Source organism: Salvelinus namaycush, chromosome 7 (genome assembly GCF_016432855.1).
Source record: "Salvelinus namaycush isolate Seneca chromosome 7, SaNama_1.0, whole genome shotgun sequence".
Taxonomy (NCBI): domain Eukaryota; kingdom Metazoa; phylum Chordata; class Actinopteri; order Salmoniformes; family Salmonidae; genus Salvelinus; species Salvelinus namaycush.
The window spans coordinates 8,843,716-8,915,804 of record NC_052313.1 but is presented as its reverse complement, the minus strand read 5'-3'; positions in this window follow the sequence as shown (position 1 = coordinate 8,915,804).

Genomic DNA, 72,089 nt, shown 5'->3' with positions numbered 1-72,089 from the left:
GCCTCTTTTGATTATGTCTCCCTTGTTTGAAATGGAGTAAATTAAGATGTTAACGTCAGGGTTTTTTTTCAGCTTTGCAAAAGGTCAGAAGTCTAACATAATTATAGCGTATTACTCTGAGAAAACACATGTTAGGGAGATGATATGAAAATACATGCTGTAGCCTGTAAACAATTACTTTTCACCTCTTTGATAAGCATAATATTTTTATGGCTGAATCAAGAGGTTTAATGAAGTCTTGTAAAACATAGAGTTAATGAGTTTTATTTTGACCTCTGGCTGACCTTGTCTTTGCCTGACTAACTGACTGACTGACAGTATTGAGAACCACTCACAGAGGAATTACATGTTGGTCAGAAATGTATATTAAATACATGTCTAACTGAGAACAATCTACCGGTAGAATAGGTTTGAAAATCACAACTGTTCTTTTTTTGCAAAAAAATCCCATTTGGATTTAACAATTTCAAGTGTATATCAATTCAAAAATGCTTTTTTTGGCTAGTTATGGAAAATGTTATCAGCTATCCTGAAAAACAAGACAGACCGTTACCATTCTGCTTGTGTATGAATGCTGGGTGTTTTGACACACCAGTGAAATATTTGGATGTCTATATTTTTAACAAGCAGGAACATACAGGGCATTCAGAAAGTATTCAGACACTTGACCTTTTCCAACTTTTGTTACGTTACGGCCTTATTCTGAAATGGATTCAATATTGTTTTCCCCTCATCAATCTAAACACCATTCCCCATAATGACAAGGCAAAAACACTTACATTTACATAAGTATTAAGACCCTTTACTCAGTACTTTGTTGAAGCACCTTCCAGCCTCGGGTCTTCTTGGGTATGACGCTACAAGCTTGGCACACCTGTATTTGGGGAGTTTCTCCCATTCTTCTCTGCAGATCCTCTCAAGCTCTGTCCGGTTGGATGGGGAGTGTCACTGCACAGCTAATTTCAGGTCTCTCCAGAGATGTTCAATCAGGTTCAAGTCCGGGCTCTGGCTGGGCGCAGTGGCGGTTCTAGCTTGTATGGCTCCCTTGGGGAACCTTCCCTTCAGCCCCCGCCAATAAAACAAAAATGCACTAACTGTCACTTTTATTCAGACATTTGGAACAACACAAATAAATAATCATAAGATTTAAAACTATATAAATATAAAAATATATACAAAAATAAGACTCATAAATATAAAAAAGAAGTAACAAAGACAAATAGAAACACATTTGTGTTGATTTGGCACTGGAGCATCAATACATTACCCCAACACTGTTGACCAAGAGTCAAGACTACATTACCCATCCCCCAACACTGTCAACCAAGAGTCAAGACTACATTACCCATCCCCCAACACTGTCAACCAAGAGTCAAGACTACATTACCCATCCCCCAACACTGTCAACCAAGAGTCAAGACTACATTACCCATCCCGCAATACTGTCAAGCAAGAGTCAAGACTAAACCAGTTCACCTTGGTGGTGTGCAGACTGGTTTTATATTATTCTTAACGATTTCGCACAAACCAGAAAGAAATGCAACAAAATGTCTGTCAAACTAAATATTCACAGTATTATGAATGAATGGTGTTTTATTTGGTAGGATTTCCTACTGTGACTGATTTTACTAATTTCATTAGTACTGTACAAGGTGCACTATTTAATAGATTCCCCCGCTCCCCCTACCTCCGGCTTCCAGTGGGGAGACCTGAGGTCAACCTACCCCCGCCCCCTCCCCATCTCATACTTCTGAGTGGGAGACCTTCCCAGGCAGTAGCCTGTCTAGATCACAAACTAGAATCAGGGTGCCCACTCCGACAAGGTTACCCTCTCTGAACCACCCATCCCGGATCCGGGATCATTGTCATCAGAAACGCTGACTAGCATAGCCTAGCCTAGCGCCACAGGGATAATTGACCCACAGTCCGACACGGTGACATGATATCATGGACGTGACGTACAAATGAGCGATCGAAAACCGATCGCGCAAATGTCACCATTACACATTCTTTTTGTGCGGGCACTACTTGTCGCCCCCGGCAAGATGCCGTCCTGGGCGGCTGCCCATGTCGCCTATACCTAAATCCTTCACTGGGCCTGGCCCACTCAAGGACATTCAGAGACTTGTCCCAAAGCCACTCCTGCATTGTTTTGGCTGTGTGCTTAGGGTTGTTGTCCTGTTGGAAGGTGAACCTCCGCCCCAGTTTGATGTCCTGAGCGCTCCGGAGCAGGTTTTCATCCAGGATCTCTCTGTACTTTGCTCCGTTCATCTTTCCCTTGATCCTGACTAGTCTCCCAGTCCCTGCCGCTGAAAAACGTCCCCACAGCATGATGCTGCCACCACCATGCTTCACTTTAGGGATGGTGCCAGGTTTCCTCCAAACGTGACGCTTGGCATTCAGGCAAAATAGTTCAATATTGGTTTCATCAGACCAGATAATCTTGTTTCTCATGGTCTGAGTGTCCTTTAGGTACCTTTTGGCAAACTCCAAGCGGCTGTCATGTGCCTTTTTCTGAGGAGTGGTTTTCATCTGGCCACTCTACCGTAAAGACCTGAATGGTGGAGTACTGCAGAGATGGTTGTCGTTCTGGAAGGTTCTTCCATCGCCACAGAAGAACTCTGGAGATCTGTCAGAGTGAACATCGGGTTCTTGGTAACCTCCAAGACTAAGGCCCATCTCCCCAGCTCTAGGAAGAGTCTTGGTGGTTCCAAACTTTTTCCATTGAAGAATGATGGAGGCCACTGTGTTCTTGGGGACCTTCAATACTACTGAAATGTTTTGGTACCTTCCCCAGATCAGTCCCTCGACACAATCCTGTCTTTGAGCTCTGTGGACAATTCGTTCGACCTCATGGCTTGGTTTTTACCATGACATGCACTATCAACTGTGGGACCTTATGTAGGAAGGTGTTTGCCTTTCCAAATCATGTCCAATCAATTGAATTTACCACAGGTGGACTCCAATCAAGTTGTAGAAACATCTCAAGGATGCTACATTTCGAGTCTCATATCAAAGGGTCTGAAAATAAGGCATTTCAGGTTTTTTATTTGTAATACATTTATTAAAACCTGTTTTCGCTTTCTCATTATGAGGTATTGTGTGTAGATTGATGAGGAAAAACATAATTTAATCAATTTTAGAATAAGGCTGTAACTGAACAAAATGTAGAAAATGTCAAGGGGTCTTATTAATACTTTATAAATGCACTGTATATAAGTATGTTAAGTTAGTTTTATTGTGCACATACTTAAAGACAACATCAACTTGAAATATACTGTATGTGAGCCACATGTATTATAAAGAATAATTTGTGACACATATGATCAGTAACAGAAAAGCTAATGCACTTAGTCTACAAACACACAAACAAACACCCAGCTGGTCTCCTCGCCCTTCAGCCTGCCTGACCCAAAGCTACATTTGGTCACATAAAAAAGGGGGTTAAGGAAAGGAAGCAGGAAAGAGGGAAGTGGAGAGGTTGTGTGATGAGGAGCTTGCCAGGTGAATACAATTATTTTCAAATGCAGCTTATGGCTTGATACTGAGCCCTCTATTCCCCTCTCCCTTACTCCATCTCCCTCTCTACCACTCTCCCTCTCTCCCTCTACCTCCTCTACCTCTATCCCTCTATCCTTCTCTCCCTCTCTCTCCCTATCCCTCTACCTCTCTATCCCTCTATCCTTCTCCCCCTTTCTCCCTCTATCTCTCTATCCCTCTACCTCTCCATCCCTCTATATCTCTCTCGCTCTATCCCTCTACATCTCAATCCCTCTCTCCCTCTATCCCTCTACCTCTCCCTCTCTCCCTCTCTCCTTCTCTCCCCCTCCACCTCTATCCCTCTCTCCCTCTATCTCTCTCCCTCTCTCCCTCTCTCCCTCTCTCCCTCTCTCCCTCTATCCCTCTACAATTCTCCCTCTCTCCCTATCCCTCTCTCCCGCTACCTCTCTATCCCTCTCCCGCTATCTCTCTCTCCCTCTATCCGTCTTTCCCTCACTCTCTCTCTCCCGCTATCCCTCTCTCCCCCTCTACCAGGCCATCTCGCTCTGTGCTAAAGAGCATTGAGGGGAGCTGGCAGACAGAGAGAGAAAGAGAGCAACAGAGAGGAAGAAAGAGCGTGAGAGAGAATGAGAGCGAATGAGAGAGAACCACGGGTAGTACAGACAAAAACCTGCCTAAAGTTAACCAGTCGTTCCCTCACTCAGTCCCCCCTCCACTCCTTCTCTTGCCTGGAATCTAGCGTCTGCCTAAACGGACAGCCTAACATCTCTGGGTCTACCCTAATACTGACTAACCTACCCAAAGACAGGTGTGTGTTTGTGTGTGTGTGTATATATGTACAAAGAAGGGGCTGAGGTTTGATGTGCTGTTTGCCTCTGAGAGTCTCCGGAGCATTGTGGTGTGTGTGTGTGTGTGTGTGTGTGTGTGTGTGTGTGTGTGTGTGTGTGTGTGTGTGTGTGTGTGTGTGTGTGTGTGAATTTGTGGGTGTGTGTTTCCCCAGGATGAATCTGTGTTCCCTGTGCCGAGGAGAAGCCATGGGGTTTGTTTGTGTGTGTGTGTGTGTGTGTGTGTGTGTGTGTGTGTGTGTGTGTGTGTGTGTGTGTGTGTGTGTGTGTGTGTGTGTGTGTGTGTGTGTGTGTGCGTGCGTGCGTGCGTGCGTGCGTGCGTGCGTGCGTGCGTGCGTGCGTGTCATAGGGAGAAGGGAATATTACTCACAGGACATTTAATCGACAGGGAATTTCACGCTAGTTACGGCTTGTCGTCAACCGACTATGACGTAAAGTACTGCGGCAATTTGTTATTTGTGGCTCAGAAGTTTGGACAAATCTTCTGTCAAAACATTCCTCTGTGTCCCCTTGTCCCCTGGCCAGTGTGTCAATATGTCTGGTGTCACAATAGAAGCGTACAGAAGTGAAGAACCATCTGTGTTCTGAGTTAATTTCTAAGGTAGTGGTATGGCCTTTACCTGTCAGTGTGTGTGTATATATATTCATACATCTGGTAATGAATAATTTGGAAATTGAGCAGGTTGAGGTGACAAAACTGCTTGGAGTAACCCTGGATTGTAAACTGTCATGGTCAAACCATGTTGATACAACAGTAGCTGAGATGGGGAGAAGTCTGTCCATAATAAAGCACTGCTCTACCTTCTTAACAACACTATCAACAAGGCAGATCCTACAGGCCCTAGTTTTGGTGCACCTGGACTACTGTTCAGTTGTGAGGTCAAGTGACACAAAGAGGACTTTGGAAAATTGGCTCAGAACAGGGCAGCATGGCTGGACCTTAGATGTACACTGAGGACTAACATTATTAACATGCATGTCAATCTCTCCTGGCTCAAAGTGGAGGAGAGATTGACTTCATCACTAGTTGTATTTGTGAGAGGTATTGGCATGGTGAATGCACTGAGCTGTCTGTTTGAACTACTGGCGCACAGCTCGGACACCCATGCATACCCCACAAGACAGGCTACCAGAGGTCTCTTCACAGTCCTACAGACTATGGGAGGAGCACAGTACTACATAGAGCCATGACTACATGGAACTCTATTCCAAATCAAGTAACTCATGCCAGCAGTAAAATTTGATTTAAAAAACAGATAACAGTACACCTTATGGAACAGCAGGGACTGTGAAGCAACACACATGTAGGCACAGACACATGCAGACACACACATGATAACATACGCATTATACACACATGTACAAATGGATTTTGTGCTGAAGATACGTGGAAGTAGAGTAGGGGCCTGAGGGCACAGACTTAGTGTGTTGTGAAATATGTTGTGAATGTATTGTAACGTGTTTAAAACTGTAAAACTGCCTTAATTTAGCCGGAAACCAGGAAGAGTAGCTGCTGCCTTGTAAGCAACAAATGGGGATCCATAATAAATACAAATACAAATAAATTGTCAGTATATTCAAAGTGTCAGTATATTCGTAGAGTTTCAGTATATTAATAGTGTCAGTATATTAAGTGTCAATATATAAATTATGTTAGTATATTCATTGTGTCAGCATATTAATAGTGTCAGTATATTAATAGTGTCAATATATTAATAGTGTCAGTATATTAATAGTGTCAGTATATTAATAGAGTCAATATATTCATAGTGTCAGTATATTCATAGTGTCAGCATATTCAGTGTCAGAATATTCATAGTGTCAGTATATTAATAGTGTCAGTATATTAATGGTGTCATTTAATTCATAGTGTCAGTATTTTTAAAGTTGTCGGTATATTAATAGAGTGACAGAATATTATTAGAGTAAGTGTATTCATTTTTATTTATTTATTAATTCACCTTTTTTTAACCAGCTTAGGCAAGTTGAGAACAATTTTTCATTTACAATTGCGACCTGGCCAAGATAAAGCAAAGCAGTTCGACACATACAAGAACACAGAGTTACACATGGAGTAAAACAAACATACAGTCAATAATACAGTAGAAAAATAAGTATATACAATGTGAACAAATGAGGTGAGATAAGGGAGGTAAAGGCAAAAAAAGGCCATGGTGGCGAGGTAAATACAATATAGCAATAGAATGGTAGATTTGCAGTGGAAGAATGTGCAAAGTAGAAATAGAAATAATGGGGTGCAAAGGTGCAAAATAAATAAATACAGTAGGGGAAGAGGTAGTTGTTTGGCCTAAATTATAGATGGGCTATGTACAAGTGCAGTAATCTGTGAGCTGCTCTGACAGTGGTGCTTAAGCTAGTGAGGGAGATATGAGTCTCCAGCTTCAGAGATTTTTGCATGTCGTTCCAGTCATTGGCAGCAGAGAACTGGAAGGAGAGCGGCCAAAGGAGGAATTGGCTTTGGGGGTGACCAGAGAGATATACCTGCTGGAGCGCGTGCTACAGGTGGGTGTGCTATGTGACCAGTGAGCTGAGATAATGGGGGACTTTACCTAGCAGAGTCTTGTAGATGACCTGGAGACAGTGGGTTTGGCGACGTGTATGAAGCAAGGGCCAGCCAACGAGAGCGTACAGGTCGCAGAGGTGGGTAGTATATGGGGCTTTGGTGACAAAAGGATGGCACTGTGATAGACTGCGTCCAGTTTATTGAGTATGGTATTGGAGGCTATTTTGTAAATGACATCGCCGAAGTCGAGGATCGGTAGCAGGGTCAGTTTTACGAGGGTATGTTTGGCAGCATGAGTGAAGGATGCTTTGTTGCGAAATAGGAAGCCAATTCTAGATTTAACTTTGGATTGGAGATGTTTAATGTGAGTCTGGAAGGAGAGTTTACAGTCTAACCAGACACCTAGGTATTTGTAGTTGTCCACATATTCTAAGTCAGAACCGTCGGCGGGCAGGTGCAGGCAACGATCGGTTGAAGAGCATGCATTTAGTTTTACTTGTATTTAAGAGCAGTTGGAGGCCACGGAAGGAGAGTTGTATGGCATTGAAACTCGTCTGGAGGGTTGTTAACATAGTGTCCAAAGAAGGGCCAGAAGTATACAGAATGGTGTCGTCTGCGTAGAGTGGTCAGAAACTCACCAGCAGCAAGAGCGACATCATTGATGTATACAGAGAAGAGAGTCGGCCCAAGAATTTAACCCTGTGGCACCCCCATAGAGATTGCCAGAGGCCCGGACAACAGGGACTCCGATTTGACACACTGAACTCTATCAGAGAAGTAGTTGGTGAACGAGGCGAGGCAATAATTTGAGAAACCAAGGCTATTGAGTCTGCCGATGAGGATGTGGTGATAGACAGAGTCAAAAGCCTTGGCCAGGTCAATGAATACGGCTGCACAGTATAAAAATTAATAGTGTCAGTATATTAATAGTGTCAGTATATTAATAGTGTCAGTATGTTATTAATAGTGTCAGTATATTAATAGTGTCAGCATATTAATAGTGTCAGTATATTCATAGTGTCAGCATATTAATAGTGTCAGTATATTAACAGTGTCAGTATATTAATAGTGTCAGCATATTAATATTGTCAGTATATTAATAGGTCAGTATATTAATAGTTCAGTATATTAATAGGTCAGTATATTCATAGTGTCAGTATATTAATATTGTCAGTTATTTAATAGTGTCAGTAATTAATAGTGTCAGTATTAATAGTGTCAGTATATTAATAGTGTCAGCATATTAATAGTGTCAGTATATTAATAGTGTCGCATTTAATAGTGTACATATAATAGTGTCAGTATATTAATAGTGTCAGTATGTTATTAATAGTGTCAGTATATTAATAGCGTCAGTATATTAATAGTGTCAGTATATTAATAGTGTCAGTATATTAATAGTGTCAGTATATTAATAGTGTCAGTATATTAATAGTGTCAGTATATTAATAGTGTCAGTATATTAATAGTGTCAGTATGTTATTAATAGTGTCAGTATATTAATAGCGTCAGCATATTAATAGTGTCAGTATATTCATAGTGTCAGCATATTAATAGTGTCAGCATATTAATAGTGTCAGCATATTAATAGTGTCAGTATATTCATAGTGTCAGTATATTAATAGTGTCAGTATATTAATAGTGTCAGTATAAATAGTGTAGTATATTAATAGGTCAGTATATAATAGTGTCAGTATATTAATAGTGTCAGTATTAATAGTGTCAGTATATTCATAGTGTGCAAGTAATAGTCAGAATTAATAGTGTCAGTATATTAATAGAGTCAATATATTCATAGTGTCAGCATATTAATAGTGTCAGCATATTAATAGTGTCAGCATATTAATAGTGTCAGTATATTCATAGTGTCAGTATATTAATAGTGTCAGCATATTAATAGTGTCAGCATATTAATAGTGTCAGTATATTCATAGTGTCAGCATATTAATAGTGTCAGCATATTAATAGTGTCAGCATATTATAGTGTCAGTATATTATAGTGTCAGCATATTAATAGTGTGCAGCATATTAATAGTGTCAGTATATTAATAGAGTCATATATTCATTAGTGTCAGCATATAATGTGTCAGCATTAATAGTGTCAGCATATTAATAGTGGCAGATATTAATAGTGTAGCATATATAGTGTCAGCATATTAATAGTGTCAGCATATTAATAGTGTCAGTATATTCATAGTGTCAGTATATTAATAGTGTCAGCATATTAATAGTGTCAGTATATTAATAGTGTCAGTATATTAATAGTGTCAGTGTATTAATATTGTCAGTATATTAACAGCGTCAGTGTATTAATATTGTCAGTATATTAATAGTGTCAGTATATTAATAGTGTCAGTATATTAATAGTGTCAGTATATTAATAGTGTCAGTATATAATAGTGTCAGTATATTAATAGTGTCAGTATATTAAAGTGTCAGTGTATGATATGTCAGTATATTAACAGTCAGTGTATTAATATTGTCAGTATATTAAATGTCAGGTATTATTATAGTGTCAGTATATTAATAGTGTCAGTATATTAATAGTGTCAGTATATTAATAGTGTCAGTATATTAATATTGTCAGTATATTAATAGTGTCAGTATATTAACAGCGTCAGTGTATTAATAGTGTCAGTATATTAATAGTGTCAGATATTAATAGGTCAGTATATTAGTGTCAGTATATTATAGTCAGATATATAGTGTATATCTAATAGTGTCAGTAATATTAAGTCAGTATATTAATAGTGTCAGTATATTAATAGTGTCAGTATTAACAGCGTCAGTGTATTAATAGTGTCTATATTAATAGTGTCAGTATATTAATAGTGTCAGTATATTCATAGTGCAGTATATATAACAGTGTCAGTATATTAATAATAGTGTCAGTATATTATAGTGTCAGTTATTAAAACAGGTCAGTATTATTCATAGTGTCAGTATATTAATAGTGTCAGTATATTAATATTGTCAGTATATTAATAGTGTCAGTATATTAATAGTGTCAGTATATTCATAGTGTCAGTATATTAATAGTGTCAGTATATTAATAGTGTCAGTATATTAATATTGTCAGTATATTAATAGTGTCAGTATATTAATAGTGTCAGTATATTAATAGTGTCAGTATATTCATAGTGTCAGTATATTAATAGTGTCAGTATATTAATAGTGTCAGTATATTAATAGTGTCAGTATATTAATAGTGTCAGCATATTAATAGTGTCAGTATATTAATAGTGTCAGTATATTAATAGTGTCAGTATATTAATAGTGTCAGATATTAATATGTAGCATTAATATTGTCAGTATATTAATAGTGTCAGCATATTAACAGCGTCAGTGTATTAATATTGTCAGTATATTAATAGTGTCAGCATATTAATAGTGTCAGCATATTAATAGTGTCAGTATATTAACAGCGTCAGTGTATTAATATTGTCAGTATATTAATAGTGTCAGTGTATTAATATTGTCAGTATATTAATAGTGTCAGCATATTAACAGTGTCAGTGTATTAATATTGTCAGTATATTAATAGTGTCGCATATTAATAGTGTCAGTATATTAATAGTGTCAGATATATAACAGCGTCAGTTATTAATATTGTCAGTATATTAATAGTGTCAGTATATAAATGTGTCAGTATATTAATAGTGTCAGTATATTAATAGTGTCAGTATATTAATAGTGTCAGTATATTAATAGTGTCAGTATATTAATAGTGTCAGTATATTAATAGTGTCAGCATATTAATAGTGTCAGTATATTAATAGTGTCAGTATATTAACAGCGTCAGTGTATTAATATTGTCAGTATATTAATAGTGTCAGTATATTAATAGTGTCAGTATATTAATATTGTCAGTATATTAATAGTGTCAGTATATTAATAGTGTCAGTATATTAATAGGGTCAGTATATTAATAGTGTCAGTATATTAATAAGTGTAGTATATTAATAGTGTCAGTATATTAATATGTCAGTTATATAGTGTCAGTATATATATAGTGAGTATATTCATAGTGTCAGTATAAATAGTGTCAGTATATTAATATGTCAGTATATTAATAGTGTCAGATATTAATAGTCAGTATGTTATTAATAGTGTCAGTATATTAATAGTGTCAGCATATTAATAGTGTCAGTATATTAATAGTGTCAGATATTAATAGTGTCAGTAATAATAGTGTCAGTATATAATAGTGTCAGTATATTAAATGTCAGTATATTAATAGTGTCAGTATATTAATAGTGTCAGTATATTAATAGTGTCAGTATATTCATAGTGTCAGTATATTCATAGTGTCAGTATATTAATAGTGTCAGTATATTCATAGTGTCAGTATATTAATAAAGTGACAGTATATAAATAGAGCCAGTATATTCATGGAGTCATTTATTTCATAGTGTCAGTATATTAATAGTGTCAGCATATTAATAGTGTCAGCATATTAATAGTGTCAGTATATTCATAGTGTCAGTATATTAATAAAGTGACAGTATATAAATAGAGCCAGTATATTCATGGAGTCATTTATTTCATAGTGTCAGTATATTAACAGCGTCAGTGTATTAATAGTGTCAGTATATTAATAGTGTCAGTATATTAACAGCGTCAGTATATTAATAGTGTCAGTATATTAATAGTGTCAGTATATTAATATTGTCAGTATATTAATAGTGTCAGTATATTAATAGTGTCAGTATATTAATAGTGTCAGTATATTAATAGTGTCAGTATATTAATAGTGTCAGTATATTAATAGTGTCAGTATATTAATAGTGTCAGTATATTAATAGTGTCAGTATATTAATAGTGTCAGTATATTAATAGTGTCAGTATATTTAATGTGTCAGTATATTAATAGTGTCAGTATATTAATAGTGGTCAGTATATTAATATGTCAGTATATCATAGTGTCAGATATTAATAGTGTCAGTATATTAATAGTGTCAGTATATAATAGGTCAGTATATATAGTGCAGTATATATATAGTGTCAGTATATTAATAGGGTCAGTATATTAATAGTGTCAGTATATTAATAGTGTCAGTAAATTCATAGTGTCAGTATATTAATAGTGTCAGTATATTAATAGTGTCAGTATATTAATAGTGTCAGTATATTAATAGTGTCAGTATATTCATAGTGTCAGTATATTAATAGTGTCAGTATATTCATAGTGTCAGTATGTTATTAATAGTGTATAGTCGACAGTATATTCATGTAGTTGTCATATGTAATGTATCTATGTCTGTAGGGGCAGAATTGTATTGTGAGTCAGAGTGTGAGTACGCTCAGAGGAATTTGAACTTTCTGACAGGGACTTCCTCAGATCTCTGAGCTCCTTTGATTGTCAGTAAACTAACACACACTCTCACACACACACACACACACACACACACACACACACACACACACACACACACACACACACACACACACACACACACACACACACACACACACACACACACACTAATCCAACCCCTACGGTTAGGTTGGTCTATGGTAGTTCTATGGGATGTGACACACAATCATGTGTATTCAGTTAGCAGGCCACAGCTGCTGCTACCGTTACTATTACTTCCTTTGCACATGCTGATGGCCTCACCACCCTGTGTGTGTGTGTGTGTGTGTGTGTGTGTGTGTGTGTGTGTGTGTGTGTGTGTGTGTGTGTGTGTGTGTGTGTGTGTGTGTGTGTGTGTGTGTGTGTGTGTGCACAGGTTTAACTATTCTTGAACAACTGGAGACATTTTGTTATTTCTACAGGTTTAGGGTTAGCAACCCTCCAATCCTGTTCCTGGAGAGCAACCCTCCAATCTCCAATCCTGTTCCTGGAGAGCTACCCTCCAATCCTGTTCCTGGAGAGCTACCCTCCAATCCTGTTCCTGGAGAGCTTCCCTCCAATCCTGTTCCTGGAGAGCTACCCTCCAATCCTGTTCCTGGAGAGCTTCCCTCCAATCCTGTTTCTGGAGAGCTTCCCTCCAATCCTGTTTCTGGAGAGCTTCCCTCCAATCCTGTTTCTGGAGAGCTACCCTCCAATCCTGTTTCTGGAGAGCAACCCTCCAATCCTGTTCCTGGAGAGCTACCCTCCAATCCTGTTCCTGGAGAGCAACACTCCAATCCTGTTTCTGGAGAGCAACCCTCCAATCCTGTTCCTGGAGAGCTACCCTCCAATCCTGTTCCTGGAGAGCAGCCCTCCAATCCTGTTCCTGGAGAGCAACCCTCCAATCCTGTTCCTGGAGAGCTACCCTCCAATCCTGTTTCTGGAGAGCAACCCTCCAATCCTGTTCCTGGAGAGCTACCCTCCAATCCTGTTCCTGGAGAGCAACCCTCCAATTCGTTTCTGGAGAGCAACCCTCCAAATCCTGGTTCCCCCCTTTTGGGGGGGAAAAGAAAGGACCTCCAATACTGTTCCTGGAGAGCAACCCTCCAATCCTGTCCTGGAGAGCTACCCTCCGTCCTGTTCCTGGAGAGCAACCCTCCAATCCTGTTCCTGGAGAGCTACCCTCCAACCTGTTCCTAGGCAACCCTCCAATCCTGTTCCTGGAGAGCACCTTCCAGACTCAATCCTGTTCCTGGAGAGCACCCTCCAATCCTGTTCCTGGAGAGCAACCCTCCAATCCTGTTCCTGGAGAGCTTCCCTCCAATCCTGTTCCTGGAGAGCTAACCCTCCAATCCTGTTCCTGGAGAGCTACCCTCCAATCCTGTTCTGGAGAGCTACCCTCCAATCCTGTTCCTGGAGAGCAACCTTCCAATCCTGTTCCTGGAGAGCAACCCTCCAATCCTGTTCCTGGAGAGCTACCCTCCAATCCTGTTCCTGGAGAGCTTCCCTCCAATCCTGTTCCTGGAGAGCAACCCTCCAATCCTGTTTCTGGAGAGCTACCCTCCAGTCCTGTTCCTGGAGAGCTACCCTCCAATCCTTTTTCTGGAGAGCAACCCTCCAATCCTGTTCCTGGAGAGCTACCCTCCAAACCTTGTTCCCGGATAACAACCCTCCAATCCTGTTCCTGGAGAGCTTCCCTCCAATCCTGTTCCTGGAGAGCTACCCTCCAATCCTGTTTCTGGAGAGCAACCCTCCAATCCTGTTCCTGGAGAGCAACCCTCCAATCCTGTTCCTGGAGAGCAACCCTCCAATCCTGTTCCTGGAGAGCTACCCTCCAGTCCTGTTCCTGGAGAGCTACCCTCCAATCCTGTTCCTGGAGAGCAACCCTCCAATCCTGTTCCTGGAGAGCTACCCTCCAGTCCTGTTCCTGGAGAGCTATCCTCCAATCCTGTTCCTGGAGAGCTACCCTCCAATCCTGTTCCTGGAGAGCAACCTCAACTCCTGTTCCTGGAGAGCTTCCCTCCAATCCTGTTCCTGGAGAGCTTCCCTCCAATCCTGTTCCTGGAGAGCTACCCTCCAATCCTGTTCCTGGAGAGCTTCCCTCCAATCCTGTTCCTGGAGAGCAACCCTCCAATCCTGTTCCTGGAGAGCAACCCTCCAATCCTGTTCCTGGAGAGCAACCCTCCAATCCTGTTCCTGGAGAGCTACCCTCCAATCCTGTTCCTGGAGAGCTACCCTCCAATCCTGTTCCTGGAGAGCTTCCCTCCAATCCTGTTCCTGGAGAGCTTCCCTCCAATCCTGTTCCTGGAGAGCAACCCTCCAATCCTGTTCCTGGAGAGCTACCCTCCAATCCTGTTCCTGGAGAGCAACCCTCCAATCCTGTTCCTGGAGAGCAACCCTCCAATCCTGTTCCTGGAGAGCTACCCTCCAATCCTGTTTCTGGAGAGCAACCCTCCAATCCTGTTCCTGGAGAGCTACCCTCCAATCCTGTTCCTGGAGAGCAACCCTCCAATCCTGTTTCTGGAGAGCAACCCTCCAATCCTGTTCCTGGAGAGCTACCCTCCAATCCTGTTCCTGGAGAGCAACCCTCCAATCCTGTTCCTGGAGAGCTTCCCTCCAATCCTGTTCCCGGATAGCAACCCTCCAATCCTGTTCCTGGAGAGCTTCCCTCCAATCCTGTTCCTGGAGAGCTACCCTCCAATCCTGTTTCTGGAGAGCTACCCTCCAGTCCTGTTCCTGGAGAGCTACCCTCCAATCCTGTTCCTGGAGAGCAACCCTCCAATCCTGTTCCTGGAGAGCTACCCTCCAAACCTTGTTCCCGGATAGCAACCCTCCAATCCTGTTCCTGGAGAGCTTCCCTCCAATCCTGTTCCTGGAGAGCTACCCTCCAATCCTGTTTCTGGAGAGCAATCCTCCAATCCTGTTCCTGGAGAGCAACCCTCCAATCCTGTTCCTGGAGAGCAACCCTCCAATCCTGTTCCTGGAGAGCTACCCTCCAGTCCTGTTCCTGGAGAGCTACCCTCCAATCCTGTTCCTGGAGAGCTACCCTCCAATCCTGTTCCTGGAGAGCAACCCTCCAATCCTGTTCCTGGAGAGCTACCCTCCAATCCTGTTCCTGGAGAGCTACCCTCCAGTCCTGTTCCTGGAGAGCAACCCTCCAATCCTGTTCCTGGAGAGCAACCCTCCAATCCTGTTCCTGGAGAGCAACCCTCCAATCCTGTTCCTGGAGAGCTACCCTCCAAACCTTGTTCCCGGATAGCAACCCTCCAATCCTGTTCCTGGAGAGCTTCCCTCCAATCCTGTTCCTGGAGAGCTACCCTCCAATCCTGTTTCTGGAGAGCTACCCTCCAGTCCTGTTCCTGGAGAGCTACCCTCCAATCCTGTTCCTGGAGAGCAACCCTCCAATCCTGTTCCTGGAGAGCTACCCTCCAAACCTTGTTCCCGGATAGCAACCCTCCAATCCTGTTCCTGGAGAGCTTCCCTCCAATCCTGTTCCTGGAGAGCTACCCTCCAATCCTGTTTCTGGAGAGCAACCCTCCAATCCTGTTCCTGGAGAGCAACCCTCCAATCCTGTTCCTGGAGAGCAACCCTCCAATCCTGTTCCTGGAGAGCTACCCTCCAGTCCTGTTCCTGGAGAGCTACCCTCCAATCCTGTTCCTGGAGAGCTACCTTCCAATCCTGTTCCTGGAGAGCAACCCTCCAATCCTGTTCCTGGAGAGCTACCCTCCAATCCTGTTCCTGGAGAGCTACCCTCCAGTCCTGTTCCTGGAGAGCAACCCTCCAATCCTGTTCCTGGAGAGCAACCCTCCAATCCTGTTCCTGGAGAGCAACCCTCCAATCCTGTTCCTGGAGAGCTACCCTCCAAACCTTGTTCCCGGATAGCAACCCTCCAATCCTGTTCCTGGAGAGCTTCCCTCCAATCCTGTTCCTGGAGAGCTACCCTCCAATCCTGTTTCTGGAGAGCTACCCTCCAGTCCTGTTCCTGGAGAGCTACCCTCCAATCCTGTTCCTGGAGAGCAACCCTCCAATCCTGTTCCTGGAGAGCTACCCTCCAAACCTTGTTCCCGGATAGCAACCCTCCAATCCTGTTCCTGGAGAGCTTCCCTCCAATCCTGTTCCTGGAGAGCTACCCTCCAATCCTGTTTCTGGAGAGCAACCCTCCAATCCTGTTCCTGGAGAGCAACCCTCCAATCCTGTTCCTGGAGAGCAACCCTCCAATCCTGTTCCTGGAGAGCTACCCTCCAGTCCTGTTCCTGGAGAGCTACCCTCCAATCCTGTTCCTGGAGAGCAACCCTCCAATCCTGTTCCTGGAGAGCTACCCTCCAGTCCTGTTCCTGGAGAGCTATCCTCCAATCCTGTTCCTGGAGAGCTACCCTCCAATCCTGTTCCTGGAGAGCAACCCTCCAATCCTGTTCCTGGAGAGCTTCCCTCCAATCCTGTTCCTGGAGAGCTACCCTCCAATCCTGTTCCTGGAGAGCTTCCCTCCAATCCTGTTCCTGGAGAGCAACCCTCCAATCCTGTTCCTGGAGAGCAACCCTCCAATCCTGTTCCTGGAGAGCAACCCTCCAATCCTGTTCCTGGAGAGCTACCCTCCAATCCTGTTCCTGGAGAGCAACCCTCCAATCCTGTTCCTGGAGAGCTTCCCTCCAGTCCTGTTCCTGGAGAGCTTCCCTCCAATCCTGTTTCTGGAGAGCTACCCTCCAGTCCTGTTCCTGGAGAGCTACCCTCCAATCCTGTTTCTGGAGAGCTACCCTCCAGTCCTGTTCCTGGAGAGCAACCCTCCAATCCTGTTCCTGGAGAGCTACCCTCCAGTCCTGTTCCTGGAGAGCTACCCTCCAATCCTGTTCCTGGAGAGCTACCCTCCAGTCCTGTTCCTGGAGAGCTACCCTCCAATCCTGTTCCTGGAGAGCTACCCTCCAATCCGTTTCCTGGAGAGCAACCCTCCAATCCTGTTCCTGGAGAGCTTCCATCCAATCCTGTTCCTGGAGAGCTTCCCTCCAATCCTGTTTCTGGAGAGCAACCCTCCAATCCTGTTCCTGGAGAGCTACCCTCCAATCCTGTTCCTGGAGAGCTATCCTTCAGTCCTGTTCCTGGAGAGCTACCCTCCAGTCCTGTTCCTGGAGAGCTACCCTCCAATCCTGTTCCTGGAGAGCAACCCTCCAATCCTGTTCCTGGAGAGCTACCCTCCAATCCTGTTTCTGGAGAGCAACCCTCCAATCCTTTTCCTGGAGAGCAACCCTCCAATCCTGTTCCTGGAGAGCAACCCTCCAATCCTGTTCCTGGAGAGCTACCCTCCAGTCCTGTTCCTGGAGAGCTACCCTCCAATCCTGTTCCTGGAGAGCAACCCTCCAATCCTGTTCCTGGAGAGCTACCCTCCAGTCCTGTTCCTGGAGAGCTATCCTCCAATCCTGTTCCTGGAGAGCTACCCTCCAATCCTGTTCCTGGAGAGCAACCCTCCAATCCTGTTCCTGGAGAGCTTCCCTCCAATCCTGTTCCTGGAGAGCTACCCTCCAATCCTGTTCCTGGAGAGCTTCCCTCCAATCCTGTTCCTGGAGAGCAACCCTCCAATCCTGTTCCTGGAGAGCAACCCTCCAATCCTGTTCCTGGAGAGCAACCCTCCAATCCTGTTCCTGGAGAGCTACCCTCCAATCCTGTTCCTGGAGAGCAACCCTCCAATCCTGTTCCTGGAGAGCTTCCCTCCAGTCCTGTTCCTGGAGAGCTTCCCTCCAATCCTGTTTCTGGAGAGCTACCCTCCAGTCCTGTTCCTGGAGAGCTACCCTCCAATCCTGTTTCTGGAGAGCTACCCTCCAGTCCTGTTCCTGGAGAGCAACCCTCCAATCCTGTTCCTGGAGAGCTACCCTCCAGTCCTGTTCCTGGAGAGCTACCCTCCAATCCTGTTCCTGGAGAGCTACCCTCCAGTCCTGTTCCTGGAGAGCTACCCTCCAATCCTGTTCCTGGAGAGCTACCCTCCAATCCGTTTCCTGGAGAGCAACCCTCCAATCCTGTTCCTGGAGAGCTTCCATCCAATCCTGTTCCTGGAGAGCTTCCCTCCAATCCTGTTTCTGGAGAGCAACCCTCCAATCCTGTTCCTGGAGAGCTACCCTCCAATCCTGTTCCTGGAGAGCTATCCTTCAGTCCTGTTCCTGGAGAGCTACCCTCCAGTCCTGTTCCTGGAGAGCTACCCTCCAATCCTGTTCCTGGAGAGCAACCCTCCAATCCTGTTCCTGGAGAGCTACCCTCCAATCCTGTTTCTGGAGAGCAACCCTCCAATCCTTTTCCTGGAGAGCAACCCTCCAATCCTGTTCCTGGAGAGCAACCCTCCAATCCTGTTCCTGGAGAGCTACCCTCCAGTCCTGTTCCTGGAGAGCTACCCTCCAATCCTGTTCCTGGAGAGCAACCCTCCAATCCTGTTCCTGGAGAGCTACCCTCCAGTCCTGTTCCTGGAGAGCTATCCTCCAATCCTGTTCCTGGAGAGCTACCCTCCAATCCTGTTCCTGGAGAGCAACCCTCCAATCCTGTTCCTGGAGAGCTTCCCTCCAATCCTGTACCTGGAGAGCTACCCTCCAATCCTGTTCCTGGAGAGCTTCCCTCCAATCCTGTTCCTGGAGAGCAACCCTCCAATCCTGTTCCTGGAGAGCAACCCTCCAATCCTGTTCCTGGAGAGCAACCCTCCAATCCTGTTCCTGGAGAGCTACCCTCCAATCCTGTTCCTGGAGAGCTACCCTCCAGTCCTGTTCCTGGAGAGCTTCCCTCCAATCCTGTTCCTGGAGAGCTTCCCTCCAATCCTGTTCCTGGAGAGCAACCCTCCAATCCTGTTTCTGGAGAGCTTCCCTCCAATCCTGTTCCTGGAGAGCAACCCTCCAATCCTGTTCCTGGAGAGCTACCCTCCAATCCTGTTCCTGGAGAGCAAACCTCCAATCCTGTTCCTGGAGAGCAACCCTCCAATCCTGTTCCTGGAGAGCTACCCTCCAATCCTGTTTCTGGAGAGCAACCCTCCAATCCTGTTCCTGGAGAGCTACCCTCCAATCCTGTTCCTGGAGAGCAACCCTCCAATCCTGTTTCTGGAGAGCAACCCTCCAATCCTGTTCCTGGAGAGCTACCCTCCAATCCTGTTCCTGGAGAGCAACCCTCCAATCCTGTTCCTGGAGAGCTTCCCTCCAATCCTGTTCCTGGAGAGCAACCCTCCAATCCTGTTCCTGGAGAGCAACCCTCCAATCCTGTTCCTGGAGAGCTACCCTCCAATCCTGTTCCTGGAGAGCAACCCTCCAATCCTGTTCCTGGAGAGCAACCCTCCAATCCTGTTCCTGGAGAGCAACCCTCCAATCCTGTTTCTGGAGAGCAACCCTCCAAACCTGTTCCTGGAGAGCTTCCCTCCAATCCTGTTCCTGGAGAGCTTCCTTCCAATCCTGTTCCTGGAGAGCTTCCCTCCAATCCTGTTCCTGGAGAGCAACCCTCCAAACCTTGTTCCCGGATAGCAACCCTCCAATCCTGTTCCTGGAGAGCAACCCTCCAATCCTGTTCCTGGAGAGCAACCCTCCAATCCTGTTCCTGGAGAGCTACCCTCCAGTCCTGTTCCTGGAGAGCAACCCTCCAATCCTGTTCCTGGAGAGCTACCCTCCAATCCTGTTCCTGGAGAGCTACCCTCCAATCCTCTTCCTGGAGAGCAACCCTCCAATCCTGTTCCTGGAGAGCAACCCTCCAATCCTGTTCCTGGAGAGCTACCCTCCAATCCTGTTCCTGGAGAGCTACCCTCCAGTCCTGTTCCTGGAGAGCAACCCTCCAATCCTGTTCCTGGAGAGCAACCCTCCAATCCTGTTCCTGGAGAGCAACCCTCCAATCCTGTTCCTGGAGAGCTACCCTCCAAACCTTGTTCCCGGATAGCAACCCTCCAATCCTGTTCCTGGAGAGCTTCCCTCCAATCCTGTTCCTGGAGAGCTACCCTCCAATCCTGTTTCTGGAGAGCTACCCTCCAGTCTTGTTCCTGGAGAGCTACCCTCCAATCCTGTTTCTGGAGAGCAACCCTCCAATCCTGTTCCTGGAGAGCTACCCTCCAAACCTTGTTCCCGGATAGCAACCCTCCAATCCTGTTCCTGGAGAGCTTCCCTCCAATCCTGTTCCTGGAGAGCTACCCTCCAATCCTGTTTCTGGAGAGCAACCCTCCAATCCTGTTCCTGGAGAGCAACCCTCCAATCCTGTTCCTGGAGAGCAACCCTCCAATCCTGTTCCTGGAGAGCTACCCTCCAGTCCTGTTCCTGGAGAGCTACCCTCCAATCCTGTTCCTGGAGAGCAACCCTCCAATCCTGTTCCTGGAGAGCTACCCTCCAGTCCTGTTCCTGGAGAGCTATCCTCCAATCCTGTTCCTGGAGAGCTACCCTCCAATCCTGTTCCTGGAGAGCAACCCTCCAATCCTGTTCCTGGAGAGCTTCCCTCCAATCCTGTTCCTGGAGAGCTACCCTCCAATCCTGTTCCTGGAGAGCTTCCCTCCAATCCTGTTCCTGGAGAGCAACCCTCCAATCCTGTTCCTGGAGAGCAACCCTCCAATCCTGTTCCTGGAGAGCTACCCTCCAGTCCTGTTCCTTGAGAGCTATCCTCCAATCCTGTTCCTGGAGAGCTACCCTCCAATCCTGTTCCTGGAGAGCAACCCTCCAATCCTGTTCCTGGAGAGCTTCCCTCCAATCCTGTTCCTGGAGAGCTACCCTCCAATCCTGTTTCTGGAGAGCTACCCTCCAGTCTTGTTCCTGGAGAGCTACCCTCCAATCCTGTTTCTGGAGAGCAACCCTCCAATCCTGTTCCTGGAGAGCTACCCTCCAAACCTTGTTCCCGGATAGCAACCCTCCAATCCTGTTCCTGGAGAGCTTCCCTCCAATCCTGTTCCTGGAGAGCTACCCTCCAATCCTGTTTCTGGAGAGCAACCCTCCAATCCTGTTCCTGGAGAGCAACCCTCCAATCCTGTTCCTGGAGAGCAACCCTCCAATCCTGTTCCTGGAGAGCTACCCTCCAGTCCTGTTCCTGGAGAGCTACCCTCCAATCCTGTTCCTGGAGAGCAACCCTCCAATCCTGTTCCTGGAGAGCAACCCTCCAATCCTGTTCCTGGAGAGCAACCCTCCAATCCTGTTTCTGGAGAGCTTCCCTCCAATCCTGTTCCTGGAGAGCTATCCTCCAATCCTGTTTCTGGAGAGCTACCCTCCAATCCTGTTCCTGGAGAGCAACCCTCCAATCCTGTTCCTGGAGAGCTACCCTCCAATCCTGTTTCTGGAGAGCTACCCTCCAGTCCTGTTCCTGGAGAGCTACCCTCCAATCCTGTTTCTGGAGAGCTACCCTCCAGTCCTGTTCCTGGAGAGCAACCCTCCAATCCTGTTCCTGGAGAGCTACCCTCCAGTCCTGTTCCTGGAGAGCTACCCTCCAATCCTGTTCCTGGAGAGCTACCCTCCAGTCCTGTTCCTGGAGAGCTACCCTCCAATCCTGTTCCTGGAGAGCAACCCTCCAATCCTTTTCCTGGAGAGCAACCCTCCAATCCTGTTCCTGGAGAGCTTCCATCCAATCCTGTTCCTGGAGAGCTTCCCTCCAATCCTGTTTCTGGAGAGCAACCCTCCAATCCTGTTCCTGGAGAGCTACCCTCCAATCCTGTTCCTGGAGAGCTACCCTCCAGTCCTGTTCCTGGAGAGCTACCCTCCAGTCCTGTTCCTGGAGAGCTACCCTCCAATCCTGTTCCTGGAGAGCAACCCTCCAATCCTGTTCCTGGAGAGCTACCCTCCAATCCTGTTTCTGGAGAGCAACCCTCCAATCCTTTTCCTGGAGAGCAACCCTCCAATCCTGTTCCTGGAGAGCTTCCATCCAATCCTGTTCCTGGAGAGCTTCCCTCCAATCCTGTTTCTGGAGAGCAACCCTCCAATCCTGTTCCTGGAGAGCTACCCTCCAATCCTGTTCCTGGAGAGCTACCCTCCAGTCCTGTTCCTGGAGAGCTACCCTCCAGTCCTGTTCCTGGAGAGCTACCCTCCAATCCTGTTCCTGGAGAGCAACCCTCCAATCCTGTTCCTGGAGAGCTACCCTCCAATCCTGTTCCTGGAGAGCTACCCTCCAGTCCTGTTCCTGGAGAGCTACCCTCCAATCCTGTTCCTGGAGAGCTACCCTCCAGTCCTGTTCCTGGAGAGCTACCCTCCAGTCCTGTTCCTGGAGAGCTACCCTCCAATCCTGTTCCTGGAGAGCAACCCTCCAATCCTGTTCCTGGAGAGCTACCCTCCAATCCTGTTCCTGGAGAGCTACCCTCCAGTCCTGTTCCTGGAGAGCTACCCTCCAATCCTGTTTCTGGAGAGCTACCCTCCAGTCCTGTTCCTGGAGAGCTACCCTCCAGTCCTGTTCCTGGAGAGCTACCCTCCAATCCTGTTCCTGGAGAGCTACCCTCCAGTCCTGTTCCTGGAGAGCTACCCTCCAATCCTGTTCCTGGAGAGCTACCCTCCAATCCTGTTCCTGGAGAGCAACCCTCCAGTCCTGTTCCTGGAGAGCTACCCTCCAATCCTGTTCCTGGAGAGCTTCCCTCCAATCCTGTTCCTGGAGAGCTACCCTCCAATCCTTTTCCTGGAGAGCTTCCCTCCAATCCTTTTCCTGGAAAGCTACCCTTCAATACTGTTCTTGGAGAGCTTCCCTCCAATCCTTTTCCTGGAAAGCTACCCTTCAATACTGTTCTTGGAGAGCTACCCTCCAATTCTGTTCCTGTAGGTTTTCACTCCATCCCCAGTTGTATCTAACCTAATTCAGTTATCAAACAGCTATTTGTTCGAATCAGGTGCGCTAGATTAGGGTTGAAGTGAACCTACAGGACTGTAGCTCTTCAGGAGCAAGGTTGGAGTGAACCTACAAGACGATAGCTCTTCAGGAACATGGTCGGAGTGAAAACCTACAGGACGGTAGCTCTTCAGGAACAGGGTCGGAGTGAAAAACTACAGAACGTTAGCTCTTCAGGAACAGGGTCGGAGTGAAAAACTACAGGATGGTAGTTCTCCAGGAACAAGGTCGGAGTGAGAACCTACAGGACGGTAGCTCTCCAGGAACAGGGTCGGACAAAAAACCTGCAGTCTACTGCACTCAACACAGCCTACTGCACTCCATAGAGCCTACTGCACCCCATACAACTGTCATGACATGGCCCTCTTTGGGCACAGCGAGCAGCATCCCCCTCTCTCTCTCACCGCCTCTCTCTCTTACCCCTACACCCAGGCTCTGTTAGGCAAGTCATAAAATCAGAGTATAGAGAGAGTGAGTTTCACAGGACAACAATGGAACCTCTTCCACATCACAGAACTTGAGAACTGAACAATGTCCATGTTTTGGAGAATGTGTACATGGTCGGGGAAGAATCCAGCTACGAACTGGTCTGTTTTGTACAATTTTGTGAAACTCATGAGAGACAATACAGCCACATTACCATAACTCTGTTAATACAAGAGTCTCAGTTGTGAGGCTTGCATCTAATTGTTGTATAAAATGAATGATTAAAGATGAAACTATTTGTGAAATTATGTAATGTGATTTAAACCGTTTAATGAAGGAAACTCCAATTCCCTTTGGAGTTTAACTAAGTCATTGACCCGCCCCATGAGCACAGACATTGATCTGGTGTCATGGGACAGCCCCTTTCTACTGTTATGAATATAACCCCCACCTGAAGGATTTCCTATTAGACCAGCTTACCTCGATTACCACGAGAGGGCTAAGGTTTGAGACCAGACCAGTACCTCATCACAGAGGGAGCTAAGGTTTCAGTAGATTGCTGAATATTTTAACCATACCTCTGAGACTATCGATCCGACAGAATAAGAACTACTCTTCGATACTAATTACTAGTCTGCAGCTAGAAATGATGTACCCGTGAATGAGAGGACAGACAACCGCCGAAAAATCTATTTTATAACAACATTTCTGAGTGGGACTCTGAACTATCCATTCTAACCACGGAAGAGAGAGAGAGGGCGGACAAACTCTCCAACAGAATCAAACTTTCCAACAGAGATCATGACGACACACTGAGCGTAAATATATATAAATTGACTGCAATTATTCCCGAATGAGTGAGCGTTCATTTGCAAAGGATTAGCATTTCAATTGTTATAATTATCAACTGTGTAGTGTCTTTAATCTTTCGTGCCCTTCTCAGTTCCTTTGTCTACCAAGCCGTGACACCGGTTTAGCCCACTAGGGCAAATCCCCTGTCATTACCTTGTAACCATATCTGCTTTGTTTGTTTGTGTGCATTTCTGTGATTATTTAGTTACTTAATAAATAAATTATTGAGACAATTGGTGTATGGATGATTCTTAGTGAAGACTGGGTTCGTGCAGATAACCAACAATTTACGACGTTTGGAATGAGACTAACGTGAGGTAAGAATAATTCATTAATTAGAAGACTAATTGATCAGATATTAAAATATCTGAAAGTTATATTAGGAAAATTATAACTTTGTAATCTGAATATTTTCTGCGGTGCCCTGACTTCCTAGTTAATTACATTTACATCATTAGAATAATCACGTAATAATTATTACAGAGAATTGATTAACATACATCTTGAATAACATTCCAACCGGAGAATTAGATTGACTTCAGTTGAGCGATGGAACGGAGCTGCCTATCACGTGAACGCGCGTGGTCAAAGCATGGTCAGCTCGTGGCAGTGGTGACTAATTCCTGTCTCCTTCGGCCCCCCTTCACATTAGAGTCATTAGACAAAGTTCTATTGACTGTTGACATCTAGTGGAAGCCGTAGGAAGTGAAAACTCATCAATATCTCACTGTAATTTCAATGAGAGCTTGGTTGAAAATCTGCCACCTCAGAAAAAATCCAAACAGGAAGTGGAACTTCTCAGGTTTTTGCCCGCCATATGAGTTCTGTTATACTCACAGACATAATTCAATCAGTTTTAGAAACTTCAGAGTGTTTTCTATCCAATACTAATAATATGCAAATATTAGCAACTATGACTGAGGAGCAGGCCGTTTACTCTGGGCACCTCTGTGCACCTTTCATCCAAGCTACTCAATACTGCCCCTGCAGCCATAAGAAGTTAACAGTCTTCAGTTTAATGATGCCAAAGACATGACACAGCCTACTGCACCCCATACAGCCTACTGCACTCCATACAGACTACTGCACTCCAAACAGCCCATTGCACTCCGTGCAGCCTACTGCACCCCATACAGCCTACTGCACCCCATACAGCCTACTGCACTCCATACACTCTACTGCACTCCATACACTCTACTGCATCCCACACCCCATATAACCTACTGCACGGCTACAGCAGCCTCCCAAAATACGACTTTTATTCCCTATCTCTCTTTCACACAGACTCTCTCTCCTAGTGCCTACTCTCATATCTCTCTCTTCAAATTCAATTTCAAATTCAAGCTGCTTTATTGGCATGAAAAACATTGTGTCAATATTGCCAAAGCAACAATATATACAATAAACATTGTAATAAACTAATTAATAATAATATTATAAAATGGTAGTAAATAATAATACAAGTACATAAAAATAAAAATAAAATAAATGGTAACATTAGTAGAAATATAATGAATATATATAAATATAAAAGGCTAAACACGGGAAATGAAACTAACTAACTGTCATCCTCACCATTACATCATTACTTCAACCACCATCATATTGTTTATAGTTTTTATTTAACCTTTATTTAACAAGGCAAGTCAGTTAAGAACAAATTCTTATTTACATTAACGGCTTCCCGGGGAACAGTGGGTTAACTGCCTTGTTCAGCTCATGGATTTGATCCAGTAACCTTTCGGTTACTGGCCCAACACTCTAACCACTAGGCTGCCGACTCACCAACACCACCCCCACCACCTCCACCGTCACCACCTCTACCACCACTGCCACCGCAACAACACCCGGTTCTGACGCTGTTCCTGTCATGTTCCATGTCTGTGCAGAATTAAATGTTCACTTTCCTTACCTGCTTCTCTAGTCCAGCGTCGGTTCTTACACCCAGGTTGCTGTTCACACAAATTCCCTTGTAATTATTGAGGTCTGATTTTTTTTCTCCACTTTTAGGGAAGATGAGCATCTGGTTCCAGACATCAGGGGAGCAGCCATGTTAGTACCATGTTTCATGCATGGTAACATTAGGAGCCTCCTCTCTAAGTTTGTTATATTCACTGTTTTAGCACACTCTGCCAACCCGGATGTCTTAGCCGTGTCTGAATCCTGGCTTAGGAAGACCACCAAAAACCCTGAAATTTCCATCCCTAACAATAACATTTTCCACCAAGATAGAACTGCCAAAGGGGGCAGAGTTGCAATCTACTGCAGAGATAGCCTGCAGAGTTCTGTCTTACTATCCAGGTCTGTACCCAAACAATTTGAGCTTCTGCTTTTAAAAATCCACCTTTCCAGAAACAAGTCTCCCACCTTTGCCACTTGCTATAGACCACCCTCTGCCCCAGCTGTGCCCTGGAAACCATATGTGAATTGATTGCCCCCCATCTATCTTCAGAGCTCGTTCTGCTAGGTGACCTTTACTGGGAAATCCTTAACACCCCGGCCATCCTACAATCTAAGCTTGATGCCCTCAATCTCACACAAATGATCAATGAACCTACCAGGTACTACCCCTAATCCGTAAACATGGGCACCCTCATAGATATCATCCTAACCAACCTGCCCTCCAAATACACCTCTGCTGTTTTCAACCAAGATCTCAGCAATCACTGCCTCATTGCCTGCATCCGTAATGGGTCTGCGGTCAAACAACCACCCCTCATCACTGTCAAACGCTCCCTAAAACACTTCAGCGAGCAGGCCTTTCTAATCGACCTGACGGGGGTATCCTGGAATGATATTGACCTCATCCCGTCAGTAGAAGATGCCTGGTTATTCTTTAAAAGTGCCTTCCTCACCATCTTAAACAAGCATGCTCCATTCAAAAAATATAGAACCAGGAACAGATATAGCCCTTGGTTCACTCCAGACCTGACTGCCCTTGACCAGCACAAAAAATATAATGTGACCTACTGCATTAGCATCGAATAGCCCCTGTGATATGCAACTATCAGGGAAGTTAGGAACCAATATACACAGGCAGGTAGGAAAGCTAAGGCTAGCTTTTTCAAACATAAATTTGCATCCAGTAGCACAAACTCAAAAAAGTTTTGGGACACTGTAAAGTCCATGGAGAATAAGCGCACCTACTCCCAGCTGCCCACTGCACTGAGGCTAGGAAACACTGTCACCACCGATAAGTCCACTATAGCTGAGAATTTCAATAAGCATTTTTCTAGGGCTGGCCATGCTTTCCCCCACAGCACCCCCCACAGCAACTCGCCCAAGCATCCCCCATTTCTCCTTCACCCAAATCCAGATAGCTGATGTTCTGAAAGAGATGCAAAATCTGGAGCCCTACAAATCAGCCGGGCTAGACAATCTGGACCCTCTCTTTCTAAAAGAATCTGCCGAAATTGTTGCAACCCCTATTACTAGCCTGTTCAACCTCTCTTTCGTATCGTCTGAGATCCCCAAAGATTGCAAAGCTGCCACAATCATCCCCCTCTTCAAAGGGGGAGACACTCTAGACCCAAACTGCTACAGACCTATGTCTATCCTACCCTTCCTTTCTAAGGTCTTCGAAAGCCAAGTTAACAAACAGATCACCGACCGTTTCGAATCTCACCGTATCTTCTCCGCTGTGCAATCTGGTTTCAGAGCTGGTCATGGGTGCACCTCAGCCACGCTCAAGGTTCTAGACGATATCATAACCGCCATCGATAAGAGACATTACTGTGCAGCCGTATTCATTAACCTGTCCAAGGCTTTCGATTCTGTCAATCACCACATTCTTATCTGCAGACTAAACAGCCTCGGTTTCCCAAATGACTGCCTCGCCTGGTTCACCAACTACTTTTCTTATGGAGTTCAGTGTGTCAAATCCTGTTGTCGGGACTGTTGTCGGGACCTCTGGCAGTCTCTATGGGGTGCCACAGGGTTCAATTCTTGGGCTCAACTCTCATCTCATCAATGATGTCACTCTTGCTGCTGGTGATTCTCTGATCCACCTCTACGCAGACGGCACCATTCCATATACGTCTGGCCCTTCGTTGGACGCTGTGTTAACTAACCTCCAGACGAGCTTCAATGCCATACAACTCTCCTTCCATTGCCTTCAACTGCTCTTAAATGCAAGTAAAACTAAATGCATGCTCTTCAACCAATCGCTGCCCGCACCTGCCCGCCCGTCCAGCATCACTACCATGGACGGTTCTGACTTAGAATATGTGGACAACTACAAATACCTAGGTGTCTGGTTAGACTGTAAACTCTCCTTCCAGAGTCACATTAAGCATTTCCAATCCAAAATTAAATCTAGAATTGGCTTACTATTTCGCAACAAACAACAAACGTATGTCAAACATACCCTCGTAAAACTGACCATCCTACCGATACTCGACTTCGGCGATGTCATTTACAAAATAGCCTCCAACACTCTACTCAACAAATTGGATGCAGTCTATCACAGTGCCATCCGTTTTGTCACCAAAGCCCCATATACTACCCACCATTGCGACCTGTACGCTCTCGTTGGCTGGCCCTCGCTTCATACTCGTCGCCAAACCCACTGTCTCCAGGTCATCTACAAGTCTTTGCTAGGTAAAGCCCCGCCTTATCTCAGCTCACTGGTCACCATAGCAGCACTCACCCGCTCCAGCAGGTATATCTCACTAGTCACCGCCATAGCCAATTCCTACTTTTGCCGCCTTTCCTTCCAGTTCTCTGTTGCCAATGACTGGAACGAACTGCAAAAATCACTGAAGCTGGAGACTCATATCTCCCTCACTAGCTTAAAGCACCAGCTGTCAGAGCAGCTCACAGATCAATGCACCTGTACATAGCCCGTCTGTAATATAGCCCATCCAATCTACCTCATCCCCATACTGTATTTATTTATTTATCTTGCTCCTTTGCACCCCAGTATCTCTACTTGTACATTCATCTTCTGCACATCAATCACTTTAGTGTTTAATTGGTATATTGTAATTACTTCGCCACCATGGCCTATTTATTGCCTTACCTCCCTTATCTCACTTCATTTGCACACACTGTATATAGAATTATTTTACTGTATTATTGACTCTACGTTTGTTTATTCCATGTGTAACTCTGTGTTGTTGTATGTGTCGAACTGCTTTGCTTTATTCTTGGCCAGGTCGCAGTTGTAAATGAGAACGTGTTCTCAACTAGCCTACCTGGTTAAATAAAGGTGCATTTTATTTTTTATTTGAACAATTCAAGCACAGCATTTTGCATCTCAGTCGTGCTGTTTTTCAGCATTTCATTTCTGATGTTGTCTAAGACAACTAGCCTTCTTTGGTTTTATAGAATTGAGCATTTCATATAGTTCTTGTTGGGTTATTGGAAAATCTAATGGATTTTGGTTGTTTTTAATGACTGATTCAAGGATGTTCCATTTTTCTTTAATTTTCTATTTGGTTACGTTCTAAGTCTTTTTTTGTGTAGATTATCAGAATAATTTTTCCAAATTCCTTCATCTTGTATGTTTAATTGATTTTGATTTATGTTTAACTGATTTTGATGAATTGCGTTTTCAATTTCATCATGTGTCTTATTGGTATTATAACATTTCTTGCATTTCCGTGTATGTTATTACTGTTTTAGAGTTGGAAAGTATTCATAGCGCAGCTCTGGGTTGCTTTGCTCCTTAGGTGTTTTCTAATTGTTTTAAATTCGTTATCAAACTATTTTTCAGAAACGTTTATTATTTGATGTTGCATTTCTATGGTTTTATCAAATTTGCATTTGATGCTTCTTTTTGGAATATGCAATTGATGTTATGAGTAGCTGAATTGACACCTTTTTTATTGTTTTTGGTATGGTGAGTTATTAATGACCTGTATATAGTTCATCATTTCATTTGAGTTCAATGTTTCAATTAATCTATCTGCTCTGTTTGGAGCCCATCTGTACGGTTGGTTCATGTAGAGTTTATTGGGCTGTTTTATTTAATGAGTATTGCTGGTTAATTTCTTCAGAAACATGTTGATCTGACTGTGATCTGACAATGGTGTCTGTGGTCTGACAATGAATGCACTAATGGAAGAGGGGTCGATGTCAGTGATGGCATAATCAACTACACTTATCCCAACAGCTGAGCAGTAAGTAAACCGACCTAAAGAGTCCCCTCTGATTCTACCGTTAAGCATGTACAGGCCTAAGCCTCTACAGAGATGCACTAACTCCTTCCCATTTTTGTTCAGTATTTGGTCAGGACTGTTTCTATTATTTATAATAGGGCTGCTGTACAATGTGGGGTGTCCAAATGTGTGGTGGTTACCTCCCGCATCAGCGTAGTCAGGCTCATAACCTGATCTCACATTGACATCTCCACAAGGAAGCACTTTACCCTGAATGATTTCTGTATGGAGATTGTCATAAAACTGATCATCATTAGATGATGATTCTGAAGGAGGAGCATAAGCTGCACATATGTATACATCATTGTCACAATATATTGCACCATTGTTAGGTTTCAGCCAAATGTGGTTATTAATTTATGCTAGCGGCATACCACCCTGTATACCACTGATGGCTTGCTTCTGAAGCTAAGCAGAGTTGGTCCTGGTCAGTCCCTGGATGGGAGACCAGATGCTGCTGGAAGTGGTGTTGGAGGACCAGTAGGAGGCACTCTTTTCTCTGGACTAAAATGTATCCCAATGCCCCAGGGCAGTGATTGACACTGCCCTGTGTAGGGTGCCATCTTTCGGGTGGGATGTTAAATGGGTGTCCTGACTCTCTGATGTCATTAAAGATCCCATGGCACCTATTGTAAGAGTAGGGGTGTTAACCCTGGTGTCCTGGCTAAATTCCCAATCTGGCCCTCAAACCATCACGGTCACCTAATAATCCCCAGTTTACAATTGGCTCTTTCATCCCCCTCCTCTCCCCTGTAACTATTCTCCAGGTTGTTGCTGTAAATGAGAATGTGTTCTCAGTCAACTTACCTGGTTAACCTGATGAGGACAGAGGGCGCTGTTGTCACTTTGGGGGAAAAACGTGCCCAATTTAAACGGCCTCGTACTCAATTCTTGCTCGTACAATATGCATATTATTATTACTATTGGATAGAAAACACTCTCTAGTTTCTAAAACCGTTTGAATTTTGTCTGTGAGTAAAACAGAACTCATTTGGCAGCACACTTTCTGACCAGGAAGTGGAAAGTCTGAAAATGATGCTCTGTTCAAGGGCCTGCCTATAAATGGGCATGATACGTATGAGTATACATGCACGTCATACACCTTCCCCTAGATGTCAAGAGGAAGTGAGAGAAGAAAGGAAGTGTTTATCTTGGTCTGAGGTGGAATAAATCATCTTGGCACGACGAGTCATCCATTTTTTTTTTTCTGGAGAGCGCGAACATGGACCTGGAATTGCCTTCTGAAAAGCCGTCGTTATAGGCGACTACTATCTCCGGCTTTGATTTTATTTGATACATGTCACAATATCATCGTAAAGTATGTTTTTTCAATATAGTTTTAATAGATTATTGAAATTTTTTCGGGACGTTAGGCGTGTTGCGTTGTCTGTGTTTGTTGACGATGGGGAGCTTCGCGCCACTTGGCCAGTGTGCTTGCTAATTCAAGAGGGAAAAACGATGTTCTAAATCCAAACAACGACTGTTCTGGACAAAGGACCCCTTGTCCAACATTCTGATGGAAGATCACCAAAAGTAGGACCCATTTTGTGATGTTATTTCATATATCTGTCGAACTGTGTACTAGTAGTTTTGCGCCCAGGTTTTGGGCACTCGGTCGACATAACGTAAGCCTTATGTGGTAATGAAGATATTTTTAGAATTCTAACACTGCGATTGCATTAAGAACTAGTGGATCTATCATTTCCTATACAACATGTATGTTTTGGAATGTTTATGAATAGCTATTTGGTCAGAATAGGTGAGAGTCTAATAGAAATATCTGCACATTCTGGGAAAAATAAGCTACGTTAGCATAATGGATAACCACTGATTTCAGCTCTAAATATGCACATTTTCGAACAAAACATAAGTGTATGTATAACCTGATGTTATAGGACTGTCATCTGAGGAAGGTTTATGAAGGTTAGTGAAAATTAATATATTTTGCTGGTTTATTCGCTAACGCTAACGTGCCTATTGCTATCGCTAACGTGCCTTGATGAATGAATGCGGGAGTGTGGTAGGCTATTGTAGTAAGCTAATATAATGCTATATTGTGTTTTCGCTGTAAAACACTTAAATGACAGTAAAAAATCGGAAATATTGGCTGGATTCACAAGATGCTTGTCTTTCATTTGCTGTACACGATGCATTTTTCAGAAATGTTTTATGATGAGTATTTAGTTATTCCACGTTGGTCTCTATAATTACTCTGGCTGCTTCGGTGCTATTTTTGACGGTAGCTGTGATGGTAGCTGCAATGTAAAACTGATTTATACCTCAAATATGCACATTTTTCGAACAAAACATAGATTGATTGTGTAACATGTTATAATACTGTCATCTGATGAAGTTGTTTCTTGGTTAGTTTGGTTGGTTCTTGGTTAGTTAGGTTGGCTTTGTGCATGCTACCTGTGCTGTGAAAAATGTCTGTCCTTTTTTGTATTTGGTGGTGAGCTAACATAAATATACGTGCTGTTTTCGCTGTAAAACATTTTAAAAATCGGACATGTTGGCTGGATTCACAAGATGTGTACCTTTCATTTGCTGTATTGGACTTGTTAATGTGTGAAAGTTAAATATTTCTAAAAAATATATTTTGAATTTCGCGCTCTGCCTTTTCAGTGGAATGTGGGAGGAGTTCCGCTGGCGGAACGCTAGAGTCAGACAGGTTAAATAAAAAAAGAATACCTTTTTTCATTTTATTCAGTGCTAAGTCTTGCTTTTGCCAAATGATGATTCCACCTGAGTCCTGGCCCTGTTTCACATGTGTATGTTTTATGGATGTAAACATTCTCTATAACCTGAGGGACATTGAGTATCAATGTCTCCAAGACACCATGTTTCCAGGAGGACAATGATGTCCTGTCCCTTGATGTTTTTAAGAAATTCTGGATTTGTTGTTTTAGAACCAAAATGTGAAGAGTATAGGCCCTGGATATACCTAGAGCTGATAGTTAATGATCTACTTTATAATAAGTGATATTCACTGGTTTGAGTAAAGTACATAGATTTTATTCAAAAATATATACAAAATGAAAATAAAATTAAGTAATATCCAGTACCAGTCAAAGGTTTGGAAACACTTTATGTTGAATATTTTCTACACTGTAGAATAATAGTGAAGACATGAAAACTATGAAATAACACATATGGAACGATGTAGTAACCAAAAAAGTGTTAACATTTTCAAAATATATTTTAGATTCTTCAAAGTAGCCACCCTTTGCCTTGATGATAGGTTTGCAAACTCTTGGCATTCTCTCAACCTGCTTCACCTGGAATGCTTTTCCAACAATCTTAATGGAGTTCCTACATATGCTGAGCACTTGTTGGCTGCTTTTCCTTCACTCTGCGGTCCAACTCATTCAAAACCATCTCAATTGGGTTGAGGTCGGGTGATTGCGGCTGCCAGGTCATCTGATGCAGCGCTCCATCACTCTCCTTCTTGGTCAAATAGCCCTTACACAGCCTGGAGGTGTGTTGGGTCATTGTCCAGTTGAAAAACAAATGATAGTCCAACTAAGCGCAACCAGATGGGAGGGCGTATTGCTGCAAAATGTCAATTTCTCATGTTTATTGTCCCAAGCAAGTCTCTTCTTTTGATTGGTGTCTTTTAGTAGTGTTTTCTTTGCAGCAATTCAACCATGAAGACCTGATTCACGCAGTCTCCTATGAACAGTTGATGTTGAGATGTGTCTGTTACTTGAACTCAGTGAAGCATTTATTTGAGCTGCAATCTGGAATGCAGTTAACTCTAATGGACTTATCCCCTGCAGTAGAGGTAACTCTGGGTCTTCCTTTCCTGTGGCGGTCCTCATGAGAGCCAGTTTCATTATAGTGTTTGATGGTTTTTGCGACTGCAATTGAAGAAGCTTTCAAAGTTTTTGAAATGTTCTGCATTGACTGACCTTCAATTCATAAAGTAATGATGGACTGTCATTTCTCTTTTCTTATTTGAGCTGTTCTTGCCATAATATGGACTTGGTCTTTTACCAAATAGGGCTATCTTCTGTATACCACCCCTACCTTGGCACAACACAACTGATTGGCTCAAACACATTAAGAAGGAAAGACATTTCACAAATTAACTTTTAACAAGGCACACCTGTTATCAATTTAAATGCATTCCAGGTGACTACCTTGTGAAGTTGGTTGAGAGAATGCCAACAGTGTGCAAAGCTGTCATCAAGGCAAAGGGTAGCTACTTTGAAGAATCTCAAATATAACATATATTTAGATTTGTTCAACACTTTTTTGGTTACTACATGATTCCATATGTGTTATTATTTCTCAGTTCTACAATGTAGAAAATAGTAAAAATAAATGTATACAGTATGTACATACTGTACATACACATATATACACACATATAGATATATATATGCTTACATTTACATATACCATCACTACATATATCATCAATATTATAATACCAGTGCCAAAAAAATAAAGAATAGTTGTAAACAAATCCATAAGAAGGGAATAAGATTGCACTAAAAATAAGTAGAACCTTTTTGTGTGTGTGTGACAGTGAGAGTGTTTGATTGTGAGTGATTTAATTAAAAGCTCTGTCTTGTCCAGTAGTCTGCGTATTAAGTGCAGTAGTTGGCGCACCTCTCCAAACTCTGATAGTTCTAGGTGTCTTTCACCGGAGGTTACCTCAGCATATGTAGGCTGATGATCTGAATGATACATGGTGTGGATGACATCATGTGGTGCACTTCTCTGAAGGAGAATGTTCTGCCTGACCCTAGAGTAGTGGCCAGTGCTGTGCTGTGCTGTGATGGGCCGGGTCTAGTAGTGCCGTGTTGTGATGGGCCGGGTCTAGTATTTGTATCTGTATTTATTATGGATCCCCAATAGCTGTCCCTCTTTGTGGCACCTGACCACACGGCTGAACAGTAGTCCAGGTGCTACAACACTAGAGCCGGTAGGATCTGTGATAGTGCTGCTAAGAATGCTGTTTATTATGGACAGACTTCTCCCCATCTTAGCTACTGTTGTATCATAATGTTTTGACCTTGACAGTTACAATCCAGGGTTACTCCAAGCAGTTTGGTCTTCTCAATTAGCTCAATTTCCACATGATTTATTACAAGATTTAGTTGAGGTTTAAGGTTTAGTGAATGATTAGTCCCAAATACAATGCTTTATGTTTTTGAAATATTTAGGACTCATTTATTCCTTGCCACCCCTTCTGAAACTAACTGCAACTCTTTGTTAAGTGTTGCAGTCATTTAAGTCGCTGTAGTAGCTGACGTGTATAGTGTTGAGTCATCCGCATACATAGACACACTGGTTTTATTCAAAACCAGTGGCACTTCGTTAGCAAAGATTGAAAAAGTAAGGGACCTTGCTTCTACCTGGATTATGTTGGAGAGGCTTCCATTAAAGAACACCCTCTTTGTTCCAGAGGTGTGGACTCGAGTCACATGACTTGGACTCGAGTCAGACCCGAGTCACAAATATGATGACTTGCAACTCGACTTTGACTTTAACACCAATGACTCGTGACTTAACTTGGACTGGAGCCTTTTGACTCAAACTGAATTGATACCCTCCCCAAGCCCAATATTTAAAAGGATGCTATTTTAAACTCTTCATTTAACAAATTACAGTTTGAATCAGACAGCAGCCAATCAAATTGTGCCAGCTGGGAAAAAGTTGCGCGTGGTAGTGCAGAGGAACATCGGCGGGTGAATTCAGATGGAGCCCTTGGAAAGATGATACCCAAAATTATTATTTTCGGATATAAAGACTACGCTGTATCAACAGAAAATGGATATCAACTTGCAAAACATGCGGATGTCACGATCGTCTTCGTGAGAGAGAGAGGACCAAGGCGCAGCGTGTGAAAAATACATCTTCTTTAATGAAGGGAAAAACAACCACTTACAAAATGAACAAAACAAACGATCGTGAAGCTAAACAGAACTAAGTGCACAACTGCAACATAGAACATAGACATAGACAACACCCCACAAAAGCCTACTGCCTATGGCTGCCTTAAATATGGCTCCCAATCAGAGACAATGAATGACAGCTGTCTGATTGAGAACCAATCTAGGCAGCCATAGACATAACTAAACAACTCTACTCTACTCTGCCCCATACACATACAACACCCCATAGACACTACAAAACACATACATTCCCCATGTCACACCCTGACCTAACTAAAAAACATAAAGAAAACAAAGAATACTAAGGCCAGGGCGTGACAGTACCCCCCCCCCCCCAAAGGTGCGGACTCCGACCGCACAACCTGAAATAGAAAGGGGAGGGTCCGGGGTGGGCCCCATCATGGCGGCGGCTTGGGTGCGGGACGTGGCCCCCACTCCACCATTGTCAATACCCGCTTTCGTATCCCCCTCTCAATGACCACCCTCCAAATAAACCCACCTAAATTAAGGGGCATCACCGGGATAAGGGGCATCACCGGGATAAGGGGCATCACCGGGATAAGGGGCAGCACCGGGATAAGGGGCAGCACCGGACTAAGGGGCAGCTCCGGACTAAGGGGCAGCTCCGGACTAAGGGGCATCACCAGACTAAGGGGCATCACCAGACTAAGGGGCATCACCAGACTAAGGGGCATCACCAGGATAAGGAGCAGCACCGGGATAAGGGGCAGCTCCAAACTGAGGGACGGCAGCTCCGGACTGAAGGAAGGCAGCTCCGGACTGAAGGAAGGCAGCTCCGGACTGAAGGAAGGCAGCTCCGGACTGAAGGACGGCAGCTCCGGACTGAGGGACGGCAGCACCGGACTGGATGGCGGATCCTGGCAGGCTGGCTCTGGCGGATCCTGGCTGGCTGGCTCTGGCGGATCCTGGCTGGCTGGCGGATCCTGGCTGGCTGGCTCTGGCGGATCCTGGCTGGATGACGGCTCTGGCGGATCCTGGCTGGATGACGGCTCAATGCTGGATGACGGCTCTGGCTGGTCATGGCTGGATGACGGCTCTGGCTGGTCATGGCTGGATGACGGCTCTGGCTGGTCATGGCTGGATGACGGCTCTGGCTGGTCATGGCTGGATGACGGCTCTGGCTGGTCATGGCTGGATGACGGCTCAATGCTGGATGACGGCTCTGGCTGGTCATGGCTGGATGACGGCTCTGGCTGGTCATGGCTGGATGACGGCTCTGGCTGGTCATGGCTGGATGACGGCTCTGGCTGGTCATGGCTGGATGACGGCTCTGGCTGGTCATGGCTCGCTGACGGCTCTGGCTGATCCTGTCTGGCGGAAGGCTCTGGCTGATCCTGTCTGGCGGAAGGCTCTGGCTGATCCTGTCTGGCGGAAGGCTCTGGCTGATCCTGTCTGGCGGAAGGCTCTGGCGGCTCCTGTCTGGCGGAAGGCTCTAGCGGCTCCTGTCTGGCGGAAGGCTCTAGCGGCTCCTGTCTGGCGGAAGGCTCTAGCGGCTCCTGTCTGGCGGACGGCTCTGAAGGCTCATGGCAGACGGGCGGCTTTGCAGGCTCAGTACAGACGGGCGGCTTTGAAGGCTCAGTACAGACGGGCAGTTCATGCGGCGCTTGGCAGACGGACAGTTCAGACGGCGTTGGGCAGACGGGCAGTTCAGGCGCCGTTGGGCAGACGGGCAGTTCAGGCGCCGTTGGGCAGACGGGCAGTTCAGGCGCCGCTGGGCAGACGGGCAGTTCAGGCGCCGCTGGGCAGACGGCAGACTCTGGCCGGCTGAGACGCACTGTAGGCCTGGTGCGTGGTACCGGAACTGGAGGTACCGGGCTAAAGACACGCACCTTCAGGCTAGTGCGGGGAGCAGCAACAGGGCACACTGGACTCTCAAGGCGTACTATAGGCCTGGTGCGTGGTACCGGCACTGGTGGTACCGGGCTGAGGGCACGCACATCAGGGCGAGTACGGGGAGAAGGAACAGTGCGTACAGGGCTCTGGAGACGCACAGGAGGCTTGATGCGTGGTGCCGGAACTGGAGGCACTGGGCTGGAGACACGCACCACAGGGAAAGTGCGTGGAGGAGGAACAGGGCACACTGAGTTCTCGAGGCGCACTATAGAACTGGTGCGTGGTACCGGGACTGGTGGTACCGGGCTGAGGGCACGCACCTCAGGGCGAGTGCGGGGAGAATGATCAGTGCGTACAGGGCTCTGGAGACGCACAGGAGGCTTGATGCGTGATGCCAGCACTGGTGGTACTGGGCTGGGAACACGTATCTCAGGGCTAGTGCGGGGAGCAGTAACAGGACACACAGGACTCTGGAGACGCACAGGAGGCTTTGTGCGTGCTGTAGGTACTGTCTTCACCAGACGGCTAGCACGCACCTCCGGACGAGTATGGAGAGCTGTTCCCGGTGACATTAACTCACCAACACGTTCGTTTGGACGGATGCCGTGCCTCATGCACCAAACCAATACATCCCTCATAACTCTCTCCTCCAATTTCTCCATTAACTCCTTTACTGTCTCTGCGTCACTCACCTCCAAATCCGCCCTCACCGGCTCCTTACGGTAAACCGGAGGAGTTGGCTCACGTCTCCCGACTGACCCAACTAAACTACCCGAGAGCCCCCCCCCAAGAAATTTTTGGGTTTGACTTACGGGCTTCCAGCCTTGTTTCCGTGCTGCTTCCTCATATCGCCGCCTCTCTGCTTTCGCTGCCTCCAGCTCAGCTTTGGGGCGGCGATATTCTCCTGGTTGAGCCCAGGGTCCCTTTCCGTCCAATATTTCCTCCCATGTCCACGAGTCCTGGTTTCTCTCACGCTGCTTGATCCATGGTTGGTGGGGTGTTCTGTCACGATCGTCTTCGTGAGAGAGAGAGGACCAAGGCGCAGCGTGTGAAAAATACATCTTCTTTAATGAAGGGAAAAACAACCACTTACAAAATGAACAAAACAAACGATCGTGAAGCTAAACAGAACTAAGTGCACAACTGCAACATAGAACATAGACATAGACAACACCCCACAAAAGCCTACTGCCTATGGCTGCCTTAAATATGGCTCCCAATCAGAGACAATGAATGACAGCTGTCTGATTGAGAACCAATCTAGGCAGCCATAGACATAACTAAACAACTCTACTCTACTCTGCCCCATACACATACAACACCCCATAGACACTACAAAACACATACATTCCCCATGTCACACCCTGACCTAACTAAAAAACATAAAGAAAACAAAGAATACTAAGGCCAGGGCGTGACAGCGGGAAGAAAATGACGGACGGAGGCGCAACAACTTCCAACTTTGTTCGACATTTGAAGCTGCACAAAGAACGGTAAGTCGTGGCTAATATAGCCGACAGCTAACGTTATATAATTTATAACTTTGTAGGTTAACGTAACGTTAAATCAATGAGCCTCCACACAGTCAGTCAGTGCGGGAATGTGATCATTGCACCCAAGATTGACCTACAACTGGCTAGGCAGTTGGCAGCCTAAATCCTGCCTGATGTTACTGCTGTTCCTAAAACCATTGACATACGTTAGCCTACTGTAACCACACACAGAGAGTGTGTGTGTGTGTTAAGGTTGGGCGATTGTGTACAAGCTTACATCGCCCGATTGCGCCCCATAGCGATCCTTGATAGTTGCGGGTCTTTCTCATGGCTACCCATGTACTTCCATGGAAATATAACGTTTATTGAAAGTAATAAATATATATACATTTTTAAAAGCATTCATGATTTGCATGAATGTAATATACTAACTATTACTCTTTTTAAAAATATGAAATTGTATTACATTTGGTGAAGAGCACATTATGACTTGTTTCGGACTTGAAACTCAAAGTTTAGGACTTGAGACTTGACTTGAGACTTGACTCGGACTTGCCTGTCTTGACTTGGGACTTGACTTGGTACTTGACTCGGACTTTCCTGTCTTGACTTGGGACTTGACTTGGGACTTGAGTGCTAAGACTTGAGACTTACTAGTGACTTGTAAAACAATGACTTGGTCCTACCTCTGCTGTGTTCTGTTAGACAAGTAACTCTTTATCCACATTGTAACAGGGGGTGTAAAGCCATAACACATATGTTTTTCCAGCAGCAGACTATGATCGATAATGTAAAAAGCTGCACTGAAGTCTCACAAAACAGCCCCCATAATATTTTTATCATCAATTTCTCTCAGCCGATCATCAGTCATTTGTGTAAGTGCTGTGCTTATTGAATGTCCTTCCCAGTAAGCGTGCTGAAAGTCTGTTGTCAATTTGTTTATTGTAATATAGCATTGCATCTGGTCCCAAAAAATATATATATGTACTAAGGGTTGGTAACAGGCTGATTGGTCGGCTAATTGAGCCAGTACTATTCTTAGGTAGCGGAATGACTTTTGCTTCCCTCCAGATCTGAGGGTCCACACCTTCTAGTAGGCATAAATTGAAGATATGGCAAAAAGGAGTGGCAATATAGTCCACTATTATCATCAGTCATTTTCCATCCAAGTTGCCAGACCCTGGTGACTTGTCATTGTTGATAGACAACAACAATAAATTCACCTCTTCCACACTCACTTTAAGGAATTCAAATTATTGTCTTTCATAATTTGGTCTGATATACTTGGATGTGGTGTCAGCATTTGTTGTTGGCATGTCATGCCCACATTTGCTAATCTTGCCAATAAAAAATCATTAAAGTAGTTGGTAATATCAGTGGGTTTTGTTATGAATGAGACATCTGCTTCAATGAATGATAGAGCTGAGTTTTCCTTTTTTCCCACAATTTCATTGAAGGTGCTCAAAAGCTTTTTACTATCATTCTTTATGTAATTTGTCTTTGTTTCAAAGTGTAGTTTCTTCTTCTTTTTATTCAGTTTAGTCCAAATTATTTCTCAATTTGCAGTACGTTTGCCAATCGGTTGTGCAGCAAGAAATATTTGCCATTTATTTTGCCTCATCCCTCTCAACCATACAATTTTTCAATTCCTCATCAATCCATGGGATTTTAACAATTTTTACAGTCATTTTCTTAATGGGTGCATGCTTATTAGTAACTGGGATAAGCAATTTCATAAATGTGTCAAGTGCAGAGTAGAGCTGTAGAGAGGGTTGTGTGTTATGATGGGCCGGGTCAAGTAGAGCTGTGCTGAGGCGGGTTTAGTCTGGTAAATCTGTGCTGTGATGGGCCTGGTCTTGTAGAGCTGTGCTGTAATACGCAGTGTCTGGCTCTTCTCTCCTGGGGATTGTGGGGGTACTATTGTTTCAGAAAGTGCAGCGGGGGGCCTCCGCTGTTGGGGTGATGGCTGTGTGGGTCCCTGCCAAGTGTTGCATCCTTCAGGTTCTGACACTGTCCTGATCATGGTGTATATTGTCGTATAAGTGTTCACATGTCAGAGTGGGGTGGTGAGCCGTTCTGACGTTGAGCAGTGAGGCACAGTCCACAGTGATCTGTTGATTTATTTTGTCAATCAACTGTCCTGGGAAGTATTTTTTGGTAGGTGGGTGGACACAACTATATTGGTTGTTAATTTAGCAATAGATGCTCTGCTCTCCTCCCATAACTGTTTCATCTCTTCTTTTAGTTTCTGGACAGTGTCCTCCTCTTGAAGTTGTTCTCTCTGAGTTCTATGACCTCTGCTTCAACTAGAGAGAGGGTGTTGTGGAAAGGTTGCAAAGCAGGTGTTCTTGGTGTTTTAGGCATGTCCTTGGCTCTGTCTGCTGCAGGTGAGGTATGTAGAGGGACACTGAGGGCTTCTTTCTGGGTCACAGAGGCTGTTGGGGTCTGGTTTTCTCCATCATCTCCCTCCTTGACTTTTTCCTCAGTTTCTGAGATGAGTTCAGCTTCTACTTTTAGGGTAGCAAACATATTCTCTGAAGCCTTTAGGCTTGAAACGTTGCCGTGTGTCAATACAGTTCCATTACTGTAGAAGTTGACTGTTTGATACGTGTTGCTCTCGTCAGTTTCTACAAAAATGCTGATCTGACATCCTTGGCTGATGCCTCTCTTTTTTGAGAAAGGGAAATGGTTGCAAATAACCCTTTTCCATATGTGCCCTTGTTTGGTATTAAATATTACATTTGCTCTTGTTTTGCAACTGGTAAGATCTGCAAACAGGCATTCATGGTTCTGTCCCATCATCAAACCTTTGAAACTTTTTTTAGCTTTCTCCGTCTGGATGTCTGGTAGGTAAACAATTTCCATAGCAATGCTGGTGATATTGGCTACAATGTTCTATTATTGTTTCTGGTGTCTTTAGAGAATGGTTTTACTTTGATGTCCTTTGCCTTCTGTCCTTTTGTCTTTCTATTGTGTTGTTAACTTGATCTTTTTAAGTTAGCTAGCTAGCTTCTTTAGGAGTGTGCCTAGCACTCTCCCTAGGGAGGGAGAGGGAAAGGAGAGGAAAAAGGTTACTCTTCACTTCAAGTCAACTGTCATTGGTTCAGGACCACAGTGTACTTGGTTGACCACAGTTGAACTATAAACTGTTGTGTTATGGGTTTACCTAGCCTCTGGGTATCTGATACTTCATCATAGCTTTTGTATACACAGTACCTTTTATAGGCATGGGACAGGTGTGGGCATGGGACAGGTGTAGGCATGGGACAGGTGTAGGCATGGGACAGGTGTAGGCATGGGACAGGTGTAAGCATGGGACAGGTGTAGGCATGGTACAGGTGTAGGCATGGGACAGGTGTTGGCATGGGACAGGTGGTGGCATGGGACAGGTGTAGGCATGGGACAGGTGTAGGCATGGGATAGGTGTAGGCATGGGACAGGTGTAGGCATGGTACAGGTGTAGGCATGGGACAGGTGTTGGCATGGGACAGGTGTTGGCATGGGACAGGTGTAGGCATGGGACAGGTGTAAGCATGGGACAGGTGTAGGCATGGTACAGGTGTAGGCATGGGACAGGTGTAGGCATGGGACAGGTGTAAGCATGGGACAGGTGTGGCATGGTACAGGTGTAGGCATGGTACAGGTGTAGGCATGGGACAGGTAAGGGCATGGGACAGGTGTAGGCATGGGACAGGTGTAGGCATGGTACAGGTGTAAGCATGGGACAGGTGTAGGCATGGTACAGGTGTAGGCATGGGACAGGTGTAGGCATGGTACAGGTGTGGGCATGGGACAGGTGTAGGCATGGGACAGGTGTAGGCATGGGACAGGTGTGAGCATGGGAAAGGTGTAGGCATGGTACAGGTGTAGGCATGGGACAGGTGAAAGCATGGGACAGGTGTAGGCATGGGACAGGTGTAAGCATGGGACAGGTGTAGGCATGGGACAGGGATAGGCATGGGACAGGTGTAGGCATGGTACAGATGTAGGCATGGGACAGGTGTAGGCATGGTACAGGTGTAGGCCTTCAAAGGATTCACTGGTTTACTTGAGATATACCTTTTAGCTTGGCTCTCTGTGATAATTTCATCATTTTTATGTGATTGCCTAATGTTGTAAATTCCAAATGTCTTTGAGCAAATAATGTTTTTTTAAATGTGCACCTCCTGCGCATAGAATAGAACTGAATTCAACTGAATTGGTTTTAATAGAGCAGTATAACGATAGTATATGCATGCAGAGGGATATCGACAAATCCACTGTCGTCTGTGTGCACGTGTTATAATCCCGTACAGTAGCTCTGTAGGATGTTCTGAAAGGATTCGTCATTAATGTCTCAGATGACTGATGTAAAATACATGTATTTTTAGGCACCTTTTCTCTGCGAGTACAGTAGAATTGAGGTCAGAAGAGACACACACACACACACACACACACACACACACACACACACACACACACACACACACACACACACACACACACACACACACACATCCTCACACACACAGTAAGATACATAACCTTCATAACAGATCAGATAGTAAATTCCCCAGGCCAAATGGTTGTGACATGTTGTTTGGAGGAAGTGTATTTAATTGAAGGGAGTGATGCTGTTGGATGGTCCTTATGAAACTGGCCACTTTTCTACATTTCAACCCAGAAATAAAAACAACCACCAACATGAACTCCAGTGATGTATTCCATGGTCATGTCAAGTACCACATCTGAATAGCAGTTTATTCAAGAAGACAAATGTTGAAAATACATGACATTACAACAACAAATATCTTTCTCAGTTTTTCTACCTCTCTTTCTCATCCTCTCTGTGTTGTGGTGATGAAGAATGTGCATAGATAATCATTCTAGACTTTTCTCTATCCTGTATCAGAACATAGATAATCAATTGCAACACAATCTCACTCTCGATTCGTGCAAATATGTACAAAAAGTATTTCAGCAAATGTTGTGTGTTTTTGTGTGGCTTAATTGTGTAAAAAAACACACATTTTTGTGCGTCTTAATTTGTTGGAAAATACACCACTGCTTTTAATCAGTTTCGATTAATTAAAAGATGTGGAACTCTACGCATGCTGCGTCTTGGTCCATTCATTTCGACAAGCTTGACAGAAGATCCCACCTCCCCAGGACCAAGCAGCGTGCCCAGCAGGAGTTAAGGACATCCTGGACTTGGGAGGAAGTAATGGCAGGAGACGAAAGCCTGCCATGGAAGCAGGCGTAAGCAGCGAGGGAACAACGACGACGACACCGGGGTTCGCGGCCACGACGGAAGCCCGAGAGGCAGCCTCAAAAACAATTGGGGGGGCACACGGGGTGGTTGGCGGAGCCAAGATGGGAACCAGAACCAGCTCCCTGTACTCACCGTGTGGAGTTGGTCACCGTTCAGGTGCCATGTTTTCCGGTTCTACGCACCGTGTCTCCAGTTCGCCTCCACAGCCCGGTGCGTTCTGTGCCATCTTCCCGCACTAGTCGTGCTAAAATGGGTATCTGTCCAGGACGGGTTGTGCCGGCTCAGCGCTCCTGGTCTCCAGTACGCCTCCTGGTCTCCAGTACGCCTTCCCCAGTGCGCCTTCACAGCCCAGTGCGTCCTGTGCCAGCTCCCCGCGCTTGCCGTGCGAAGGTGGTCATTGGTCCAGGACGCGATGTGCCAGCTCTAGGCTCCAGACCTCCAGTGCGCCTTGACGGTTCAGTGATGATCCATGGCCCGAAGCCTCCAGTGATGATCCATGGCCCGGAGCCTCCAGTGATGATCCATGGCCTGAAGCCTCCAGTGATGATCCATGGCCCGAAGCTCCAGTGATGATCCATGGCCCGGAGCCTCCAGTGATGATCCATGGCCCGGAGCCTCCAGAGACGATCCAAGGTCCGGAGTCTCCAGCGACGGTCTGCAATCCAGAGCCTCCAACGACGGTCTGCAGTCCAGAGCCTCCAGCAAAGGTAGCCAGTCCAGAGCATCCAGCGACGGTCGGCAGTCCAGAACCTCCAGCGACGGTCTGCAGTCCAGAGCCTCCAGCGACGGTCTGCGGTCCAGAGCCTCCAGCGACGGTTCCCAGTCCGGAGCCTCCAGCGACGGTTCCCAGTCCGGAGCCTTCTGCGACAATCTACAGTCCGGAGTCCCCGGCGACGATCTACGGTCTGGAGTCCCCGGCAACGATCCACGGTCCGGAGCCTCCGGCGAGGAACCACGGTCCGGAGTCCCCGGCAACGATCCACGGTCCGGAGTCCCCGGCGACGATCTACGGTGCGGTTCCTCCGGCGATGATCTACGGTCCGGTTCCTCCGGCAACGATCCACGGTCCGGAGCCTCCGGCGATGATCCACGGTCCGGGTTCCACGGAAGCGGAGGGATCAGCGAGCGGAGCGGGGTCTACGTCCCGAACAGGAGCCGCCACCGAGGCTAGATGCCCACCCGGACCCTCCCCCATAGAGTCAGGTTTTGCAGCCGGAGTCCGCACCTTTGGGGGGGGGGGTACTGTCACGCCCTGATCTTAGAGAGCCTTTTTATTTCTCTATTTGGTTAGGTCAGGGTGTGATTTGGCTGGGCATTCTAGTTTTTCGATTTCTTTGTTGGCCGGGTATGGTTCCCAATCAGAGACAGCTGTCTATCGTTGTCTCTGATTGGGGATCATACATAGGCAGCCTTTTCCCACCTTTAGTTTGTGGGATCTTGTTTTTTGGTTAGTTGCATGTGCGCACGCCATTAGTTTCACGTTTCGTTTTTGCTTGATTGTTTTGTTTGGTGAGTTTCGATGAATTAAAAGATGTGGAACTCTACGCACGCTGTGCCTTGGTCCACTCATTTCGACGAGCTTGACAATCGCTCATCCATATATTTTTATGTACATATTCTTATTCATTCCTTTATACTTGTGTGTATAAGGTAGTTGTTTTGAAATTGTTAGATTACTTGTTAGATATTACTGCATGGTCGGAACTAGAAGTACAAGCATTTTGCTACACTCACATTAACATCTGCTAACCATGTGTATGTGACAAATAAAGTTTGATTTGATTTATACAGTAGGAGAGTCTGACATACTATACCAGTGAAAAGTTTGCACACACCCTACTCAATCAAGGGTTTTTCTTTACTTTTTACTATTTTTTATTTTGTAGAATAATAGTAAAGACATCAAAACTATGAAATAACACATATGGAATCATGTAGTAACCAAAAACTTAACTTCTTCTGGCTGCTAACTTCTTCTGGCTGCAAGCCCGAGGCCGCCCACAATATGACAACAGCCAGCTCAAGTGCAGGGCGCGAAATTCAAAATATATATTTTTTAAATATTTAACTTTCACACATTAACACATTAAGTCCAATACAGCAAATGAAAGGTACACCTTGTGAATCCAGCCAACATGTCCGATTTTTTAAATGTTTTACAGCGAAAACAGCACGTATATTTATGTTAGCTCACCACCAAATACAAAAAAGGACAGACATTTTTCACAGCACAGGTAGCATGCACAAAGCCAACCTAACTAACCAAGAACCAACCAAACTAACCAAGAAACAACTTCATCAGATGACAGTCTTATAACATGTTATACAATAAATCTATGTTTTGTTCGAAAAATGTGCATATTTCAGGTATAAATCATAGTTTACATTCCAGCTACAATCAGAAATTGCACCGAAAGCAGCCATAATAATTACAGACACCAACGTCAAATACCTAATTACTCATCATAAAACATTTCTGAAAAATATATAGTGTACAGCAAATGAAAGACAGGCATCTTGTGATTCCAGCCAATATTTCCGATTTATTAAGTGTTTTACAGCGAAAACACAATATAGCGTTATATTAGCTTACCACAATAGCCAGAAACACAAGCCATTTCCCAGCAGTAAAAGTTAGCGATGGTAACAAACCAGTAAAAGATATATAATTTTTGACTAACCTTGATATTCTTCATCAGATGACAGTCCTATAACATCAGGTTATACATACACTTATGTTTTGTTCGAAAATGTGCATATTTAGAGCTGAAATCAGTGGTTATACATTGTGCTATCGTAGCTACTTTTTCCACAACGTCCGGATATTTTTCTGACACTTTTTCTGACACACATATTCTGACCAAATAGCTGTTCATAAACATAACTAAAAAACACATGTTGTATAGGAAATGATAGATCCATTAGTTCTTAATGAAATCGCAGTGTTAGAATTCTAAAAAATAACTTCATTACGACATCCAGCTTCGGTATAGCTAGAGTACCCAAAAGTTGGGCGCCGACGACTAGTTCACATGTACGACAGATATATGAAATAGCATCATAAAATGTTTCTTACTTTTGCTGATCTTTCATCAGAATGTTGGACAAGGGGTCCTTTGTCGGGAACAATCGTTGTTTGGATTTAGAACGGCCACTTTCCCTCTTGAATTAGCAAGCACACTAGCCAAGTGGCGCGAATCTCTCCATCGTCAACAAAGTCAGAGAACGGAACACGGCAAAACTCCCGAAAAAATGTCAATAATCTGATTAACCTGTCTAGGATGAGTGTGCCGCTAGCGGCACTCCCCCCCCCCCCCCACTGAAAAACCAGTGCCGCGAAATTCAAAAAAAATATTTTTTTTAAATATTTAACTTTCACACATTAAAGTCCAATACAGCTAATGAAAGACACAGATCTTGTGAATCCAGTCAACATGTCCGATTTTTAAAATGTTTTACAGGGAAGACACAATATGTAAAGATGTACATCTATTACCTAAAAACACATTAGCATAATCCACCATCTTTTATTTGTCCACCAACACCAGTAGCCATCACCAATTCGGCTAAACTAAGATATTTATAGCCCCTAACCAACAAAAAAACTCATTAGATGACAGTCTGATAACATATTTATGGTATGGGATAGGTTTTGTTAGAAAAAAGTGCATATTTCAGGTAGATGGCATAGGTTACAATTGCACCCACCGTCACAAATGGAATAGAAAAACTACTTAGAGCAACGTGTTTACCTACTTACTAATCATCAAACATTTCGTAAAAATACACAGCATACACGAATCGAAAGACACAGATCCTGTGAATACAGACAATATTTCAGATTTTCTAAGTGTCTTACAGCGAAAACACAATAAATCGTTATATTAGCATAGCACATACCACATAGCAGCCCAGCATTGATTCTAGCCAAAGTGAGCGATAAAAGTCAACATCGCCAAAAGATATTAATTTTTTCACTAACCTTCTCAGAATTCTTCCGATGACACTCCTGTAACATCACATTACAACATGCATATACAGTTTGATCGCAAATGTTTATATTTAGCCACCAAAATCATGGTTAGACAATGTGAAATGTAGCTCAGCTGGTCAGAAAATGTCCTTGCGCCACTTAGACAGTGATCTACTCTTATACATAAATACTCATAAACGTGACTAAAAAATATAGGGTGGACAGGGATTGATAGACAATTTAATTCTTAATACAATTGCGTTATTACATTTTTTAATTTATCCTTACTTTTCAATACAGTTTGCGCCAAGCGAAGCTACGTCAAAAAACATGGCGTCCTAAGCCACTAAAATGTTTCGACAGAAACACGATTTATCATAATAAAAATGTCCTACCTTGAGCTGTTCTTCCATCAGTATCTTGGGCAAAGGATCCTTTCTTGGGAGAAATCGTCTTTTGGTGGAAAGCTGTCCTCTTGCCATGTGGAAATGCCAACTGCGTTCGGGATGAACTGAAAAGCGTGCCCAACTATTCACATCGTTGCAAAAATAAATGTCCCAAAATCGCACTAAACGGATATAAATTGCTATAAAACGCTTTAAATTAACTACCTTATGATGTTTTTAACTCCCATAACGAGTAGAAACATGACCCGAGTAATATTACCCCCTTCACTAATGCTTGGAAAAGGTGCGGGCCGGTGTCCTCTAGGCGCATGACGCAGCTCCAAAAGAATGACTAGCTTCAGGGTTTTTTCATTTGTAGGGCCTGTGAACGCGCAATCGACCCCATTGGAATCGTCATCACGTAAAGGCATCCAGGGGAAGACGTAAGAAGTGTCCGTATAGTCATAGCAAAATCAGTGCCCTTTTAACTGACTTCAGAACAGTGGCCAACATTTCTGAAATCTGAATCCATGTCAGGGAAATTGCTGTAGAATGGGCTCTGTTCCACTTAGAGACAAAATTTCAACTCCTATAGAAACTATAGACTGTTTTCTATCCAATAATAATAATAATATGCATATTGTACGATCAAGGATTTTGTGGGAAGCCGTTTAAAAAAAGTACCCAATTAGCATAAATAGCCTAAACAGCGCCCTCATCCCCAACAGGTTAAACTATATTGAAAAAACATACTTTACGATGATATGGTCACATGTATCAAATAAAATCAAAGCCGGAGATAGTAGTCGCCTATAACGGCAGCTAAACAGAAGGCAAATCCAGGTACCTCCTCGCGCTCTCCAGAAAACAGGAAATGGGGGACACGTCATACAAAGAGCTTGTATTCCACTTCAGACCAAGATAAACACTCAATTTCTTCTCTCACCGCCTCTTGACATCCAGGGGAAGGTCTATGAAGTGCATGTATACTAATACGTATCATGCCCATTTATAGGCAGGAAGTAGAACAGAGCTTCGATTTCAGACTTTCCACTTCCTGGTCAGGAAGTTTGTGCCAAATGAGTTCTGTTTGACTCACAGATATAATTCGAACGGTTTTAGAAACTAGAGAGTGTTTTCTATCCAATAGTAATAATAATATGCATATTGTACGAGCAAGAATTGAGTACGAGGCCGTTTGAAATGGGCACCTTTTATCTGGCTACTCAATGCTGCCCCTGCAGCCCAAACAGGTTAACCTCTCTTGGGTACGTGAGACGTTAGCGTCCCACCTCTTCAACAGCCAGTGAAACTGCAGGGCGCCAAATACAGAAATACTCATTATAAAAATTCAGAAAACAAAACATATTTTAGATAGGTTAAAGATGAACTTCTTGTGAATCCAACCACGGTGTCAGATTTAAAAAATGCTTTACGGCGAAAGCATACCTTACGATTATTTGAGAACATAGCTCACTAGACAAATCATTACAAACAGTAACCAGCCAAGTAGAACAGTTACACAAGTCAGAAATAGAGATAAAATTAATCCCTTACGTTTGATGATCTTCATATGGTTGCACTCAGCAGACATTCATTTACCCAATAAATGTTCCTTTTGTTTCTTTGTTGGCCGGGTATGGTTCCCAATCAGAGACAGCTGTCTATCGTTGTCTCTGTTTTGTTTGTGCCTTTTCTTCAGTAATCCACTGGCTCAAACGCAGTCAAAACAGGCAGACAAAAAATCCAAATTGTATCCGTAAAGTTCATAGAAACATGTCAAACGATGTTTATATTCAATCCTCAGGTTGTTTTTAGCCTAAATAATCGATAATATTTCAACCGGACAATAACGTCGTCAATTTAAAAAGTAAACAAGAAAGGCACTCTCTCGGTCTCGCGCATGAAAAAGCTCTGTGACACTTTAGGGTCCACTCATTCAGACTGCTCTTACTTCCTCATTTTTCAGAATACAAGCCTGAAACAATTTATAAAGACTGTTGACATCTAGTGGAAGGCATAGGAACTGCAATTTGAGTCCTAAGTCAATGGATACTGTAATGGCGTTGAATAGAAAACTACAAAACCCCCAAAAAAACTACTTCCTGAATGGATTTTTCTCAGGTTTTCGCCTGCCATATCAGTTCTGTTATACTCACAGACACTATTTTAACAGTTCTGGAAACTTTAGAGTATTTTCTATCCAAATCTACCAGTTATATCCATATCATATCTTCTGGGCCCGAGAAGCAGGCAGTTTAATTTGGGCATGCATTTCATCCAAAATTCCGAATGCTGCCCCCTACCCTAGAGAATTTAAACTAATATATTATATTTTAGATTTTAGATTCTTCGTTGTAACCACCCTTTGCCTTGATGACAGCTTTGCACACTCTTGGCATTCTCTCAACCAGCTTCACATGGGACGCTTTTTGGAGTTCCCACATATGCTCAGCCCTTGTTGGCTGCTTTTCCTTCACTCTGCGGTCCAACTCATCGCAAACCATCTCAATTGTGTTGAGGTCGGGTGATTGTGGAGGCCAGGTAATATGATGCAGCATTCCAGCACTCTCCTTCTTGATCAAATAGCCCTTACACACCATGGAGATCATTGTCCTGTTGAAAAACATATATTAGTCCCACTAAGCGAAAACCAGATGGGATGGTGTATTGCTGCAGAAAGCTGTGGTAGCCATGCTGGTTAAGTGTGCCTTGATTTCTAAATAAATCACTGACAGTGTCACCAGCAAAACACCATCACACCTCCTCCTCCATATTGCTTGATGGTTTTTGCGACTGCACTTGAAGAAACTTTCAAAGTTGTTGAAATTTTCCGAAATGTACTTACCTTCATGTCTTGAAGTAATAACCTGTTTGGGATAGGTGGCAGCATTTTCACATTCAGATGAAAAGCATGCCCAGAGTAAACTTCCTGCTACTCAGGGAAGGAAGCTAATATATGCATATTATTAGTAGATTTGGATAGAAAAGACTCTGAAGTTTCTAAAACTGTTTGAATGATGTCTGTGAGTATAACAGAACTCATATGGCAGACGAAAACCTGAGAAAAATCCAACCAGGAAGTGGGAAATCTGAGGTTTGTAGTTTTTCAACTCATTGCCTTTCTAATATACAGTGTCTATGGGGTCACATTGCAATTCCTAAGGCTTCCACTAGATGTCAACAGTCTTTAGAACCTTGTTTCAGGCTTCTACTGTGAAGGGGGAGAGAATGAGAGCTGTTTCAACCAGATGTCTGGCAGAGTGCCATGAGCTGGTCACGCGCATGGCCGTGAGAGCGACCTGCGTTCCATTGCATTTCTAAAGACAAAGGAATTCTCCGGTTGAAACATTATTGAAGATTTATGTTAAAAACCTCCTAAAGATTGATTCTATACATCGTTTGACATGTTTCTATGAACTGTTATATAACTTTTTGGACTTTTCGTCTGAACTTTCGCCTGGACTTGCCCGCGCCTCGTTTTGTTGCCCGCACTAACAAAAAGGAGGTATTTGGACATAAATTATGGCCTTTATCGAACAAAACAAACATTTATTGTGGAACTGGGATTCCTGGGAGTGCAGCTAGCGGAACCCCTAGCCTTAAGAAGTTATATAATGGACTGTTGTTTCTCTTTGCTTATTTGAGCTCTTCTTAACATAATATGGACTTGGTATTTTACCTAATAGGGCTATCTTCTATATACCACCGCCTACCTTGGCACAACACAACTGATTGGCTCAAACACATTAAGAAGGAAAGAAATTCCAAAAATTTATTTTTAACAAGGCATACCTGTTAATTGAAATGCATTCCAGGTGACTACCTCACGAAGCTGGTTTAGAGAATGCCAAGAGTGTCTAAAGCTGTCTTCAAGACAAAGGGTGTCTACTTTGAAGAATCTCAAATATAAAATAGATTTAGATTTGTTTAACACTTTTTTGGTTACTACGTGATTCCATATGTGTTATTTCATAGTTTTGATGTCTTCACTATTATTCTACAATGTAGAAAATAGTAAAAAATAGAGAAAAACCCTGGAATGAGTAGGTATGTCCAAACTTTTGACTGGTAGTGTATAACCCTTAATTTGAGTTCAGTCTTCGCCAATGAGAACCAAGAGAGGCCTAGCTTTGTCCTCTATGACTGGGAAAGGCCTCGATTCTAGGCTACATCCATCTCATTAGATCAGAACAGGATGGATCAACAGTGATTCATATTACTGGTTTGCATCCTACAAAAGGATAGTTGTGTTTTGCTGCGTAACACATGATTTGTCTACCCATATGATGTGGATCATTGTCAGGTTATTAGATATAGAAGGTTCAGTAACAACAGAACACCATGGTTGCCATAACACTTTAAACAGGTAGTTTGTAAATGTGTAGAATGTGTTTGTTTTGGGTCCACACTGGTAAGTTAACTTATGTCAATTAGACAGTCAGAGTGGATTTTCTCCTGAATAACTGGTCAAGGCATAACACTTTCCATTCCGCTTCAGACAACTTTGATGTAAGGCTTGATCACACCTGTAGTGACTACTTCTATCTGTCACGCCCAATGCTGCTTATCCATTGTCCACTAGATATATCAAAGCAATTCCATCCAACACAGTGCTGAAAAACAGAATGCTTCTCACCACTAGATCACATAACTAAAGGTGAGCTGGACGTGATCCCAACGCTGCCACCAATGTAGTGGAAGAAAGTGAAAGCTGCAACAGGGACTCTAACCAGGGCTCATACACGACAAAGTGAACTCTAACGGCCGTTGCCATGAAAGCCTAGTATTCCTCTGGGCAGAGGCAGTAGGCCTACAACGCTGCCATTAAGGCGTGTTGCAATAGCCTAAGTATTTAATGACCATAATAATCATCATGAAATGGCCTTGGAAAAGCCATAAGTGTAAACCAACATAATTCATTATTTACATGAACCTGTTTAACTGTATTGTTATGGTTTAATTGATCATAGTCCAGACTCGTTATAGTTACAAATACCATGCAGTTGCACTGGGGGAATTTAAACCAAACATATTTTTTTGCAGGTCTTCTGTTTCCCCACATTTATTGATTAATTAATTTCCCATCTTGAAAATGTATCCCCATTCCTTAATCAAATACCCTAATGAATGTCACAACAAAAGAAAACAGACAAATACAGCCTTTTATTCTAAACTGGCAACCATCATCAAATCTGACAAAGCACCAGTATCGCAAAGTATTAAGCAAAAACAAGCATAGAAAACAGCCTTGGGATTAATATATATATTTTTATTTTAAAATGTAAGGCTACATAAGGATATAAATAAATGTGGGACACAAAAAAGTCAGTGTAGAACTCTATTGCCCATCATGCATTGCTCCAATATCTTTCAAAAGATTGTTCTGATGTTTGCCCCCCAAAAAATATATTTTCCAACGAATGAAGTCACACAAAAATGTGTTCCTTTTCCTTCTAATTAAGTCGCACAAAAAGTGATGTATTTTCACATGAATTAAGCCACACAAAAATGCACAAACTCTGCAGAAATTATTTTTGTAAATATTTTCACGAATTGAGTGTGAGATACACCAGCCATAGGGCCACATAGACCGTCCCCTCTAATAGCTAGAGTCCTTCCATGCTGTCAGTCAGGCCTTTACGAGTTCATATGGACTGGGGGATGAGATATCCTCACACAGAATGGACTCTGTTATCGCTATTTGGTTGATTTGAATTTGTATTTATTAAATTAAACAATTAGCTGCTGCCAAGGCTTCAGCTACTCTTCCCAGGGTCCACAGCTGTGGATTTCACCTCACTCAAATTGACTAATTATGTAGTTGTTTTTATTATATTATGATGACCCTATTAGTATCATAGATTCATAGCCTCAATATACTTATGGAAAAGTGGAATAAACTATTTTTCTAATTCAGAAAATCAACGGTTGGTCACTGGCTAGAGAATAATTATACTGCTGATATTAAACTTGTTTTAATTAGTATTATAGATAATTGCACATTGATCACCCTCCATAAAACTTTAATTATTATTATTGACTGTCATAATCAAAATAATTGTTGTTCATTTTTTATTGACCATTAGGCTGTCATGTATGAATATAGTTTGATTATTTGTGTCTTATAAACCTAACTGTGCATCATGGGTCTAAATTGACGCCTCACTTCAAGCATTTCCAGATGTCTAATAGGCATCAACCTAATCTGTGCATTTGCGTTGGTCGTCTGGCTTGGTCTGGTGGATTTGACTGTGATTTGGTCCGTCTCTAGCTTTGATGACTCGAGCTTCCTAGCTGTCAAATTGTTGCCATGGAATTGACTTCTCCCCTTTGCGGTGCGGTCCAATGGTAACCGAGTTATTTACCGTGCGAGGACGGCCCATTGAGTACGAGAAGAGGGGTAGAGGGTAACCCCAAGAGAAGGATAGTGGATATCTGAGGACCCTCCTTAGAGAGGACAGCGGACAGTAGTCCAGTAAATTGACATGTTCTGCTCGTGTTGCCATGGAAAGCTTTTTAATAAGATTTTGAAGAGAAAAGCTCCATGCTTACCCTTTTAATTCATAAAAGCATTTGGCAGAATTTATTTCGTTTTTTAAAATGATTTATTAGAAAGTATAAATCTCAGGTGCTGTTTTTTTGTGATTTAAGTGAAAACATTAATTATTTTTTAAATGTATTTATTATTATTACAATATTATTATTATTATTATTATTATTTCCTATCATTTTGTATTATTATTGGTATAGTTATTGCTTATTTACATAATTAGACTTAATTCGTTAAATATTCAAGTTAATTTCTAAAATGCAGATATAGCATACTTATTCTAATTTGATTTAGCCTACTCTGGACTGGTGATCACATTTCAGGCACAAAATTTAAATCTAAATAATCCCAACTGAATTCAGTAGGCCCATTAGACCTGTATAGGTAGAGATACAACGTCTTTTGTTCTTCTTCACAATGGCCAGTAGCCTCTTTATCTCTCTCTCTCTCTCTCTCTCTCTCTCTCTCTCTCTCTCTCTCTCTCTCTCTCTCTCTCTCTCTCTCTCTCTCTCTCTCTCTCTCTCTCTCTCTCTCTCTCTCTCTCTCTCTCTCTCTTACTCTCTCTCTCTCGCTCTCTGTGTGTGTGTGTGTGTGTGTGTGTGTGTGTGTGTGTGTGTGTGTGTGTGTGTGTGTGTGTGTGTGTGTGTGTGTGTGTGTGTGTGTGTGTGTGTGTGTGTGTGTCAAAAGACAGGGACAAAGAGTGCAGGTGCGTCTCCCAGATGACCACATTGTCTTATCATCACCATCATATTTCTGTAGAATTCACGTTAATTTTACATTAGTGTGCTATAGGCTATTTGTGGTTTGGATCAGGGTTGCGTCTGGTATGTAGAGAGATATGGCAGAGGCACTTTTTGAGGAGATATATTTATATGGAGGACACTCCTGCGCACATGTCTATTAAAGAGGGATCAAGAATGAAAAACTCGCGCACAGCGAGGACCAAGGGCCAAGTGGGAAGGGGCACAAGGGCGAGGGAGATTAAATGGAAGGAGGGTTGGATGGGGATAAAGAGATGGAGGGGGTTGTGTGTGTGTGTGCGTGTGTGTGTCGTGGGGGTGATCAAGTGTTGTCAAGTGTAGCCTATGAGTGTACAGTTTCGTGTAAATTTCCTCACCAGATCGACCCGTTCGCGTGCCGCTGTTCTGGAAGTCACTTTTCACCAAGCCCCCATTTTAAACCAGGGAACACCGTGCAGGCTGCACGCGCGTCTGGCCCTGGTAAAGGCTTTACAATCTGTTCCATTGATTTCCTCTTATCAAATAAACAGAATGGCACCGCGTGCGTGCCTCTACCCCTCCATACACCTCCTTAAACCCTCTCACGCACTGCCTGTGCCTGCTCGCGCACCCCTCCCCTACAGTCCGGAGACGCGAGCAGCTGTGATTCCATGTAAATGTTACATGATTGACACCTCGTGATTCTACCCCCCCTTCTTTCCCTAATAGCATATCGCATATTATTAATGCGCAGTTTATGCAATAACCGCGCGTGTTGGGTCGCTGTGTTTTCTTATCTCCTGGTAACAATGCAACCAGTGAATAGATTGCCCCTGATTTGATTCACCATTTTTGATTAATGCCTGGTGAGAGGCCGTCGAGAAACGGCTGATTAATGTGATGTGATGCTGAAATGTGATATTGGCTCAAATTGCTCTAGTTGACCCTTTAAATGTAGCCGTAATCCGTGTGTTCGCTTTGATTACGTACTATAGTCTAATTGTTGTCATCAAGGCTTGCCCTATCATCTCCCATCTGGAAGTACTCTGACATATAGCCACAGAGTAGTCACCCCGCTATAGAACATTCATGAAAGCTTCGTTTTAAACCCTATAGCTGTCTTTCCCTCTTTTCTCTTTTCCATCTCTTTTTTCCTCTCCTTTGAAGAGAGCAGAAGAGTGGGCTGATATCGTCCTCATGTTGCCTATAGATTTTCGTTTATATAATCGATTGAAATGTCCCAATACATTGATTTTTGACTCAGTATTTTACAAACAAGCGTTTATAGGTCTCGATTTTATGTTAGGAATGATTCCAGCGTGACACGAGCCACAGATGAGACGGGAGTTATTGGCAAGTGATCTAAATACAAACAAGTAAACATATTTTGTTTTGCTTGTGAAATATCAAAATTGACCGGGACAGATAATAGACACAAAAGCATTGTCCTCCTCTCCTGTCGATGAAATACTGAAAAAACACAAAGCGGTTCCTTCCTCTGAAATTCTCCTTGAATTATATACCTTCACATTGCGGAATATTAAATTAAAGTTGGATAAGTCCATGTAGAGGGGAGGCTTCGTCCAATACGGACTCATTTCCCCCATTCTGTAGCGGCAACACTTCGCTCCCCTCTTGTCAATGACAATGTGCCAAAAATCTAGGCATTTTCAAAACAGATTCCATATGCTATAAGCGGATTGCTACTGATCGTACGAGTAAAAGACAGAAAAGAGAAACGGAATGCTATTTTACCAAAGGTATAGTTTATATTTCTCTTTTGTTGCTGCATGGGTATATGCTTTTGGGAATTTAAAGGAAGGAATATTCAAAGTTATAAACTGATTGTGTGTTTATGTATTCGAGTTGTCTGGTTTAGGGTCCATGCCATTAAAACGTCGAGAAGTTTTAGGTTGGGTTAATGTGGGGAAAAAGTTCATTGGTATCGGACATTATTCGGTGTTTGAATGGAAGGAGAAGAAATTTGAGATTTCTCTGTGGAGTTATGTCTGTACGTAGTAATGTGTAACGCAAAGTATGGGAATATGATTTGCTTCTCCCGGTAAACGTATTTTGCAAGTGAAACTATATGAACAAGTTGTATATAATTTTGGGGAATTAATTAGTTAGCATCGCAAGCTTTTATTTTATTCAAATTCACTGTGCACTGCCACGCAATATTCTAATGTGAAATTGACATGGATTTTGATATGTGATTAAATTCTGACCATTTTGATGAACATGATTTAACCATAAATTCCATTATTATGGGGCTATATTTGTCCATTGATAGTTATGGATTTTGATAAAGGAAAACTATTTTTTATTTAACATTACCTCCTTGAGTCCTTGTGTGTTTCCGTCGCTTACACACCCCGCATGTGTGCTGTTGCTTCTCTACGTGTTGTGACTTGTGTTGGGGCTGTTCTGGTTATGGTCTGTGTGTAGCCTAAGGGAGATGGGTCAGTGTGTTGGGTATAGAGGGTTTGCCAGTGGGTCTGTGTGTTTTGAGGAAAGGGTCAAACTTCCCCATTCTTGACCTAACGGACCCCAGAGGGCGCCGGTGCTTTGGACTAAAACCATCAGATTTGAAACAAGGGAGAACAGTCCTTATGGCAGGAGTCAGACCGATACCGAGGGCTGAACATGCCTCAAAGCAATGGAAAACAATGACCCAGGGAGAAAGCGTCAGGAATTTGATCCTATATTATTGTATTATTATTGTAATAACCATTCACAAAAAGCAATAGTAGTTATATTTTTATTCGTATTCGTTTGAAAATTAAACACTTGCAAATGGTATTTCTGATATAAGCTCAATTGGCAACGTACCGTCCTTTTTTATCGTTTTATTTCACCCTTCAGTCTAACCTGAGGACACACACACAGACACACTGAGTTTACAGATAATCTATAATTAATTGGGGTTTCTGAGATATGGAAATGGGGCGAAATGTTAGTTAACTTGCTCTTTTGTCAAGCAGCCTCCGGAGAAAGAGCATCGTCTGCTGGAACAGTGAGAGGGAGGCGACCGGGGATTTACAAATGCATGAGGTTAAGATAAAGAGTATCAGGCCCTTAAATCCGCCTTACTTTCTTCTTTCACCGTGAAAACAAACGAAAAGACAAGTGAATGTCTGCAATATATGGACATGTCCCTCACAGTCGCCTGCTACGAGTGTATTAGTCTGCATCCTCGCAAGAAAATAAGTGACCACTTGAAAATAAAATCAATCAATAGTTCAACATTCAGAACAACCTTTAGTCCATCGCACCAGGTTTGTTATTATAGCCTTACGATTCTGTGAGACCAGAAAAGCTGTCTGCAACGCTCCGTCCATTGCCTCTTGCTCCATGCTGATTTTCCAACCAGGCAGCGGCTTGTCTGGCTTCTCCTGTCCGCTGAGTGAGTCGCCTCTCCGGGAAGAGCAGTTTGGAAACCCTATAGGACGCTAAAAAGCCACAGCCTCAGAAAAGTGACGCCTCGGCTGACCACATTTAACACAGGTTACAGCCCTAGTAGTCCGGGAAACAGCAGCCCTGGGTCGAGCTTGGTTCGGGCTGGGTCGGTGTGGGTCTGGTTCAGTTGTAGGCTACTGCAGTAGGATGTATTGGCTGCCAGCAGCCTTATCATAGGATCCCAAAACCCAGCTCAGTCAATTCACCCCTTCGATTTTTTTTCATGAAGGAGAACCGATGTCCTGCTTCCCTACACGATGAAGACCATGTTCAGGTCTCTCTCCCGATAGCGACTGTTAAGAGAGAGAACAAGGGCCAGGGTGGAAGGGAACAAAGTTAAACGGACTAATGCCATGAATAGGCCTACATACATGTATTGTTTTGAATGGGTCTTACATTGTCTGAGGTGTTATCCATGGCTCCACAAAGCCCAGTCCTCCTATGTGGGAGTTGGTAACATGTGGATGGCTTTGATGCTCATGTATTTGCAGTTTTTTATTTATTTTCTAAGGTGATGCTTGTGTAGGCTATAGGCTACTTTCTATTGATCACGAGATAAATGTTTACCCTCGTACCGTCACAAAAAAAACACATTATAAACACGTTGTTATTTTAACCCGTATCTTCTAATGACTGGTTCCTTTCTTATAATGTAGCCTATGCATTAGGCCTATCTATCTACTATGTCATATACATACTGCTACGTACTTGACATCCATCGACGCGTAGACCAATCTACGCTCTTCTATGCTCTACAATAAGTCAATTCCATGCTACAGTATTTAACCTTTTAAATACTCTTAAAACATAATGAAGGAAGAACGTAATGTAGGGCTTATAATTTAGACTTTAATTGTTGACTTTGCATCAAGTTATGATATTGAGATTGAATGTATATGTAAATAAATATCATACCCACCTTTCAGATAAGGCCGGCGTGTTCCTCCACTGTATAGGCCTAAACGCCTGTTCTCTTCATTTTTTTTTAGAGCCAGACATATGCTTTCTTGTTCTGTCATAGTTTCACAACTATGTAATAAACATATCGACATTGTGTTCAATATTGACAACATGCCCTTGTTCAATCGGTTTACACATTTACAACACATTTACAACACAGTTAAACACATTCAATTAGTCTCTATCTGAAACAGGGTTCTAAGTAAGCCTCTTCAATCTGTGCATTTCTCAAGATTCCACATATTTAAATCCAGTAGATCAAATATTCTCCTATATATTTAATAAAATCAGGATATAAAAATAAGCAAACGCATCAATACATTTGGAATATATACTGACATTCTGAACAGCTTTAACATAATTCTATATTTTATATGTGCCTTGCACCGGGTGGCATATCAGGCTATAGTTTTGTCCTCATCTGTGGACCTTTATATAAAAAAAGGATGAATTCTCAAATTCTATACCCTATTTGGTTAACAGGAAATGGCTATTTGTTGTTCTGCATGTCTTTGGACTGACCGGTAAAACCGTAAACAATTTCCCCCGTTAAGATCACTTTGGTCTATCTGACGAGTTCCGTCCTACGGGCTTTGCTCTGGACAGGGGCTCAGTGCGTCATTTGCAATGTGGAGACTGTTGATCAGCTCGCTAATTACACCTTTCTCTGTGTTCCTCTCTCTCTTCCTCTCTCTCCCACCCTCTCTCATTCGCCCTCTCTCTTCCATTCCCAGAGTGCATATCGGGAATAGACACACAAAGACATGCGCACTCAACTTAATCAGCCATTTTTTTAAACAGGGCTAAAACGATAATAATTAGCAGAATAAAGACATATCGGATTTTCATTTCCTTTCCGCTGTTTCTCGACCCCTCCACAACCGAAACTGAGAGGCTGCAGTCGAGACATCTTCCACCGATCGGACCCAAAGGATAGCTTTCATACCGTTTGCCATTTTGTATGTTTATTTTTTTTCAATAAAGTTGGAAGGATTATACATTTTTTCCCCTTTTTCCATTTTTGTGTTATCATATTTCGCAACCATTGGATGTGACTTTGTTTTGAAACCAAAAACAGGAGACGAGAGGGAACGAACTGCGGGGGGTAGAAAGTAAGTTTTTTTCTATAAGTTTTATTGAGTAGTGGGTGTTAAATTCAGGTCAAATATTGAATATCTATTTAGGTGGATCCCGCAGAATGTTTGACATAGCGCTCAGCAGATAACAGCTGTTTTCATGCGGTATGTTTCCGGCCAGAGCCCAGCCTAGCTTTGCCTTGGAAAACATACCGCATATTGAGGTGTTTGTTGAAGTCCTGCTTTGGTTTAACTAGCAGAGAATTGTCACGGGCCAGACGAAAGCCTTTACGTGAGTGTCATTGCCATTGCTGCCTCGGCCAAATCTGCTCTCAAAGTTTGCTAGGGTTTGTCTGATTCCGATCGTATGTCATACTATCTGTGAAATACAACGGAAAACAAATCGTTACATGATATCACGTATTTCCCCGGTGTGGCTTGGTTAATTACGGCGCTAGACTAGACGTAACGAGGTCCGATCTCTGGTGGTCTAGGATACGTGAATGTTTTATCCCTGTTGTTTTCCCCCGGTTAAAGAGTTCTGCCTGGTTTCAGTGCTGGACCACTTGTAAAAGCTGGACCTGGCGGTTCGGCAGTTAGGCTACAATGTATCCATTCATATATTTTCTGATAATGTCGCTATCTTCCTCACGTTATTGTTACGTTTCACACCGTATAAATTCTTAAGCGACGCGAAGAGCAACACGATTTACACCGTCACGCTTATATATTGTTTAGATAGATGCATGTATTGTCTTTTTAAATTATACTATTGAGATTCAATGTATATTCAATGTATAATGGTCCTACAATTCCCAAGTACCTGCTGCGTGTAAAGGAGTAGCCATTGTACCGAGGCGTGGGTGGCTGTGTCGCCGGGGGAGGAGACCAGTCGTTGGGCTACTGATAGCACGCAGGTCCCCTGGATCCAGAAACTCACGGTTCTTAAATCTTTTTGATAAAATATTAAAAACCGGCATTGGGGAAAAAAGAGCATAAGAGGCCCAAACTCTTCATTATGTGTTCTCTATTTTCTTTACTCTTGTCCTATTGCCGTAACGTAAGATTCATGTTCTCCCCATTCATTCGCTTTGGTGGGTTCATATTTGTTCTCCATATAATGAATTGTCCTTTCATTGCCAGTGATGAGGTTTCAGCCCAGGCTGCGGTGGTGAGTTGTCTGTACATGCTGATGGTTTAGTGTAACTTGGGGTACAGAGGAGATGTGAGGAGAGGGGCTGTGGTAGGTGTTTTGCCTGATGGCTGGTTTGAGGTAGAACCTTGGCTGGGATTGGGACACGACAGTGACAGGGACATCGATCGCTTGCATTAAGAGAGAGAAAAAAAAACACCGGGACACAAGAGGCAGCTTCAAACTCCGGTATGTAAGGTTGTGTGTGTGTTCGCGCTCTCCGCTCGCTCTTTCTAGGGCACATCAGCAGCATGATGATATTTCTACTGGATATCAACTACGGCTTTCTCTTCTTCCGCATATTAGGACGATTTTTACATTTCTTTGTTTTTGCTTTGATTTAAGGGAAAATCATTTGAGCTACTTTCGGGTATTTGTAGTTCTTTAGCTAGATACATAACTTTGGAAACAAATGCATTCACCCTTTGTATTTTATGGATATACGATCTTTTTTAATTAAGGACTGTTGGACTAAAGCAAAAATGAGGACTGCAGAAATAATTTTACCATTGTACAATTTTGGATACAATTATTGTGATAAATATTTGTATTAAATTATTATTATTATTATGATTATGCTGCAATAGTGGTTTGGAACTATGACTTGCATATTTTAAGGATATGTCCAACGAATTACATTTGTTAATTTTTGTGCATTAATGAGTTTGAGAATTAAAGTTGATATAACCTATTTGACACCTTTAAACATTTATCTGAATAGTGGTGATTTGGGAGCAATGGGTGTTCAATGCTATGTAGTGAAATTAATGTATGCTACTAATATTTTATTTCTAATAAGCTACGCAACACTCCATTTAACGATGTGTAAAACCCCAAAAAAGGAAATGATGAGAAATGATGGAACAATTTAATTACAGTGAGTTTCGTCAGAATTTGTGATGTAATTGTCTCTCAGAACATGGCCGCGTCCTTTCTCTCTCTCAGTCCTGTTCCTAAGGCAATGCTACTGAGCCTTCAGTTTGTCTGACGACTCCGCGTTGGTTTTGTTTTACTGTGATGATGAATATTCTGATTATTACAGCAATGTTATTACTGTGTGTGTGCGCGCGCACGCACGCGCCTGCGTTATATAGCACATTAGCCCGGGTTTAAAGCAAGCCTCGATAGGGGATTGAGGATGTGTTTGACCTATACTGCCAGTCTTGGAGGACAATTGAAAATGACGAGTAAAAGCTGTAATTGGTTATTATCAAAAACAATGCAAGGCGTTTCAGTACATCAATGTGCTTACAACAGGAGAAGGTAAAGGCGGCAGAGAGTGGTAATAACAGAATATATATAACAGCGCTTCTACATCTGCCTTGCTTGCTGTTTGGGGTTTTAGGCTGGGTTTCTGTGTAGAACTTTGTGACATCGGCTGATGTAAAAAGGGCTGTATTAATACATTTGATTGAAATTTGATTGTATAATAACACGTGTATTAGTGTGTATAAAACACATCGAGCCAATGGGGACAGGAAGGGACACAAAACAAGAGACAGCCCCATGGTTCTTCTGTGTAAAGGCTTATAGTTTAACTGCATTTATAACTCACAAGATCGTGTATTAGTGCTTCTCATATGATTCAACATCTTCCACAGCTAAAGGCACATTTCATCATTACAACCTTAATCAAGGTGCTATTAGAGAGAAAGACAATAGGGGGAAGAAGAAGGGATAGGAGAAGAGAGGGACAGGGGCAGGGAGAGAGAGAGGGGGAGAGAGGGAGAGGGGCAGGGAGAGAGGGAGAGGAGCAGGGAGAGATATAGGGGACGAGAGGGAGAGGGGCAGGGAGAAAGTGAGGAAGAGGGAAAGTGGCAGGGAGAGAGTGAGGAAGAGAGGGAGAGTGGCAGGGAGAGGGATAGAGGGAGAGTGGCAGGGAGAGGGATAGAGGGAGAGGAGCAGGGAGAGAGATAGAGGAGAGGAGCAGGGAGAGAGATAGAGGAAGAGATGGAGAGGGGCAAGGAGAGAGGGAGAATTGCAGGGAGAGAGATAGAGGCGAAACCTCCCTATAACTCTCCCCGGGCAGGCAGGCATATCCAGCAGGAAGATTGGCTTCAGCCTCTCTTCGGGTCGACGATGTGTCATTTCCACCCAACCTCATCACCCTCTACCTATCTGATATTAATGGGAAAATCAATATTTCAGGGATTAAATTTCCCTCCTTCATTTTTTATGGTTTCTACCTCAGTAAGTCTCTCTTCTAATAGAGAGAGAGAGAGAGAGAGAGAGAGAGAGAGAAAGAGAATTGCAACAAGCCTATCTTCCTGCATTTTAATGTTTTTTTCCCTGTAGATCTCTATAGGACGTAGTCAGGAGGACAGTCTCACTGCTTTACCGATCAGACTAAAGGTAGAAAGGGGAAAAATACGAGTCTGGTTGAATACATAAGACGGCCTAGTAATCCAAGTAGTAGTTATTACTAAAGAGAAGATGCCTTACACACACACACACACACACACACACACACACACACACACACACACACACACACACACACACACACACACACACACACACACACACACACACACACACACACACACACACACACTTAGGTTATTTCCAAATCCCCATCATTGAATGCCACGGCCGGGTGAGCAGAATGACTTTGTACACACCAGACAGTCAAGTGGGATTCTCTTTTTTTTCTTCATTTTTAACAGAAGGAAGTGGATGTATCTTGGAGAAATTGTAAATGTGGTGTTTGATATGTGGTTAGTGTGTGTGATGTATGGAAGTTAATGAAATGTCCTAGCAGCAGTAGCCTGTATGATTATACAGGCACAGATGCATTACCACAGTCATACGCATCTCATTTTCACATGGAATAGACTGTGACTCCTGTGGCCCTGCAGACCTTCATTAAGAGACAGTACAACTGTGGACACATGCTTATTCCACCTTCCTTCCTCTACCATCTGGTGTGTGTCAAACAGCTGTGTGATTTCCATATGTGCTAGTGATATTGTTCTCAGTTTTTCTTTATATTAGACTGACCTAGATTTGAGAGAGGGATAGCTATTGATAGAGGGACGGAGTGAGACAGTCCTGTGTGGCTCAGTTGGTAGAGCTTGGGTTTTCCAACACCAGGGTTGTGGGTTTGATTCCCACGGGAGAAAATTACAAAAATGTATTCACTGACTACTGTATGTTGCTCTGGATAAGAGTGTCTACTAAATGACTGGAATGTAAAGAGAGGGGCGATAGGTTTGTAATCGTAGCAGCAGCGACACTTGGATGTACAGCTGTTAGGATGTGAAAGGCACAACCTCCCACATCCTGTTACTAAAACACTCATATTCTGCTGTCTTCCTGTGCCTCCAGTCGTTCATTTCATTTTTACCTCTTTCATTTAATTTGGGATGAGATGTAGGCTAGTGTCGGTCAGTGCTCTTTTTAATGGTTTTAATGTGAGGTTAGAGTTACACATCGGGTTAATACAGTCCACACTAATTCTCTCCCCATACAGTCACTCAGTTTAAAGGAAACAACCTGGTTCTCTCCCCATACAGTCACTCAGTTAACAGGAAACAACCTGGTTCTCTCCCCATACAGTCACTCAGTTAACAGGAAACAACCTGGTTCTCTCCCCATACAGTCCCTCAGTTTAAAGGAAACAACTTGGTTCTCTCCCCATACAGTCACTCAGTTAACATGAAACAACCTGGTTCTCTCCCCATACAGTCACTCAGTTTAAAGGAAACAACCTGGTTCTCTCCCCATACAGTCACTCAGTTTAATGGAAACAACCTGGTTCTCTCCCCATACAGTCACTCAGTTTAAAGGAAACAACCTGGTTCTCTCCCCATACAGTCACTCAGTTTAAAGGAAACAACCTGGTTCTCTCCCCATACAGTCACTCAGTTTAAAGGAAACAACCTGGTTCTCTCCCCATACAGTCACTCAGTTTAAAGGAAACAACCTGGTTCTCTCCCCATACAGTCACTCAGTTTAAAGGAAACAACCTGGTTCTCTCCCCATACAGTCACTCAGTTTAAAGGAAACAACCTGGTTCTCTCCCCATACAGTCACTCAGTTTAATGGAACCAACCTGGTTCTCTCCCCATACAGTCACTCAGTTTAAAGGAAACAACCTGGTTCTCTCCCCATACAGTCACTCAGTTTAAAGGAAACAACCTGGTTCTCTCCCCATACAGTCACTCAGTTTAATGGAAACAACCTGGTTCTCTCCCCATACAGTCACTCAGTTTAAAGGAAACAACCTGGTTCTCTCCCCATACAGTCACTCAGTTTAAAGGAAACAACCTGGTTCTCTCCCCATACAGTCACTCAGTTTAAAGGAAACAACCTGGTTCTCTCCCCATACAGTCACTCAGTTAACAGGAAACAACCTGGTTCTCTCCCCATACAGTCACTCAGTTTAAAGGAAACAACCTGGTTCTCTCCCCATACAGTCACTCAGTTTAAAGGAAACAACCTGATTCTCTCCCCATACAGTCACTCAGTTTAAAGGAAACAACCTGGTTCTCTCCCCATACAGTCACTCAGTTTAAAGGAAACAACCTGGTTCTCTCCCCATACAGTCACTCAGTTTAATGGAAACAACCTGGTTCTCTCCCCATACAGTCACTCAGTTTAAAGGAAACAACCTGGTTCTCTCCCCATACAGTCACTCAGTTTAAAGGAAACAACCTGGTTCTCTCCCCATACAGTCACTCAGTTTAAAGGAAACAACCTGGTTCTCTCCCCATACAGTCACTCAGTTTAAAGGAAAAAACCTGGTTCTCTCCCCATACAGTCACTCAGTTAACAGGAAACAACCTGGTTCTCTCCCCATACAGTCACTCAGTTTAAAGGAAACAACCTGGTTCTCTCCCCATACAGTCACTCAGTTAACAGGAAACAACCTGGTTCTCTCCCCATACAGTCACTCAGTTTAAAGGAAACAACCTGGTTCTCTCCCCATACAGTCACTCAGTTAACAGGAAACAACCTGGTTCTCTCCCCATACAGTCACTCAGTTTAAAGGAAACAACCTGGTTCTCTCCCCATACAGTCACTCAGTTTAAAGGAAACAACCTGGTTCTCTCCTCATACAGTCACTCAGTTTAAAGGAAACAACCTGGTTCTCTCCCCATACAGTCACTCAGTTAACAGGAAACAACCTGGTTCTCTCCCCATACAGTCACTCAGTTAACAGGAAACAACCTGGTTCTCTCCCCATACAGTCACTCAGTTTAAAGGAAACAACCTGGTTCTCTCCCCATACAGTCACTCAGTTTAAAGGAAACAACCTGGTTCTCTCCCCATACAGTCACTCAGTTTAAAGGAAACAACCTGGTTCTCTCCCCATACAGTCACTCAGTTTAAAAGAAACAACCTGGTTCTCTCCCCATACAGTCACTCAGTTTAAAGGAAACAACCTGGTTCTCTCCCCATACAGTCACTCAGTTTAAAGGAAACAACCTGGTTCTCTCCCCATACAGTCACTCAGTTTAAAGGAAACAACCTGGTTCTCTCCCCATACAGTCACTCAGTTTAAAGGAAACAACCTGGTTCTCTCCCCATACAGTCACTCAGTTTAAAGGAAACAACCCACGCAGCGATTTGTTTCACTCCGATTTCAATTTCCTTTGACGATCTCAGTTTTTAGAGTCTCTGTTTTTTATGATACATGAAACAAAATGTCAGAATACGGAGGTGTTTTATGCAGCCAGACATAATGAAGATGAGGAGAAATGGAGAACATACATTTACCGTCAATACGGTTGTTTGAGAAGCGCGCGTGTGTGTGTGTGTGTGTGTATTTGAGAAGCACGTGTGTGTGTGTTTCAGAAGCGTGTGTGTGTGTTTCAGAAGCGTGTGTGTATTCCTGATGTGAGAGGGTAGGGTAGCGTCAGTACTATGGTCCCAGGGCCTAGAAGCCTGTAGCAGGAAAAGCCAAGAACTCAGGAGCAGCCAAGCTTAATGTCTTAAAGAAGGGGGCATTCTGTGACTGTTCTGGGGCTGTACCGCTGAGAGAGAGAGAGAGAGACGGAGAGAGAGATGGAGAGAGAGAGAGAGACGGAGAGCGAGAGAGAGACGGAGAGAGAGAGAAACGGAGAGAGAGCGAGACGGAGAGAGAGAGACGGAGAGAGAGAGAGATGGAGAGAGAGAGAGACGGAGAGAGAGAGATACGGAGAGAGAGAGACGGAGAGAGAGACGGAGAGAGAGAGACGGAGAGAGAGAGAGAGACGGAGAGAGAGAGAGAGACGGAGAGAGAGAGACAGAGAGAGAGAGAGACGGAGAAAGAGAGAGAGACGGAGAGAGAGAGAGACGGAGAGAGAGAGACGGAGAGAGAGAGAGAGACGGAGAGAGAGAGAGAGAGACGGAGAGAGCGAGACGGAGAAAGAGAGAGACGGAGAGAGAGATGGAGAGAGAGAGACAGAGAGAGAGAGACAGAGTAAGAGAGAGAGAGATGGAGAGAGACACAGAGAGAGAGACGGAGAGAGAGAGAGAGAGACAGAGAGAGAGAGAGACTGAGAGAGAGAGAGACGGAGAGAGAGAGAGAGAGAGAGAGAGACGGAGAGAGAGAGAGATGGAGAGAGAGAGAGAGAGAGAGAGAGAGAGACGGAGAGAGAGAGAGAGACGGAGAGAGACGGAGAGAGAGAGGTAAAAGACTTGGAACAGGTTCAAGCCTCTTGTAACTCCTGGGGGTGGCTGCTTGTGAATATGCACACGTTTAGTGTAATTAGCAGCTAATTATATGAGCATATGCAAATGATCATATGGAAGGGGGCTTGTACCGCCGGAGGGGTGTGTGAGGGGGGGGATCAGCTCCATTGTACTGCCGTGGTACGGGCCAGTAATAATGGGTCTGGAGGGGTGTGTGTGTGAGGGGGGGGTCAGCTCCATTGTACTGCCGTGGAACGGGCCAGTAATAATGGGTCTGGAGGGGTGTGTGTGTGAGGGGGGGGTCAGCTCCATTGTACTGCCGTGGAACGGGCCAGTAATAATGGGTCTGGAGGGGTGTGTGTGAGGGGGGGGTCAGCTCCATTGTACTGCCGTGGAACGGGCCAGTAATAATGGGTCTGGAGGGGTGTGTGTGAGGGGGGGATCAGCTCCATTGTACTGCCGTGGAACGGGCCAGTAATAATGGGTCTGGAGGGGTGTGTGTGAGGGGGGGGGATCAGCTCCATTGTACTGCCGTGGAACGGGCCAGTAATAATGGGTCTGGAGGGGTGTGTGTGAGGGGGGGGATCAGCTCCATTGTACTGCCGTGGAACGGGCCAGTAATAATGGGTCTGGAGGGGTGTGTGTGAGGGGGGGATCAGCTCCATTGTACTGCCGTGGAACGGGCCAGTAATAATGGGTCTGGAGGGGTGTGTGTGTGAGGGGGGGGTCAGCTCCATTGTACTGCCGTGGAACGGGCCAGTAATAATGGGTCTGGAGGGGTGTGTGTGTGAGGGGGGGGTCAGCTCCATTGTACTGCCGTGGAACGGGCCAGTAATAATGGGTCTGGAGGGGTGTGTGTGTGAGGGGGGGGATCAGCTCCATTGTACTGCCGTGGTACGGGCCAGTAATAATGGGTCTGGAGGGGTGTGTGTGTGAGGGGGGGATCAGCTCCATTGTACTGCCGTGGAACGGGCCAGTAATAATGGGTCTGGAGGGGTGTGTGTGAGGGGGGGGATCAGCTCCATTGTACTGCCGTGGAACGGGCCAGTAATAATGGGTCTGGAGGGGTGTGTGTGTGAGGGGGGGGATCAGCTCCATTGTACTGCCGTGGAACGGGCCAGTAATAATGGGTCTGGAGGGGTGTGTGTGTGTGAGGGGGGGGTCAGCTCCATTGTACTGCCGTGGAACGGGCCAGTAATAATGTGTCTGGAGGCAGTTGTTCCACTCTGCCGTGGATACGCATAACAGCCAATCTGATTACGCCTGGAAGCGGTGTGGCGGTGTGGCGGTGTGGCGGTGTGGCGGTGTGGCGGTGTGGCCACATTTCATTAGTAGCCAGTGAAACCTGGTTAATTGTGCTGACTAATGTCTAATGTCCCCTGGTTGGTCGGTCGGTCGGATTAATGACTCATGTTTCGCTTGTGCCGGAATTTACATATGCAAAACAGTCCCTGCCAGCCTCAGTTCCTCATCTGGTGTGTAGGAGTGACAGAAGGGAGTGTGAGAGAGAGGTGCAGCTTGTAGGCTTGCGGGTGTTCGGCACTGATGTGAATTTGTGTGTCGTGATTTTAATGTGTCTGTCAGTGATTTGAATGTGTGTGTCGGTGATGGCAGTGTGTGTGTCAGTAATGGCAGCGTGTGTGTCAGTAATGGCAGCGTGTGTGTCAGTGATGGCAGTGTGTGTATGGGAGGGGATGACAACAATATGTGCATGACAGCTGTGTGCATGTGTGCGAGTTTTAGTGTGTGAGTTTTAGTGTGTGTGTGTGTATGAGAGTTTTAGTGTGTGTGTGTGTGTGTGTGTGTGTGTGTGTGTGTGTGTGTGTGTGTGTGTGTGTGTGTGTGTGTGTGTGTGTGTGTGTGTGTGTGTGTGTGTGTGTGTGTGAGAGTTTTAGTGTGTGTGTGTGTGTGTGTGTGTGTGTGTGTGTGTGTGTGTGTGTGTGTGTGTGTGTGTGTGTGTGAGAGAGAGTTTTAGTGTGTGTGTGTGTGTGTGTGAGAGTTTTAGTGTGTGTGTGTGAGAGAGAGTTTTAGTGAGTGTGTGTGTGTGTGTGTGCAATAACCCTACATATTTAACAGACAATTACATTCTGCGATCATCTGTTCATTCATTCAGAGAGAGTGTCACGTTCCTGACCTGTTTTCTCTTGTTTTGTATGTGTTTAGTTGGTCAGGGCGTGAGTTGGGATGGGCAGTCTGTGTTGTTTGTTCTATGTGGGAGTGTGT